Below are 72,089 nucleotides of genomic sequence, written 5' to 3'. Positions count from 1 at the left end.
TTTGGAAAATGTGGAAAGAAAATGAAAACCTATTTTTTTCTCACAAAGTTGTCAATTTAGAAGATCTTTCTACCACATAGCATGTACATAGCCAAAATGACACCCCAAAATACATTCTACTATTCGTCCTGAGAATGGCGATACCCCATGTGTGAGACTTTTCCACAGCCTGGCCACATACAGAGACCCAACATCCATATAGCACCATCAGGCGTTCTAAAGGCATAAATTACACATTTCATTTCCTGAGTACCTATCACATTTTTGAAGGCCCTGGAGCATCAGGACAATGGAATTACCCACAAAATGACCCCATTTTGGAAAGAAAACAACCCAATGTATATTCTATGAGGCATACTGAGTCTTTTGAACATGTCATTTCTTTCCACAAGTTTTTGGAAATAGTGGAAAGAAAATGAAAACCTATTTTTTTCTCACAAAGTTGTCAATTTAGAAGATCTTTCTAACACATAGCATGTACATAGCCAAAATGACACCCCAAAATACATTCTGCTATTCGTCCTGAGTATGGTGATACCCCATGTGTGAGACTTTTCCACAGCCTGGCCACATACAGAGGCCCAACATCCATATAGCACCATCAGGCGTTCTAAAGGCATAAATTACACATTTCATTTCCTGAGTACCTATCACATTTTTGAAGGCCCTGGAGCACCAGGACAATGGAATTACCCTCAAAATGACCCCATTTTGGAAAGAAAACAACCCAATGTATATTCTATGAGGCATAATGAGTCTTTTGAACATGTCATTTCTTTCCACAAGTTTTTGGAAAATGTGGAAAGAAAATGAAAACCTATTTTTTTCTCACAAAATTGTCAATTTAGAAGATCTTTCTAACACATAGCATGTACATAGCCAAAATGACACCCCAAAATACATTCTGCTACTCGTCCTGAGTGTGACGATACCCCATGTGTGAGACTTTTCCACAGCCTGGCCACATACAGAGGCCCAACATCCATATAGCACCATCAGGCGTTCTAAAGGCATAAATTACACATTTCATTTCCTGAGTACCTATCACATTTTTGAAGGCCCTGGAGCACCAGGACAATGGAATTACCCACAAAATGACCCCATTTTGGAAAGAAAACAACCCAATGTATATTCTATGAGGCATAATGAGTCTTTTTAACATGTAATTTCTTTCCACAAGTTTTTGGAAAATGTGGAAAGAAAATGAAAACCTATTTTTTTTCTCACAAAGTTGTCAATTTAGAAGATCTTTCTTACACATAGCATGTACATAGCCAAAATGACATCCCAAAATACATTCTGCCACTCGTCCTGAGTATGGCGATACCCCATGTGTGAGACTTTTCCACTACCTGGCCACATACAGAGGCCCAACATGCAAGTAGCACCTCCAGGCTTCTAACACATAGCATGTACACACCAAGAATTACACCCCAAAATACATTCTGCTGAGCAAAAGGTAAAAAAAAAAAGCTCACCTGTGGTTTTAGCAGGCAGGAATACCGTTCCAGAGCAGCCAAAGCATTTGTCCAGACAGCCAAAGGAAATGTCCAGGAATTGTCCAGGCAGCAGACAGATATGGAAAAGTATGAACATGGTTCAGTACAGTCCAAGGTTTAGCAGGCAGTTCAGGTAACAGGCATAGGCATGGCCAGTCCAGGTGGTAGGCAAAGGCATGGCAAGGTCATGTGGCAGGCAAATGCATGGCAAGGTCATGTGGCAGGCAAAAGGCATGGCCAGTTCAGGTGGCAGCAGGCAGCACTTTGTACATTGGGCCTTGGTCAGGTAAGACCTGAGGACAGGGGTAGAGGCTTCTTCCCACCCAAATCTCTACGAAGCCTCCGAGTCTCCAGACCCTAATCCGAGAAAACTAAAAACCCGGAGAAAAATGTTTTCTCCACTCGGAAAACCTTTTCTGGAGCCCCTCACATATGTGAGACCCCTGTGCTGTACAGTGGCAGGGCAAATGATCAGTTCAGGAGGCAGGCAAAAATCATGGTCATTTAACAGTCCGGGTCAATTCACGTTGAAGGCAGAAAGATGTTTGGCAGAGGCATAGTCGTTAACAGTCCGGGTCAATTTACGTTGAAGGCAGAAACATGTTTGGCAGAGGCATAGTCGTTAACAGTCCGGGTCATTCACAGAAATGGCAGATAGTGGAAAAAAATCACCTTCACTGTACTAATAGTGTAGTGAAGTATGATAGCTCCGATAGCATGTTCCAATACAGAGCCCTGGCTCGGAGGGACATTCGGGACAGTAGTATCGGGTGTCACGGCGAATTCCTCTACTTGCACATACACGACATTTTTTTGGGGGTTTGCGACCTGTTTGGGTAAGAGGGAGGATTTCGGGAAAGTGCCTTTCATGGAGTCTGGCTAACGCATCGGAGCGAATTAGTTGAGGGGCTTGGCCTTGGGGATAGAGAAGGGCTGTGAAAACTTCTTCTTGGAATTTTAGATAGGGTAGGGAACTTTGGGTGCACTTAGAAAAAATGATATAGGAATTAAATAGGGCAAGTTGCATCAAATAAATGGCGACTTTCTTGTACCAAAATAGTGATCTCCTGGTGGCCAAGTAGGGCTGCATCATCTGGTCGTTCATATCCACCCCCCCCATGTATAGGTTGTACTCATGCACACATTTTGGCTTCTGTATGGGGCCTCCTCTTCTCTGAAGTTCCACCAAGGTGTCGTCATGTATTGTTGAAAGGATGTAGACATCTCTTTTTTTATCTCTCCACTTCACCGCTAGTACTTCTTCAGTTCGCATACTGGCCATTTCACCCTTCCTTAATTTCTTGGTGACCAATCTTTGTGGGAAGCCTTTGCGGTTGGTCCGTGCTGTCCCACAGGCCACAGTGTTCTTCAGGTACAAATGGTGGAAAAGTGGGAGACTAGTGTAGAAATTGTCTACGTAAAGGTGGTAACCTTTCCCAAGTAATGGTTGGATCAGCTGCCAGACAATTTTGCCACTTGTTCCCATGTAGGTAGGGCATCCAGGGGGGTTTAGCTGTCTGTCTTTTCCCTCATAAATCATAAAATCATATGTGTAACCCGTGGCCCTGTCACACACCTTATAAAATTTTACCCCACGTCTGGCTCTTTTACTGGGGAGTTACATAGTTACATAGTTAGTAAGGTTGAATAAAGACACCAGTCCATCCAGTTCAACCTGAGTGAGTGTGTGTCTACAACCCTGACCCTGACCCTTGTCCCTAACCCTGTACATTGCACACTCACATCAGTCCCTACCCTCAATCCAAGGTCCCCATTCATATACTAGGGCCAATTTTGGACAGAAGCCAATTAACCTACCAGCATGTCTTTGGAGTGTGGGAGGAAACCGGAGTACCCGGAGGAAACCCACGCAGGCACAGGGAGAACATGCAAACTCCAGGCAGGTAGTGTCGTGGTTGGGATTCGAACCAGCGACCCTTTTTTTACTGCTAGGCGAGAGTGCTAACCACTGCACCACTGTGCTGCCCTAAAGGTATTGTTTTATTCCCAGTCTTCCGGTGAAGTGCACCAGGGATTCATCCACACATATGTTTCTATCAGGGGTAAACATCTCCTTGAAGCTGGAGCAAAAAAAATTGATTAGGGGCCGAATTTTGAATAACTTATCGTAACTGGGATGATTTTGAGGGAGGCATTGGGCATTGTTATTGAAGTGTAAAAATCTCATGATCATCTCATAACGGGTTCTGGGCATAAATGACGAATAGATCGGCATGTGGTGGATAGGTTGGGTAGACCAGTAGGAATGGAGTTCATTTTTTTTTGTCAGCCCCATGTTGAGGGTTAGGCCAAGGAAAATTTTAAATTCTTCTACGGTGAGGGGTTTCCAAACAAAAGGACGGGCATATGAGGAACTGGGATTGTTGGCTATGTGTTGGCTGGCGTATAGATTACATTGCTCCACAATGTAGGTTAGGAGTTCATTGGTAAAAAATAAATGAAAATAATAAAGTGGGGTTACATTTTCCGTCTGCATCTGAGGGCCTGGCTGGGCTGTGAAAAGGGGTATTACAGGTTCTACTGATGTATCGGGCAGCCATGTTGGATACAGTAGAACATCTGGGAGGCTAGTATGGGCACTGCCTCGTTGATGGGATCCGTTGCTAGCATCTGGCCTATCTTCTAGGAAGGTTGCAGAAGTGCTGGTGGATGCCCGCCTATCCCGAAGTGCTGCGCTGCTGGTGGATGCCTGCTGGTGGATGCCCTGGAGTGCTGCGCTACTGGTGGATGCCTGCATGTCATCCTGGAGTGCTGGGCTGCTGGTGGATGCCTGCATATCATCCTGGAGTGCTGCGCTGCTGGTGGATGCCTGCTGGTGGATGCCCTGGAGTGCTGCGCTGCTGGTGAATGCCTCCTCCTGCTCATTTCTCCTGATTCTCCTTGTTAGGATTGTATCTTCCTCTGTTTCCAACTCGGAGCCACTGCTTTCCACTGGCTCATAGTCACTATCCGAGTCTGACGGAGAGAATTCCCCGCTACTCTCGTCCGACATACTCTGGAGTATTTGGAGAGCCTCCTCTGCGCTGTAAGACCTTTTTGTCATGTTGGCGGGCAGATGTGTCAGATGGCAGGCAGCAGATGTGCCAGATGGTGGGCGGCTGTGCCAGATGGTGGGTGGCAGATGTGCCTGATCGTGGGCAGATGGCGGCTGGCAGATGTGCCTAATGGCGGGCGGGCAGATGTGCCTGATGATGGTGGGCGGCTGATGTGTCAGCTGTTGACGGGCTGATGTGTCAGCTGATGACGGGCTGATGTGTCAGCTGATGACGGTGTCAGATGGCGGGCGACAGATGTGCCTGATGGCGGGCGGCAGATGTGCCTGATGACTGGCGGGCAGATGTGCCTGATGACTGGCGGGCAGATGTGCCTGATGACTGGCGGGCAGATGTGCCTGATGGCAGGCGGGCAGATGTGCCTGATGGCAGGCGGGCAGATGTGCCTGATGGCAGGCGGGCAGATGTGCCTGATGACTGGCGGGCAGATGTGCCTGATGGCAGGCAGGCAGATGTGCCTGATGATGGTGGGCAGCTGATGTGTCAGCTGTTGACGGGCTGATGTGTCAGCTGATGACGGGCTGATGTGTTAGCTGTTGACGGTGTCAGATGTGCCTGATGGCGGGCGGCAGATGTGCCTGATGACTGGCGGGCAGATGTGCCTGATGACTGGCGGGCAGATGTGCCTGATGACTGGCGGGCAGATGTGCCTGATGGCAGGCGGGCAGATGTGCCTGATGACGACGGGCTGATGTGCCGGCTGTTGGCGGACAGATGTGCCCGCTGTTGGCGGACAGATGTGCCAGTTGTTGACGGGCAGATGTTCACTGACAGGTGTTTTCACTGTTTGGGGACACTGTGTTTTGGGGACACTGTGTTTTGGGGACACTAGCTGGGTGATCAGTGGGTAAACAGCAGACAAACAGCTTTATTACTCACTGATCTCCTGGCTGCAGCACAGATCTCTCTTCCTCTCCTCACTGACAGGCTCTGTGTGAGGAGAGGAAGAGATGAGAGCAGTTACTACGCTCTCTATTTACATTACATGACGACTGTGATTGGACACAGTCGTCATGTGATCAGGAGGGCCAATCACAGGGCCCTCCTGTGTTGTGCTGTCTCTGGGGGACACAGGCAGATCGGGATCGCGCCGCTGCGCGGGCACGTGGCGGCGCGATCTCCTGTCATCTGCCACCCCCTCCCCCTTGTTTACTATACGATGGCTGTGATTACACACAGCCATCGTGCGGATCAGGAGGGCAAATCACATTGCCCTCCTGCCGCTCTGAGATGCGGCGTGTCCGAGTGACACGCGCGCATCGGGATTGCGCGGCTGCGCGGGAGCGCGCCCGCGTGATCCCGCTCCTTCTGAAGGACGTTCGGGAACGTCCAGTCAGAAGGAGGGAGCTCCCACCCGGCCGTATATGTGCAGTGGCCGGGTGGGAAGTGGTTAAACAAACATTCATACTTACCTAGGTGGATGCAGCACTGGTGCAATGCTGCACCTGTTCCCCATCAACTCTAAACTGAGAACTGAGCAATCAAAGACCACTGGTCGCTCAGTTCTCAGTCTTCAGTAAGCAGAGAGCCAGTGAGTCTAGTGCTCACTGAGTGCTGGGCTGTGGAGGGGCAAAAGTGGCTGGTTCGGGCTCTCATCAGCATGCTGAGATGCTGAGCCAGCTGCCAGTCAGCGATCTGGTTGGATCCCAGCATTAAAGTGGGGATCTCTCCAGAGACTGGATTGGCTGAGTGACATCAGCAGACTTTAGCCCGTTGTTGGCTGAATATGGAGTTCTGCACTCCTGTAACCCACAGGAGAAGTAGGGCCAAAGGAGCTTTGGCCCTACTTCTCCATTAAAGTAGAACTTTACAGAATATGGACATTCAAATATTAACATATTCTTAACAAGCTGTAAATCACCTTTAAAGCAGAACTTCAGTCAAAATATATAAAAAGATAAACACGAATAGCTGATTAGAGGATAAAACAGCTTTAATATACTGTAGATATTTCCCCCACAGTACCTTTTTTCTGACAGTAGATATCCTCGGTCAGATGGCCAGCTTGATTCAACCCACTTCATCTTAGCCTAGGTCATGCTGGACCCACCATAATCTGTGACTGGACAGAGAGACAGGAGAAGCTGCACAGTGATGTACCCTTCTCTCTGCCTGCGTGCTCCTTGTCAGCACATGAACTGACTGGTTCTTTGTAGCGCTTCTTCCTTTTACACTCTAGCCTTCCCCTGCAAATGGCAAGTTCGTGTATTTACACTAATTGCTTAAAAATGCATTTAACAATGTAATATTAATGTTAGACACTGTTGGGCAGGTGTCAGGGTCCGTATCTGAAGCTATGACTTCTGCAGTGTCAGGCTGTAGCTCTTTTTGCTGTGCCCCCCAAACTGCTGCACAGCTCCCTGTCTGATACCTTGGACAATATTGCCTTGTACATTGTTTCTTCTGAACCTTGAACTCTTTCTACTTGCCAGATTATTGTGCTAATCTCCAGCCAATATATCTTTCCTTTCACTTCTGCTGCTGTCCATATCTTCACTACCACTCGTTACTGAAATTTAGCTTGTTCCTTGACTACACTTCCACTTGATCCCAACCTGCAACCACTTGTTACCGACTTTTGGCTTGTTTACTGATCACACTTCTGTTTGATCACTACTTTTTGAATGGAAATGCAGCACAGACCAGTTGTTCTGTTCCAGAGTATCCCTTTCTTGAGCTTGATTTAAAGCTGCCGATACCAGTTGAGCCTGTAAGTGGGATATAGAGTGGTGCATACATATATTATATTGAAGTAACACAGTAACCTTTCACAATAAACCCGGTGAGAAGGCCACCCAGCTGGGAACACTCACAGATCCAGTAGAATGACAGGAGTAGATTCTAGCCAGATTGACAGCGTCTGTTGAGAGGGGCAGAATGCAGCTGTTTTTGCAGGACAGATACACTTTTCCCAATATTACAATCAATCTTTTTACTCAACAGTGGCTGCTTGTATTGACTATTAGACATGTGCACAGCCAAAAAATTTGTTCATTTTCATTTCATTAGTTTATTTTTTTTTTCGTTTTTTCAGGTCATTCATTATGATCGCAATTCGTAAATTCGTAAATTCGTACATTTGTAAATTCGCACATTCGTAAATTAGTTCATTTGTACATTCGTTCATTCGTACATTCGTAAATTCGTTCATTTGTTCATTCGTGAATTCGTACATTGTTACAATCGTACGTTCGTAAATTCATACATTCATAAATTCGTAAAATTGTACATTTGTAAATGAGAAAATTCGGAAATTTGTAAATTCGAAATTTGAAAACCCAAAAACCCGAAAATTCGAAAATCTGAAATAGTAACTAACTATAAAATTATAGGTATTGTAATTTCCTTTCAAATTTGACTGTCAGTGAACGTAACAAATACGAATTTATCCGAAGTTACGAATTATCCAAAACGAATGCTGCATCTAAACAAATGGAACGGAACTAATAAATAATAATAAAACGTTTTTATTATTATTATTGTTATTTATTATTATTAATTCATTACGTTCCATTCGTTTGGATACGGCATTCATTATTTCGGATCATTCATAACTTCGGATAAATTTATATGTGTTACATTCACTAACAGCCAAATTTGAAAGGAAATTACAATACCTATAATTTAATAGTTACTAGTAATAGTTACGTTATTATTAGTTAATTATTATTTCAGATTTCCGAATTTACAAATTTACGAATTCACTAATTTACTAATGTACAAATGTACAAATTACGAATGTACGAATTTACAAATGTACGAATTTACGAATGTATGAATTTACGAATGTACACATTTTTTGAATTTATGAATATTCAGAAAAATTCGTTAAGCGGGTTTTCGTTAATTCGGATATTTCCGAATTAACAAATTTGTCGAAATTCGTTAAAAAACAAATTCGGAACGAAACGAATTGCACATGCCTATTGACTATGAAATTTTTTGCCAAGCTGGGTAAATACATGTGGCAGTCTTCTTCTAGGTCTGGGTCTGTTGTCCTTATAAAGCTTAAGGCCTTGGACATATATCTTTGGGTGATGTTGGCAGATGATAAAGGCATTGCTGTCCACCCATTTTGTGGTCAGAGTTTTGCAGCTCTTTACACTCCCAAACACTCTCCAGGAAGTTGCAGTTGGACTAGTGAATATTAGAGAAACCAAACATCAAAATTCTACTGTTTTGGATCAGGATATTGTGCTCATGCACGGTAATGCACATTATGCTGCTAGAAAATACAGCATGCTCTATTTTCTGAAGTACACATAAAACAGAATGTTGGTATAAACTGCTCTTATTGAAAATTATGAATTTACAGCCGTATATGTGTTGGGAATGTATTAAGCAATGCATCCCAATGCATATGGAGTTAATATTCCCCCATGCCATCCAAAACTTAATTAAGGTTCTTTAAGAGATAGGGACTTTTGTGAGTTGTTCAGGTACTTTATACACTATTATAGAATGGTTTAATACAACAAGACAAAAGGTGTGAAAGAAATTCTCCTATAGCTGCAGAAATAGTCAATTTTGGGGCTGGCAGAGATAGTACCTTTAGCGAGGAAATCTTGCTTCTGGATTCTTTGAGTCATAAGTCAGTGGATGACTTTGAATCATGAATCAAGATATTCCATGAATCTCGCATCCCAATGCTTGACTGAGCCTTTAAGCCAGTTTCAAAAATGAGACTACAGAATTGCAGGACAACCTACTTGATGTTAGAATTATGCAGAGCGTTGACAATATCTGTTTATCTTATTATTTAGGAAGGGCAAAGTATTCCCTATAAACAATATACTATGTGCAAACATAAGAATCAGGAGATAGAAGATAATTGAGAAGATATATGGACAAAAGAAGAGGCAGACATGGTATAATCCATCTCAAAGCATCCTGTCCAGCAGATCTGGGCTGATATTTTGCTGTTTCACAATGAATTTTAAAACAACTTGGAATACAATGTCTTTCTCATTAACACCCATCTCTCTAAGGGTGTCTGAAGCCACAATGTGAGAGGTGGCTCGGAGCTCTCTGAGGCAGAAATTAATGTGTTAACCCTTGTGCTCCTACCTATTTATCCATATCACAAAACAAAGTACTTGTGTCTTTTTTTATTCCTTTTGCTATACCCCTGGGGCTAAATGTAAAGACATCAGCATGTATATTAACTGTATGCTTTTGGGGCTTCCATGCTATTAATTGCAATAGATGACTTTTGACATAGGTATAATAATGGCCATGCCAGATGTCACTGCAGACAAATGTATACTAAACATGGAAATGAAAATGATTGAACTAATGAAATTACTAATGAAATTACTGTCCTAAACTAGCTAAACCTATTATAGTAAATCCACCATTCTCAACCAAGGTTCCATGAAACCCTTGGTTTCCCTTTGAAGTTTCTAGGTGTTACTTGAGGGTATGCAGTGGTGAACTTATTCTTCACCTACAATTACTACTAATGCTAGGGGACAATTTTTCACTGACCACCAATGTAGGGGATCGTTTGTACGCTGACCACTAATGTTAGGGGGCATGACAATTTTTACTGTTTACATTTGTTTTCTCCATACTATTATAAATTTCATTTCAAGATTGCTACTAGAAATGTTGTCCTATAAAGCAAATGGTGTTAAAAACATTACCTGCCCTAGGTGTAAAATACTCTAGGTACACCACATTCTTTGTTCTTTTGAAAATTTGGTTTGTTGGTGCCTGTAGGTGGCAGTAAGGCACCAAAAATAGTATACCTGTGCCACGTCCCACAAAGTATGTGCAATTCGCAATGTTTAGAAAAATGGACTTTGAAGGCACGTATATAAGTTATTTATCAGAATTAATTTATTAATATACATACAGTATCTCACAAAAGTGAGTACACACCTCACATTTTTGTAAATATTTTCTTATATCTTTTCATGTGACAACACTGAAGAAATTACACTTTGCTACAATGTAAAGTAGTGAGTGTACAGCTTGTATAACAGTGTAAATTTGTTGTCCCCTCAAAATAACTCAACACACAGCCATTAATGTTTAAACTGCTGGCAACAAAAGTGAGTACACCCCTAAGTGAAAAATGTCCAAATCGGGCTCAATTAGCCATTTTCCCTCCCTGGTGTGTCATGTGACTCATTAGTGTTACAAGGTCTCAGGTGTGAATGGGGAGCAGATGTGTTATATTTGGTGTTATCGCTCTCACTCATATACTGGTCACTGGAAGTTCAACATGGCACCTCATGGCAAAGAACTCTCTGAGGATCTGAAAAAAAGAATTGTTGCTCTACATAAACATGGCCTAGGCTATAAGAAGATTGCCAAGACCCTGAAACTGAGCTGCAGCATGGTGGCCAAGACCATACAGTGGCTTAACAGGACAGGTTCCACTCAGAACAGGCCTCGCCATGGTCGACCAAAGAAGTTGAGTGCACATGCTCAGCATCATATCCAGAGGTTGTTTTTGGGAAATAGATGTAAAAGTGCTGCCAGCATTGCTGCAGAGGTTGAAGAGGTGGGGGGTCAGCCTGTCAGTGCTCAGACCATACGCCACACACTGCATCAAATTGGTCTGCATGGCTGTCGTCCCAGAAGGAAGCCTCTTCTAAGGATAATGCACAAGAAAACCCGCAAACAGTTTGCTGAAGATAGGCAGACTAAGGACATGCTTTACTGGAACCATTCCCTGTGGTCTGATGAGACCTACAATAAACTTATTTGGTTCAGATATTGTCAAGCGTGTGTGGTGGCAACCATGTGAGGAGTACAAAGACAAGTGTGTCTTGTCTACAGTCAAGCATGGTGGTGGGAGTGTCATGGTCTGAGGCTGCATGAGTGCTGCCGGCACTGGGGAGCTACAGTTCATTGAGGGAACCATGAATGCCAACATGTACTGTGACATGCTGAAGCAGAGCATGATCCTCTCCCTTCAGAGACTCGGCGGCAGGGCATTATTCCAACATGATAACGACTCCAAACACACCTCCAAGATGACCACTGCCTTCTAAACATTGCGAATTCCATATTCTTTGTTCTTTTATTTAAAATATTTTACAACTCACTGTTTAGACAAAAATAAACACAGAAAAAGAATTGTGCGCTTAGTGAAAAAAGGTAATGTTGCACGCTATATTCTGGATACAAGGAAATGTGAAATAAGTAGTCTAAAAAGTGCACAAAGCCAATAACTGTATGATGATTGATACCAAAGTTACTTATGTAAAAAAGTGAAATCATTATCATTTTTTCACATACTGTATGGTATAGGTGTTTTTGGTTTTGCACACTTTTCAGATTACTTGTTTAGGCTAATACATTGTGAGTTGTGGGTATGCTCATTCTAGCAGAGGTTTCCCGAGATCTGAAAATTATTTCAAGGGTTCTTCCATGGTAAAAGGGCTCAGAAAGGCTGTAGGAAGGTGGTTTTAAAGTTGCTCATACTTAAGGCAATTAATGACAATAAGGTCATTTCAGACAAGCCTTTGCAATAATCTGCATGTGTTGACTGTCTTCAACATTCATTCACCGTAATCTCATCACATGTTCTAACAGGATAGAAAACCTTTTGCATTGGGTCACATTGACACTTGTGTGAAGGGTAAATCCACATTTGTACATTTGCACAGTAAAAATATAATGGCTCCTGTTAAGTGTGCCCTACCTCTGGCTGCTGCAAGGTCTGATAAAGTATTTACTTTTATTTAGCATGCACTTTTCTATCTTCACCAAATGTCCAGCATTAAGAATGCAAGGCTTTCTGCAAATTGAGGAGGTGCAGATGAGCATCATGATCTCCCTACTCCAATCACAGAATTCAGTAAAAGGAATGCAGGCCTTTTTATGAATGGTGGAGATGCCAAGAGAGGAATCTCCTGTGAATTCTGTAAAGCCAGAAATACAATTCCCAGCTCTGGACTTTGACATCGACAGGGGAGTGCAGGCTGAATAAAATAATACAAACGCTGCAGTAGTCAGAAATGGGACTTACTTCATTGGAGGTCATTTCTTTTCACTGTGCAAATGTACAAAAATAGTTTCTGGTCATGATTCAGCTTTAAATTTTGATATCACATATAATTGCTACACAAGATTTTTTTAAGTTTTCAAACTACAGGGAAAAAAAAATGTAATTGATTTTATAAGACTGACAAAAAATGAGAATTCTTTGGTGTTCTATGCACTGAGTGATTATGTGACAATTGCAGGAGGAATCTCCCACACAGCAATGAAGTATGAAGTGCCTACAAGAAGTTGGAAGCAAAGAGGGATCCACGTGTTCATGTCAAAACAAACACAGCAGGTAGAACTCTTGATGAAGTTTTCAGAGATCGTGCAGTACACATAACTGACCAAGGGAGTAGTTTTCTTTTTGTCAGCAAAACTAGAGGTATACTTTCTGCAAACATTTATTTTTATCCCTTGAATAATCACGAAATTGGGACGTATGATTATTTTATCAAACCTAAGCCATATCCCACAATCTGATTTTTGTGTAAACCCAAATATAGCTTGTCTTACTTGAGATCTGACTTTCAAATCATCAATCACAAAATGGATAAATGGTAATTCTTTTGAAAATTACAACAATTGAAAATATTGTCAAATATTTTAATATACCATACTTTACTTTTTATTAGCACTTTTTTTTCACTACTTTGTTAATAAAGTTTTTATGTAAACGCACTCCAGTAGTTACCAACTTGACTAGCTAACATATTGCAATGATAGTAGTTTTTTTTCTGTATGTTGTTACAGGTGATTGTTTCTTGCAAGTACCGTATATTGCCATGACTGGCCGTTTGTTGACCATGTATTGTCAGAATTTCTCTTTGTTGCCTTCATATTGTCACAGTTGCCCGTTTTTTGCACTTGTATTGTCACACATCCATTTGTTGCCTGCATGTGATCATGTGTGATCATTTGTTGACATGTATTGTAATGAATGCCCATTTCTTGCCTGTGTTTAGTAACAGTTCCCCATAAAGATTAATCACTTATCTGCTTATTGTAATTACTGTCTGTTTTTTTGCCAGCGTATTGTCACAATTGCATGCATATTGTTACTATTGCCCCTTTCTTGCTCTCATATTGTTAAAACCTGCCTGTCGCCTGTGTTGTGTCTCAACTGCCAGTTTCCTTTTTTAGTGACACATTTGCATATCTCTGTCGAGGGTATTGTAACAGTTGCCTTTTCTTTTTTCTTTTTGTGACAGTTGTCTGCTTGCTGTCCATGTGCTGTCATTCTTTGTTGCCTGTCTATTGGGAAAGATTGCCTGCACATTTGCAGCCTTTTGTAATGCCTGCCCATTTGCTGCTTGGGTATTGTCATAATTGCCCATTTTTTACCCACTTATTGGCATCATTGTCTATTTGTTACCTGCATATTCAAATTATTGCCCACTTTTTGGCATATTGTAAGTATTGCCTGTTTGTTGCCTGCATTTTGTAAAGACTATCCATTTGTTGCCTATTGCCATTTTTGCCTATGAATTGTCAAGTCAATTATGTCTGTTTAAAGCGGAGGTCCGCCCACCGCTGCAAAAATTAAAAGCCAGCAGCTACACATACTGCAGCTGCTGACTTTTAATAATCAGACACTTACCTGTCCTGGAGTCCAGCGATGTCGGCAACGCAGCTGATGTTTCCATCAGCTGTCGGGAGCATGCCGCCTCCATTGCGAGTAAGGGAACCCGGCAGTGAAGCCTTATGGCTTCACGCCGGGAACCCTACTGCGCTTGCCTGAGGATCTGCTCCTCTCTCCTACTGGCAGCCGGGGAAGGAGGAGGGAGCCCGAGCGGTGATGTCAATACCCACGGCTGAGGCTCCTGGAAGTGGGAATAGGATACCTGTGAAAGACAGGTATCCTGCCCCCCTTCAAATGTGGCACCTGAGAGTGGAAGGAGTACCACGAGCGGAAGTTCCTCTTTTGGGTGGAACCATTTTTTCAGTCAAGACACCCCTTAAAATTTTGCACAATCTCGAGGCACCCCATTTGAAAATGTGAAAAACAAAACTTTTAGTATTACATAATGCAGCAACAATCACACACGTAGGACACCCAACAGTAGAGATTATTTTTTCTTCCAAAGCAAACACACAAACACACCTTTTCACACTGGTACTGACTAGTATTGCAATGTTTCTCTCCCTCACTCAGCTAATGTATCCCCAGGTCTGATGGACAGGGGCAAGGGAGGGGGCAAATAAGGATGCTGTGTTGGCACCCAACATCCTCCATATCAACCGGTCATTGGTTGTTAGGACATCAGTGGCTGGAAGGTTGTAATGGTGCACAATGAAAACTGTGGCTTTGTGTAATTAAAAGGCAGGCTTGATCCACCCGCTGGCTTGTATACATCATTTGGGTATTTTTTAAGGCACCCCTGAAGAAACCCTGGTTGAAAAAGGCTTATTTGAAAAATCATTTATTTTACACTGATTTATTTTCACTAACTTAGTTTTACATCATTTTACTATTCTTCTACGGGCCTGTCACTATCAAACAATATCACTATGATCCCCTATATTTCCTCAGAGTGCACTAAGTAAACCCTTTAATTCATTACAGCATGCTGTGCACACTGCTGTTTGCTTACAATTTTTGCATCGCGCTCCCATGGCCTTATCCCTAGTCCCAGGCTTACTGACTCAGGTATGGGTATAGCTATTCACTTACTGGCTGCTAAGGATGCCTTAGAGCAGGGGTGTCAAACCCAATATTGATTGCAGGCCGCATCTGCATTATGGCTGCCCTGAAAGGGCCTGTTTATATATATATTTATATATAAGACTAGATGCTAGATATCCCAACAATCACCATCCCTTAAATCACAGTGCACCCTCTTTGCCTTGTGCTCCTGCTGGGAAGAAGCTGGGGCAGAGCTGGGAAGCAGAAAGTCTGAGGTCTGGAGGAGGACCAGAGGAGGGCGGACGTCAGCTGCCAAAGATTGCTGAATACTGAGACCAGGGGAGGCAGAGATGAGGCTGCAAGGAGAAGTGAAGGATCTGGTGGAGGTATTCTGTCCTCCTATCTGCTCCCGACTGCTGGGACAAGGGGGGGCAGAGAGGAGGGGGGACACCACAGGAGAGGTGTGAGGGTCACATTAAAAGGCCTGCAGGGACGGTTTCACCCCCGGGCCTTGTGTTTGACACATGTGCCTTAGAGGCATTTAATTGCCAAAACTGGTAATTGTGCAACAATAATAATCACATTACTCTTTCCTAGTTCTAACTCTTCCTCTTTATAACTAAAAGTTATAACCTTGTCAGCTTGTAACCAATAGAACCACTTAAGTGGGTTTAATACTCCCCAAAAATATAACAAATAGCACAAAACCTATACCAGAGCCTTATCTGAGTGTTCAGCCTGACTGACCAGAATTTGGGGGGAAGAGCATTTGCACCCCCCATTAAACTATACCAGGCCAGATGCCCTCAACACAGTGGGGGAATTATCGGACGCTGGAAGCTTCCTTTGACAAAAGGGGGCCCCCCAGATACCACTCCCCCATGTGAATGTGTAAAGAGTATATAGTACACCTATTTTTTCACAAAAATAGTGTAAATAAACACATAGTTTTTGACAAATCCTTAAAAAATGAAAATGTCACACAATGTCAATCAGCAATGTAGATAGCAGCAAAAGGGTCACTGGTTCGAATCCCAATCACGACACTACCTGTGCCTGTGTGGGTTTCCTCCGGGAACTCCGGTTTCCTACCACACTCCAAAGATACGCTGGTAGGTTAATTGCCTCCAGTCTAAATTGGCCCTAGTATGTGTATGTATGAGTGGGTAGGGACTGATGTGAATGTACAATATATAAGTAAAGCGCTGCAAAAAGTGTTTTTTTTTTTTTTTTTTTGTGGAAATTATAGAGGATTATGACTGCCTGAAAAATTAAATAGGTCATTTTTTTTAACCTAAAATTACAAAGTAGTTTGTGCCGTCTTCCTTAAATTATTAATAATACTGAAGTTTTTAGTTAATCTGGTATTACACATGTGTTTGCTTACAGTACCTCCTGTCTAAAAAGTTTAAGTTTAAAATACAGTTTCAGCACACCTACATAAAGGTGTACCAATACACATTTTACCTTGATAAAGGCTGTTTCCACTATGAGGCCTCTTATCACACTGAACATTTTTGTATTCATTTCAGGTGTATTATAAAAAGTCTCCGTCCTAAAGGGGGGATCAGTAGCTAGTCTGAAGGTGGACTCTGTGGAAGCTGGATGTTGTCAGCGAAATCAGGCAGACACCTTTGACTTCAACCATTCATTCCCAATAAGGACTTTCACTGGAAGGACAAAATTTGTGCGCTTGATCTTTATAGATGTGAAACATTTCTGTACCAGGCATGTGAGTACTGAACATTAAATATATGGGAATATCCTTTATGGTGGCTTTTCCTCATGCATATATAGCAACAATTCATATAAGTAACCTATGGATTTTTTGAGTGAGTTTTGGATATATTGAATTCATGATATCTCTCTTTAATGTTGTGGACATTTAATCAGGATTATAGATGAACCTTGGTTCATTGGTTTGAATTCCAATATAGGATGTGAAGCTCACTACTTTGGCTTATAAGTATGTGGAAGATTTCTTTATGAGAGATATCAAGGCTGAAAACCTTCACTACTGCCTGGACTATCAAGTTGGTTCTGTTTGATTAACGGAGTGATATACCTTTAGTGCCATCTTTGACTAAAATGAACTCCATGGAGGCCAATATTGTGGACTTTTTTGATGTAGTAATAAGAATGCACTGTACATCATCTCTGTGCCCATCGTAGTGCCCCAGGTAAGCAACGCATCTGGTCATAAACATGATGTAAAGGAAAAAAATGTGATTGATCAGACCAGGTCAACTTCTTCCATTGCTCTGTGGTTCAGTTCCTGATGCTCACATGCCCATTGTAGGTGCTTTTGACTGTGGACACAGGTCAACATGGGCACCCTGACCTGTCTGTGGCTATGCAGCCCAGAAACAACACACTGTGATGCACTCTCGTCTTCTGGGTTCCCCTGCTGGTCATCTCCACTCCTCCTCTTCTTGGTGTGCCCCCATAGGAAGTGCCTTCCTATGGGGGCACACCTGCGGGGTTCTCTCCGAGCAGGACTGTGTGTGTCTATACACAGTGTGGCTCGGGCCTTGCCACTTGCTCCCTCTTTACAGGATTTGATTGACAGTAGCAGGAGCAAATGGCTCCTTCTGCTGTCTCTGTGCCTGTGTGAGGAGGGAGAGAGCAGTGCTGGCTGCAGACAGACACAACGCTGTATTGAAATAGGACTCAGGTAAGTATATAGGGGGTTGAGGGGTGTTACACTTACTGAGACATTTTTTACCTTAATGCAGGAAATGCATTAGGGTAAAAAAAGATGTTGCCTTTAGAAATTCCTGTGATTGTGTATATTTATAAATGTTTTTTTTAGTTATACTTTTGAATCCGCTGAACTTCTTTTTTCTTCTTTGGATTTTTGGTTTTTGGTATGAAAGTCACTGCGGAGTTCGGATAGGTAAGGAGGTTGGTAGGCCCCTTGTTTTGTAGTAGTGTTATAAAAAGGCATGCTTATTGCATTTTGTTTTTGCTCACAGTAAAACAAACTTTAGGGGGCATTCAGTGGTAACACCTGTAAACTATACCTACAGTAGAGTGAGCAATAGGGATGGGCCGAATGAACCCCTGTTCGGTTCGCACCAGAACTTTCAAACACCACAAAAGTTCGGACCCAAATATCGAACCCCATTAAAGTCAATGGGACCCGAACGTCAAAAATCAAAAGTGCCCATTTTGAAGGCTTATATGCAAGTAATTGGGCATACAATGGTTATAGGGGTCCGGGTCCTGCCCTGGGGGACATGTATCAATAAATAAATTCGTGAAAAATGTCACTTTTAAATGAGCAGTGATGTTTTGATTTGTAAAGTGAAAGCATAAAAATGAAAAATTTCCTTCCAATATAGTGCCTGGGGGGTCCCCTTAGTCTACCTGTTAAGTGGCAGATCTGTACCATGTCTAGAATCTGCTGCAGCCATAATTGCATTTATAAAGCCAAAAAAATGACATTTTCCCTGCAAGCTGCCTTTATTTTGCTCAGCAACAGCTGAGGAGCCAGTGTGTATGATGAGGCCACAATGTAGTGCACTGGGAACAAGATTAGAGATTGGATACATTCTAGTGTCACTTTGACTTTGGATAAAAATTTGCATAAAAATTGGTCTTTGGGTGTCAGTGGCGCCTTCCCACCGTAACCCTATAGAGGTAATCTTGATGAAAGCAAGAATTGGCCTTGCTGTAAAAAATTGCAATAATATGCACCTGTCAAACTGGTGCAGAAAAATTACTCTTTGGGTGTCGGGGGTGCCTTCCCACCGTAACCCTATAGAGGTGCTCTTGATGAAGGCAAAAAAAAATTGCAATGATATGCACCTGTTAAACAGGTGCTGAAAAATTGGTCTGTGGGTGTTAATTGTGCCCATGAAACCTATACCCAAAGCACACTTCCAGATGAAATGATTGAAGACCCTCAAAGCTAGGCAGCCACGAAGTCCTGTAGAGATTCCACATCCCAAAAAGACTTAATCAGTGACCTCGGCATCAGGGGCTTCATAGCTGGTAATCCAGGACTGATTCATTTTTATAAAAGTCAAACAGTCCACGGAGTCTGTGGACAGACGCGTTCTATGATCAGTAACGAAACCTCCTGCAGCACTGAATGCCCATTCTGAAAACACGCTGGATACAGGGCAGCCCAACAACGCAATAGCATACGGGGCAAGTTCTGGCCAGTGGTCTATTCTCATGACCCAGTAAGTCAGTGGATCGTCAGCTGGAAAGCTCTCCATCTCTGTTTAAGGTAATCGTCCACCATGTGATGCAGACGCTGCCGATGGTATGTGGAAGCTGACAGCCCTGGGTGGCGAGGACTAAAAAAATTCAGAAAAAACTCACTTAGGTGGACAACTTCTCCAATGCTCCTTTCTTGACCTTTTGAGTTGCAAGCAGCATTACCCAGTGTGCTGTGAATGGAATATATCATCCCTGCCTATGCTTGCTGGACCATGTGTCAGCAGTAAGGTGGATTTTACGGCTGACTGCCCTGCACAATGATGCCAGAACATTCCCTTCCACGTAATGGTAGAGAGATGGAACAGCCTTACGTGAAAAGTAGTAGCGACTGGGAACCTGCCATTGTGGTACAGCGCATTGCATGAATTCACGGAAGGGGCAGAATCTACCAGTCTGAAAGGCAGAAGTTGGAGAGCCAACAGCTTTGACGAGTTGCAAGCAGAGTTACCCAGTGTGCTGTGAACAAAATATATCATCCTTGACCATGCTTGCTGGACCATGTGTCAGCAATAACGTGAACCTTGCAGCTGACTGCCTTGCCCAACGATGTGATGGTAAATCACTGGAATTGACTTACGTGAAAAGAAATCGCGACTGGGAACCTGCCATGGTGGTACAGCACATTCTGCAAAATCACGGAAGGTGGCAGAATCCACCAGATGGAAAGGCAGGAGTTGTAAAGCCAGCAACTTTGACAAGCTTGCATTTAGACCCTGGGCATGTGGATTAGGGGTGCTGAAATTAATTGCAGCATCGATGCATTGCCATTCGGGAGTCCCTGATGCGGCATCGATGCATGCGACTGGAAAAATTGATTGCTTGCCCTGCCCCCTCCCGGGAGAGCGCTCCGTGCGTATAGCTGTTACTTAGTGTGTGTATATACCGGTCATGTGACTCCCGGCCCGCCTCTCTCCTCTCACGTCTTTCCTGATGTCAGCCCCGCCCACTGACTGGAGCTATCAGGTCAGAAGAGAGGCGGGCGGAGCTGACATCAGGAGAGACGTGAGAGGAGAGAGGCGGGCCGGGAGTCACATGACCGGGATATACACACACTAAGTAACAGCTATACGCACAGAGGCTCTCCCGGGAGAATTCCCTGCTGACCTCAGGAGAGAACACCGGCGGCTGGAATGGAGATCGGGGGGGAGATGGTGAGCAGGCACATCGCCCTGCTCATTTCAGGCTGCCATGGTCAGAGGGACAGTCACAGCAATGACGCGTTTCTTCAAGTAAGTTCCCTCCAATGATTCTCTATCGCCCGAGTAGGATTACAAATTACAAAATGTGCGCCTGCCTGGCCACGCCCCCTTATCACTAGGCAACTCAGTGTTTACAGCGTTACCAGGTTGTGTCACAATCACCATTCAGCTGATCTACATAACTCACCCAACACAAGTCCATGTTATAGAATTGTCTTCTATGTGCCTTCACACCACAACTCTGCATTATTGTCCGCAGTCTCTGACCATCTCCTGTAGCATGTCCGCTGTCTCTGATCATCTCCTGTAGCATGTCCGCAGTCTCTGATCATCTCCTGTAGCATGTCCGCAGTCTCTGATCATCTCCTGTAGCATGTTCGCAGTCTCTGATCGTCTCCTGCAGTAGGTCTGCAGTCTCTGACCATCTCCTGTAGTATGTCTGGAGCTCTGGAGCTCCTCTGCTGTCTCTTTTTTTCTTAAGAACAGATAGAATAAAAAAAAATGGAGTTCTCCTGACTACTTTTTTTTTAATGAAAACCATGCGCACTTGCGGACTTGCGCTGTAATCGTGATGCATCGTGATGCATCGCGGAATCGAATCGAATCGTTGACATGATAATCGTAATCGAATCGAATCGTCAGGCCAGTGAAGATGCGCACCCGTAATGTGGATGGCAGGGACTATATATTTTTTTCCACTGCAGTAGATGGGGCAGGGAAATTTGCAGGCTACAGTCTACAGCTGGTGGTATGCTGCTGGCAGATGTGCTGCTAGGACCTGGGGCACCTGATGCTATACCATCATCCCTCTCAGTGGAGGCTGCTGAGAGGTAATGGCTTGGTTTAGGGGCAGGCTGAAGTGGGTAAGGAGGAGGAGGAGAGACAGATTTGTACCCCTTTTGTGTGGCTTTTAGGTGCTCTTGCCAACAACCTGAGTGGTTGGACGTTAAATGCCTTGTTAAGCATGTGGTACCCAAATGGTTGGTGTTTTTGCCACATTTGATGTGCCTTAGACACAGTATGCAGATAGCAACAGTGCGATCTGCTGTAGATGTGCTGAAAAAGGCCCAGGCAGCTGAGCTTTTGGGAGTGGACCTGGAGGTAACAGCTGCAGAATGTGATGGAATAGGGTGGCTGCTCTCTACTCTTTCTTGATTATGGCCTCCTTGGGGTTGTGCCGCCTCAACTACAGTTTCCTCCTCTGCTCTATCTGGCACCCAAGTGGCATCAGTGACCTCATCATCATCATCATCATCATCTCCATCTCCATCTTAATCATTAACACTGGAGACAACTTGACAATACACTGCGGCTTGGGGAACATGAATGCCAATTTGTCTACCAGTGTTCCTCCCTCTCTCTAGGCTCATGTTCCTGTCATCCTCAACCTCAGAACCAACATCTGAGTCCAGTAATGGCTGGGGATCATCAAGAAGCAAGTGGCTGATACTGTGGTCAAATAACTCAGCTGACTCCTCAATGGCTGATGTTGGGGCTATGGCAGGAATAGATGGGGACAAGGAGGCAGGTTTATCCACTCTGGCAACTGCAGGGGACTGTAAACTTGTCTCTGCTTGTGTGACTGAGTGTCAGGGCTGGGCTCAGCCCTTCCTTCACTGAGCTGGCCGCTCAGCTGTCGGCTAATTGCCAGCTCCCATCTCTCTCCACAGTTACTCAGTCCTAAATAAAAAAGGCAGTACAGCGCATATGAAATCTTAATTTAAATAAAACAATCAATAAATGTCCATAAAGAGATTAAATCCAATTCAAGTCCAGCAATTCCTTCAGTGATAATCGTGACATGCAATAGCTGATTATGTGACTGTAGTGACATGGACCTCCACCTTCGGTAGCACAAGCCGCTCACCTCTACAGATGGACCCCTGAATTAATCAGTCAGGTCAAATCAGCAGTTCCCTCACAGGGATAAAAGCAGGGAGTGGTGTATGCAGATCCCGGTCAAACTTCAGCAATGAATACAATTGCAGTCATGACATGTAAAATATATAAAGGAGATCTAGTGCTCTCTGTAGATCGCTAAAAATGGTTTATTTATAAACAAGTAAAATCACTTACAAGCATCGCACTGTACCCCAGTGCAAAGGACAACAGCATATGTGAAAGGATGATCCACATCGGAAGGACGAGCGGAGCGCGGGTGACGTCACGATCCAGACACGTGGGAGGTGCTGTACGCGTTACGTCCCTAAAGGGGGCGGGACTTCCTCAGCGGCAACGGCTGGCTGTGACTACACCCACTTATATACATATCAGGGAGAGGACAGAGCCAATCCCCGTCAAAGCGTACCTATCTCCATGGTAACACAGGGAGAGATACTTGACAGCGCAATGTAAGTAAACAGGAAACACTGCAGCTGCCCGCTTAACATTACTTAATCAAAGACTGAACGTTTTAAAGAGCTAAAGCACGAACATAGTAAAAAATGTATAAAAAAGATACGTAAAAAATATATATTTTTAAAAAAATTAAATTGATTAATTGTCATCCCGCACTCTTAACGGCCATCCTGGAAATCATCCATAATTCATCATACATAAAATATGTAAATTACATCAATCCCTAAAAATCAGACCCTAAAGTGAAATAAAAAATAAAACAAAAATACAAATAAAAATAAATAAAAAAAAAAAAAATGTTTAAATAAAAAACACAAGCAAAGAGGGGAGGAGGAGGGCCAGAAAAAATGATTTGACAGTTAACTGCTAGCGATCCGAAATAAAGCAATTAACGTCAAATTCAACGTTCAAGCCCCCAGGGATGAGAACCTTGGTCTCATGAATCCAATGGGATTCCCGGCGACTTAATTGACGTAAAAAATTGCCCCCTCTCCAATGTTTTACTCTCTCAATACCCCAAAAACTCAATCCTCTGGGGTTTTGACCATCCACTAATTTAAAGTGTTTGGAGACCTTGTGTGTCTTTAATCCCTTCTTGATGTTGTTGACATGTTCTCCTAAACGCACATGTAGGGGGCGGGAGGTCCTTCCTATGTATTGAAGACCACACTCACATTGGAGCATATATACGACCCCTACCGTTGTACAAGTGATCAGTTGGTCAATTTTATATTCTTTACCAGTGGATGTGGCCCTAAAATTCTTGCCTTTTTTATTATTGCATTTAGAGTGCCTGCAGGCTGTGCATCGCCCACAGGCATAGAAACCTGAGAGGAAAGAGAACAATCGGTTTTCCGATTGTATAGGAGGATCAACCACTCCTGGGGCTAATCGATCACGCAGAGATGGAGCTTTCTTATAAATAAACATCGGACGTGGTGGCAGCAGGGGACCCAGCACATGATCCTGTTTCAGGATTGACCAGTTTTTTTAAACTAATCTTTCAAACTGTTTATGTTGGACGTTATAGTTGAGCACCATTTTGAAATTGGAAACATCAGGGCTAATTTCTTTGACTTTGTCAGCAATCAAAGAGGCCCTATCCATGGCCAAAACCCTCTCAACTTCACTGTTCAAATTGTGTATATTATAGCCTTTTTCCACAAATCTAGACGTAAGCAGCGCAGATTGATCAACAAAATCACTAACATGCGTGCAATTACGTCTAAGTCTAACAAATTGCCCCCTGGGAATGTTGCAAAGCCAAGATTTGTGATGGCAATTTCCCAGGGGGATGTAGGAATTACGATCTGTAGGTTTTAGGTAATTACACAATCTAAATCCTTCACTCTCTTTCAGAATTTCTAGATCCAGAAAGACTATCTTTTCCTTGCTGTAAACCCAGGATAACTGGATATTTTTGGTGTTACTATCCAGTTTCTGTACAAAGGTATCAAGACCCAGTTGATCACCCTCCCAGATCATAACGAGGTCGTCTATGTACCTTTTGTAACAGACAAGTTCAGGGGGGCGATGCTTGAACACCACGTCTTCCTCCCAGTGGGCCATAAAAAGATTGGCCACACTGGGAGCAAAACGGGCGCCCATTGCAACACCCCTTTTTTGAAGAAAGAATTGACGATTGAACCAAAAATAATTTTTGGCCAAACAAAACTTTAAACATTTCAAAAGGAACTTTTTATGTGCCTCAGGAAGGTCAGAATATAGAGATAAGGCCCATTGGACTGAGGATATAGCATCCTCATGTCCAATGATGGTATATAAGGACCCTACACCATAATACAAGAGGGAGAACATCTGGTTGATTCAATAGTTTGAATAATGTGCTTGGTGTCTTTAAGAAAAGCATCTGTTTTACTTACCAGGGGCTGAAGAAAGTAATCTATATATTGGCCTAACCTAGAGGAGATGGAATCGATACCATTTACTATAGGCCTCCCAGGGGGGTTGATCATATCCTTATGAATTTTTGGGAGACAATAAATGATAGGGGTTCTGCAGAAAAAGGGATCCAAATAGGAAGCCTCTTTCTTAGTGAGAATATTCTCACTTTTCCCCTCCTCTATTAGCCAATGAAGTTCATCTTTATAGATTAACATAGGATCTTTGTTCAAAATTTGATAAGTTTCTCGATCCTCCAACAATCTATGCAGTTCACCCAGATATTTAGATTTATCCAGAATCACCAGGCCTCCCCCTTTATCCGCAGGGCGAATGACGATGTCATTTCTTTTTTCTAAAGATTTCATGCCCTGCCGGATAGGTAGTGGGTCTGTTGCTTTTCTAACCTTCATTTTATCCAGGTCATTAAATAACATGTTTTTAAACACTTCCAAAAATTTATTGTCAGCATTGAGAGGGTTGAAAGTGGATTTGTTACATAGATTTAAATGAGATCCCCTAGCGGTAGTAACTGGTCTACTGGGATTGGATAAAAAGTATTTTTTCATATTTAAATTCCTGACAAATTTATGGATATTGACATAGGTGTCAAATTTATTCATATTTTGAACAGGAGCAAATTTCAACTATAACGTCCAACATAAACAGTTTGAAAGATTAGTTTAAAAAAACTGGTCAATCCTGAAAAAGGATCGTGTGCTGGGTCCCCTGCTGCCACCACGTCCGATGTTTATTTATAAGAAAGCTCCATCTCTGCGTGATCGATTAGCCCCAGGAGTGGTTGATCCTCCTATACAATCGGAAAACCGATTGTTCTCTTTCCTCTCAGGTTTCTAAGCCTGTGGGCGATGCACAGCCTGCAGGCACTCTAAATGCAATAATAAAAAACGCAAGAATTTTAGGGCCACATCCACTGGTAAAGAATATAAAATTGACCAACTGATCACTTGTACAACGGTAGGGGTCATATATATGCTCCAATGTGAGTGTGGTCTTCAATACATAGGAAGGACCTCCCGCCCCCTACATGTGTGTTTAGGAGAACATGTCAACAACATCAAGAAGGGATTAAAGACACACAATGTCTCCAAACACTTTAAATTAGTGCATGGTCAAAACCCCAGAGGATTGAGTTTTTGGGGTATTGAGAGAGTAAAAAAACATTGGAGAGGGGGCAATTTTTTACGTCAATTAAGTCGCAGGGAATCCCATTGGCTTCATGAGACCAAGGTTCTCATCCCTGGGGGCTTGAACGTTGAATTTGACGTTAATTGCTTTATTTCAGATCGCTAGCAGTTAACTGTCAAATCATTTTTTTTGGCCCTCCTCCTCCCCTCTTTGCTTGTGTTTTTTATTTATTTATTTTTATTTGTATTTTTGTTTTATTTTTTATTTCACTTTAGGGTCTGATTTTTAGGGATTGATGTAATTTACATATTTTATGTATGATGAATTATGGATGATTTCCAGGATGGCCGTCAAGAGCGCGGGATGACAATTAATCAATTAAATTTTTTAAAAAAATATATTTTTTACGTATCTTTTTTATACATTTTTTACTATGTTCGTGCTTTAGCTCTTTAAAACGTTCAGTCTTTGATTAAGCAATGTTAAGCGGGCAGCTGCAGTGTTTCCTGTTTACATTGCGCTGTCAAGTATCTCTCCCTGTGTTACCATGGAGATAGGTACGCTTTGACGGGGATTGGCTCTGTCCTCTCCCTGATATATATATAAGCGGGTGTAGTCACAGCCAGCCGTTGCCGCTGAGGAAGTCCCACCCGCTTTAGGGACGTAACGCGTACGGCACCTCCCACGTGTCTGGATCATGACGTCAGCCGATGTGCATCTGATGTGGATCATCCTTTCACATATGCTGTTGTCCTTTGCACTGGGGTACAGTGCGATGCTTGTAAGTGATTTAACTTGTTTATAAATAAACCATTTTTAGCGATCTACAGAGAGCACTAGATCTCCTTTATATATTTTACATGTCATGACTGCAAGAGTATTCATTGCTGAAGTTTGACCGGGATCTGCATACACCACTCCCTGCTTTTATCCCTGTGAGGGAACTGCTGATTTGACCTGACTGATTAATTCAGGGGTCCATCTGTAGAGGTGAGCGGCTTGTGCTACCGAAGGTGGAGGTCCATGTCACTACAGTCACATAATCAGCTATTGCATGTCACGATTATCACTGAAGGAATTGCTGGACTTGAATTGGATTTAATCTCTTTATGGACATTTATTGATTGTTTTATTTAAATTAAGATTGCATATGCGCTGTACTGCTTTTTTTATTTATGTTTTTTGGGATTTGATACTTTTTTCCCCCAGTACTACAGCTGCTTATAGTTAGGTTGTACGGTTCGCGCTGGTCGACTTTGTATTTGCTTGTCAGTCCTGCCTAATTAAGCCGTCCAGTCCAGATGAGCTCTGCCTTCGCCTTGGTCACATCACAAGAACTATCTACTGTGTTCCTGTTTAAAGACTGGCTTTGCCGAATCCCTTCTGGCACCAGATCCTGCTTGTAGTTCTACTACATTGATCACTGACTTCTGGCTTGGCTGACTATCCGTTCTGGTTACGGAACTTTGGCTATGTTTTGACTATGTTTGTTCTTTTTACTTTTACAATTATACAAGTGTGATTTAACTGTACTTCTGTCTCGGTCTTATTTCATGGTTTCTGACACAGAGGATGATGAGGATGAGGAAGGTTTAGTAAGCCAGTCCACCACCCCTCTGCATGCTGTGGCTGGATAGCACCAGCAAACTCACTGGAAATGATGCTCTGCCTGAGGACTGACCACCATGTCCACCTTTGCCTGTGAACACATTTGTTACTGGCCCCCTTATAGTGCCAAGGCAACGTCTGCCTCTCCTTGTTGTCCTCCCAGACATTATTGGGAGGGAGGGGCGGTGCTTGTAAGCAAATGTAAAGAAGAAGTTGAAATCTGTACGTAGATGCACTTTAATCAATGTAATCACAGACAAACTCCACGGATACACTATAATATACTGAAATATAATGCGCCAAACGTACAGTGACGCACAGAACTATATGGCGTTAAACTGGCAGTAATACACAGAGAAGTAAATTGTGTTAAACTTGCAGTAATGCACACAGAACTATATGGCATTAAACTGTCAGTAACGCACACAGAACTATATGGTGTTAAACTGGCAGTAACGCACACAGAAGTAAATGGCATTAAGCTGGCAGTAACGCACACAGAACTATATGGTGTTAAACTGGCAGTAACGCACACAAAAATATATGGCGTTAAACTGGCAGTAACGCACACAAAACTATATAGCATTAAACTGGCAGTGACGCACACAGAACTATATGGTGTTAAACTCGCAGAAACGCACACAGAAGTAAATGATGTTAAACTGGCAGTAACGCACACAGAAGTAAATGGCATTAAACTGGCAGTAATGCATAAAGCTATATGGCGTTAAAGTGGCAGTAACGCACAAAGCTATATGGCGTTAAACTAGCAGTAACACACACAGAACTATATGGCATTAAACTGGCAGTAACGCACACAAAACTATATGGCATTAAACTGGCAGTAACGCACAGAGAAGTGCATGGCGTTAAACTGGCAGTAACACAATCAAATAGATGGTGTTCAACCGTCGCTACACTGATGCTATCTGAACTGTCCCTACTCTAGCTATACTCTAATGTAAAGATTACTGACACTGTCTCACTATACTACACTGAAACTATCTGAGCTATTCCTACTCTACACTAATGTATGCATAAATGACACAGTCTCACTACACTACAGTGAAACTACAGTCAGGTCCATAAATATTGGGACATCAACACAATTCTTTTTGGCTCTATACACCACCACAATGGATTTGAAATGAAACAAACAAGATGTGCTTTAACTGCAGACTTTCAGCTTTAATTTGAGGGTATTTACATCCAAATCAGGTGATCAGATGATCTGAGCTGTCCCTACTCTAGCTGCACACTAATGCAAAGCTGAATGATGGTTCTCCTCACTACACTCACACTATCCCTAGACCAGTGATGGCGAACCTTGTTTTGATGCTCATGCATGCTGCAGTGTAGTCGAGCATCATGGAAAATGTAGTTTGAAAACATCTGGGGTGCCGAGGTTCGCCATCACTGCCCTAGACTGACACTAAACTAATATTCTATACTGACAATTGAAGCAAAATAGCACAGTATAGCACACTAACTAATAGCACTGCACAGAGCCCTGTTCTATCTCTCTCCACGCCGAAATCACACTGAAAATGGCTGCCATTGAAAGAATTATTTTATACTGTGGGGCGGGAATGAGCCATGATTGGATAAAGTCATGATGACAGTGTCCAGTCATGACTCTGACAGTGCTCTGTGCCCCAATTGGCTGAGGCTTTCACTGCTTCAGCCAATCAGTGCTTGCAATGCACTGTTCAGCACCGCAATGCATTGTGGTCGGTTCGGGGGCCGAACAAACGGTCGAACGACTCGTTTGTTCGGATGTTCAACAAACAACGAAAGTTCGGCCTGTACTTATGCTCAGGCTGAACCGTTTGCCCATCCCTAGTGAGCAACACACATACAGCCTGAGCTAGATTATCCTCAATGCAATGTAGGCAGAAGTATAGGGCCCAGTGGATGTCCAGCTTTCATGCTCCTGCAGATAGTGCCTAAAGTGCCAATACAGCCAGTGCAAAGGGGGCACCTTTTACCGTTTATTGTAATCTTTATTAATGTCAATTAAAAGAATAAGGGGCCAATGCCTAGGGCCTCTACGTTTATCTGTCTCTGCTTATAACAAAACACATCTAAAATGTGGAGTCATGAACATAACTTAGAGTGTTCTTCCACTTTTGCAGCTTCCCTTTTCTAGATGTTCTGTTCTGGATATCGCAGCACTGTAAAATTCTACCAGTTCTCTTTGTTTATGAGGGGGCTGGGTAGCTGTGTAGATCTTTAGTATCAATTGTAATTAGATTTGTCCATTCTAACAAAAGGTCAAAGGTTTAGTAGCTAGGTTTTTTGGATTGTATGTGAATCCGACCTAGCTCATCCCATCTTTAGAACAGACTCACTTTGACATTGTTCAAGAATCCTTGCAGTCACCCATGGCACCTTCTCCTGGGAAAGAAATACTGTTTTTATCGGCATATAACACGCGCTGGCCTATACCACGCACCACAATTTAAGAGGGAAGTTTCAGGTAAAAAAACTTTTTTTAAAAATAAATCACTTTGAAGCAAAATAATGGTCAGTAAGCACCAATGCAGCCTGATTAGTGCCCATCTGCAGGTTCAGAGCAGCCTGATCTGTGCCCATCTGCAGCCTGATCTGTGCCCATCTGCAGTCTATTCAGTGCCCATCTGCAGCCTAATCAGTGCCCATCTGCAGTCAAATCAGTGCCCACCTGCAGCATGGCTCCTCACTACAGCTTGATCAGTGTCCATCTGCAGGAGATCTGGCTCTATTTCGGCAGCGCTTGTCCCCTCCTTCCCCTCGGTGGCAGCCTATATCGGCGTATAAGTACGCACACATGATTTTCCCCCTATTTTAAGGGGGGAAAAGTGCATGTTATATGGCAATAAACACGGTATTTGTTTATTTTTTTTTAGGTATGCCATGTGAATGGGAACACATAACAAACATATAATGGGGTTTTCGCAAACTTGACTGAAAAGTAGAAATACGCTTAAAGTCCCCTCTGACATGAACGTCAAACAAAATTCAAAATTACAATGAGTTAGGCAGCAGTACATCATTGTCTTAAGTCATTTGCTCATTTCCACTGATTCAACTCACGTTTTTAGCCCTTCAGATGTTTTAGGGTTCAGGACTTCACTAAGCAGCCAGCGTGCCAAAAACTGAGTGGTATTTACCCTGCTAATAACATCTGCAAGACAAATATATTTGCTTTTTCTTTTTCCATCAGCTCAACAAAATGGCTTGAGGTATCAATATCCAATTTATTCCTATCCACGGCATTAAGAGAGCAAATAATATGGTTAGCCTGTTGCCAAAGCAAGATTTCTGCTGGTCTGTAAAAATATTGAATTTTATAAATTTTGTTTAATTAAACTTTATTAACCTTCAATCCAGAACAAAGCCTTACTGAAGAAGACAGAGCAAATCTGCAATGTTTTGAATGCCCATCCTTTATCAGATACTAAACAATGATTTTAAACCTAGAGATACTTCTCTGTGTTTGTAGTAGAAAACAATTACTGAATAGTAGAAAACCCAAAGACACCATGTTCTACAGAATATGATATTCTGAATAAGATATTCAAATGAACCTAAATTAACCACTTCAGCCCTGGAAGGTTTTCCCCCCTTAATGACCAGGCCAATTCATCAGTTTAGGCCAATATGTATTCTTCTACATATTTTTTGGTAAAAAAAAATCCCAATAAGCGTATATTGATTGGTTTGTGCAAAAGTTATAGGGTCTACAAAATAGGAGATAGATGTAGGGCATTTTTATTTATTTTTATTAGTAATGGCGGTGATCAGTGATTTTTAGCGGGACTGAGACATTGCGGCGGACAGATCGGACACCTAACTGACATTTTTGACACTTGACACCAGTGACATTATTACAGTGACAGTGCTAAAAATATGCACAGATATTGTACTAATGACACTGGCAGGGAAGGGGTTAACATCAGGGGCCATAAAGGTGTAAATGTGTTCCCTGTTTGTGTTTTCAAACTGTATGGGGGACTGTGTGACTGGGGAAACACACAGATCCATCTTCCTGCTTAGCAGGAAGACATATCTCAGAGTCATCCCCTGACTGAACGGAGATCTGCCTTGTTTACTTTGGCAGATCCCTGTTCTGTCTCTGCGGGGAACGATCACCGGCGGACCCACTGATTGGCTCCTCTGCTGGCCAATCGGAGCACGCACGTGCGCCCATGAAAGCCAGTGCACAAATCACCGTACCGGTACGGCGATTTGCACAGCCGAGCCGCCTTGCCGCAGTACATCTGTGCCGCAGTACAACGGGTGGTCAGCAAGTGGTTAAATTATGTACAGTTACCTATTTTCTAGATTTAAAGCTGTTCATACACAGACAAATTTGGTAGTCCTTATCATCTAATGCAGTGGTCCCCAAACTGCAGCCTGGGGGGCAGACATGGCCCTTTGCTTGCCTTTATCTGGCACTTGGGGCACTATTCCACCAACTGACACCAATGATAGGGCACCATTCCCCCTACTGACACCATGCATGATACTGGGGCATTTTCTACTCCCATTGGCCACAGTCCGGCCCCCCAAAGCCTGAAGGACAGTAAATTGGTACTTTGCTTAGAAATTTTGGAGACCCCTGATCTAAAGCATGTGCAGACCAAACTGCAATAAATATGGCCTAAGGATGACCAAATCCGACAGATATGGGCATTCATAACAAATGACAACTGTAACGACACCCCGAGTATGAAAGGGGTTAAAGTTGTTTAAGATATTCCATTTCCGAACACAAAGGCAGCTACCGAACACTCCGATCAGCCGAACAAGAAACCCATACGAATAATTCTCCCCCAAGTACGAGACGAGGCTCTGTCTTGAGGTTCAAACAGGACTGAATCTTTATTTTGAGATCTCACACAAATATATACCACAGGATGAAAATACAATCTCTCACCAGAAACCTAATTAACATGGGCTAATTATCTAATCATTTACCCAGACTAGGTGACTCAGAGACATGACCTTTATGCCAGACTTGTGGTCACCGAGCTTCACACATTAGTATAAATACAGAACTCCTACATACAATTGCAGGGTTAATTAGCCCAGACAACAATGGCTGAAAGAGAAGCCACACTAGACTCATTTACATTATAGAAGACAACAGACAGAGACAGGTGGCTGGAATTGACATCAGGATCTCCTCACAGTATGTGTCCCAACAGTATGAATCGGTCACTATTTCTAATATGGCATATCCAGGATCCCCAGAGTCTGTGTGTCTTGGGGGATATGGACCCGAATCTATAGTAACGCCACCTCAAGGGTCCCCAGGCATAGAGCTCACAAAGGGCACCGTTACCCCAAATGCCAGGGCCCATAATCGGTCGGCAAGAGGCCAGCATTCAATCCCCTCCAAATGCCTCTTTCCCGGCTAGGTCTGTCACAACAACTGTGTAATGTTGTAACAATAGCAAACCAGGCAGATGCCTAAAGGGAAAATTCAGTCTATGTTGAAGCAAGCGGGGGCTCAAAATAGCCAGGAGGCTAAATATTATAATAATTTTATGGTTTTGGCAAACCCTTCAATAGGAAAATCATTGTGTTTTCTGTCACAATCTTACTTTTGCTGATATATAAAGTTGCCAAGAGTTCTCTCTTTGGTGCTCAATCCCAATATACACAGATATATATTAGCTTTTTTTTGGATAGAATGGGGAATTAGTGGAACTTTGGTTAGAGAGAAGCTTTAGACTATAGTAAAATCCAGTACAGTTTTTAACCCGTTTACATTAGTTTAAAATAGGCTTTCCATGTATCTTTACATGCATTTGAGAGATTTCTCTCACTTCCTGTCTCAATACCTGTCAGCATTGGAGTAGGAAGGGGGATTGCCACTCATTAAGGGAGTTTAACAAGATTCGTGGCCAAATTAGAAGAAAAAGAGGTTTAACCTTAAACTACATAGAGGGTTCTTTACTGTAAGAGCGGTGATTTCAAGAAACTATTAGATAAGCACCTGAACAACCGCAACATACAGGGATATACAATATAATACTGACATATAATCACACACATAGGTTGGACTTGATGGACTTGTGTCTTTTTTCAACCTCACCTACTATGTAACTATGATATCTTCCCCTGTGAGGATAGTAATAACAACCTATCTCTGTCTTGTAGCAGAGTGTCTGGTGTCTAGTCTGATGTGCCAGGGAGTCACGGCCAGAAGCTGGTGAGCCATCCCTGTGCATCAAGGAACCACGATCAGCTGCCGAAGATTCACCACCAGGTGCTGAGAAACCATGGCCGGGAGTTAGGGGCCATCTTCGAATGCCGGAGAGCTGTGGCCGGGTGCTGGAAAGCCACTGCCTGGAACTGATAATCTATGGCCAAGTTCCAGAGAGCCACAGCCGGGTGCTGGGGAGCCTCGGTTGGATGCCGGGGAGCCGCAGCCGAGTGTTGGAGAGCTGCGGCCAGGTGTTAGAGAGCTGCGACCGAGCACTAGGCAACCCCCGCCGGAATCCGAGATGCCGCGCTTCACCTCCTCATGGCCCAGCGCCATCTTGGCTGGGTGTCCTGGATCCGCTGTATGCGGGGAAAGATAAGCTTGCAGCCCGCCCATTAAATTCCTACCGCCCCCAGATGATTGTAATGGTAGGACTGTTTTTTTCTCATTAATATGACTTTTTGTGTTAGTGTTTAGCCACACAGGTTTGACTTTTGTTCTTTTATATTTGCTGCCCATTGAGATTCACTGACAGATTTGATTATTTATCATGCCCTTAAAGCACTTCCACTTCTCTTCAGTGTTCTTTGTTGCAGGGATTTTATCCTATTTAGTGTAATGTAGTATAAAGCGCAGGCTCTTTTAAAATGAAGTGTTCTTGTCCTACCCTTATGTGTCCTTTTCCTACAATTTATGGCAAATGTAATTACTCTGTGATCACTGTTACATAAATTACCCCTTACTTCCACATTTGCAATCAGCTCTGTGGTGTTTGTAAATAGTTTCATGAGTCAAAAAGTTTCACCATTTAACTCATGAAAAAAAAGCCTGCATTAGGAGTGGGGAGGTTGTGACAAAAGGCAGCCTGCCTAGGGGGATAAAAGAGTATTAATACAAAGTTTGCAAAGAGAAAAATGGAGAAATGTGCATGTATTGCAGAGATGCACTGCATGTTTTTTTATTTTGCACAGATATAAAATGTTAACTATATAGGGGACAGACCTGTAACTTGCTAGATATATTAGGGGACAGTCATGTTATTTAGTATCAACATAACAATATGACCACCCACCTAATATTGAGTAGGTCCCCCTTTTGCCCCTAAACCGTGACTCGTTAAGGCATCACTATACCTTTGAAGGTATACTGTGATATCTGGTACCAAGCCATCAGCAGCAGATCCTTTAACCCTCCGCTGATTTGCCTTGTTCACGTAGTGCATTCTGCTGCCATCTCTTCCCCAGGTAAGCATTTCACACGCACCTGGCAATCCACATGATGTAAAAGGAAAGGTGACTCATCAGACCAGTCTACCCTCCATTGATCCATGGTCCAGTTCTGATGCTCATGTGCCCATTAAGGGTGACTTTGGCTGTGGACACAGGTCAGCGTGGGCACCCTGACTGACCCGTGATGCACCTTTGTCAGCAATTTGAGCTACTGTAGCTCTTCTATTAAATTGGACTGCACGGGGCAACATTCACTCCCTATGTGCATCATTGAGCCATGGCTGCCCATGACCCTGTCAGCAGTTTTCCAGTTTTCCTTCCTGTGCCATTTTGGAAGGTTCTGACCAATGCAGATTGGGGACATCCCACAAGAGCTGCAGTTTTGGACTTGCTCTGACCCAATCGTCCAGTTATTGCAATTTGGCCATTGTCAAAGTTGCTTAAATTCTAACGTTTGCCCAGTTTGTCTGCTTTCAACACAACAACTTCAGGGAAAACATATTCACTTGCCTAATATATCTCACCCACTTTCAGGTGCTATTGTAATGAGCTAATCAATGTTTTTCACTTTACCTGTCAGTGTGGGTGTATGTGTGTATATATATATATATATATATATATATATATATATATATATATATATATGTATATATATATATATATATATATATATATATATATATATATGTATATATTGATGTTATGGAGGTTTTTTTTTCTCAGTGGTGGAGCTTCCCAGTGAGTTCAGTCCACTCCAAAAATGCTGTTTCAGGCCTTGCTGGCCCACTTTTATTCATCAAAACAGACACAAGTTCACACAGGAAATCAATTCCCATGCAGGCGTTTTCACCATCAACACGAACATAAATGACGTTCAGCCTCATGGTTCTCTCTAGCAGCGCCACTTCTCAGGCCTTTTGCCTTGGTCCTCCGGACCACATCTCAGTGCTCCTGTACAAAGTCTGTACCTTGGCTCTTTTCCAGCTCCTTGTTGCTCTGTCAATGGCTGCATCTGCACTGTGCAGACATACACACTGTGGCTGCCCTGTGCAGCCTCTCTGACTCCTAAGGATTGGGGTCCCCTTTACACCCTATTCAGCGACCCTCTGTCTTTCCAGCAGAGCCCTGAACTGTTGTCAGGTCCTAGATTACAAGGGCTGTTAACACCTGAACTGTTGTCAGGTCCTAGATTACAAGGGCTGTTAACACATGCACACTCTGCTGGTTTCTCGCAAGACCCAGACACAGGACTGGAGACTCTGTCATTCCCAAATCACTAAAGAAAAAACAGTTTCTAGATGTTCATATAACTGATTCTCAGCAGTAATTCAGCACAAATATTGTCAGTATTGTCTTTATAGGCTTTCACTCAGTGTGTGCCTGGACACACCCTAATCTGGGGGTTGGTAACCGATCAATCGCAATCTACCCATCGATCGCTGGCAGGTGATGGGTAGACCATAATCCTACCTTGCGGACTCCTGGAACCTGGACAGTAGGGGCCGTTGGAGCAGCATTTACAGTAACCAATCTGTATTTTCCCCCTGCAGTATCTGAAAGTAGGCTTCTTCTCCTCTCTCTCCTGCTGGCATTCAGCTGCCACTGGAAAAAATACAGGGGATTGGTACCAGTATATGCTGTCCCTCCTGTCTCTGTTCCCTCTTTCTTCTGCTGCCCAGGCCCTCCATGTGCTCCCCTGCCCCCCCCTGCAGGACTGTTGGCTTCCCCTCTTCTTCTCTCCCGCCAGCTGATGTGGGTGATTGTTTCAGGATGGAGAGCGGGGAGGGGGCCGGTAAATACATAAAGTAACTGGCCCCTTCCTTTTATGAATGAACAGAGTGAGGGATCAGTACCTCACTCTGTTCATGCATAACTGAAGCAACCAAAGCATTCCCTTTCTCTGTCTCAAAACCCTGATGTTTCATGAAAGCCCCCCAATGGTGCTCCTCAAAAAATTGTAGAAAAATAAATTGTAAAAAATATAAAAATTAAAATAAAAAAAACACTAACACTGTCCACGGGACTTACTAAAACATTTAATGTGAAAATGGCACTTTATTACACGTTAAGCTACATTAAGCCATTTTCACATTAAATGTTTTAGTATGTCCCCTGTACCCTGCCCTACTGAGACAAATCTCTGCCCTACTGACACTGTCCACTCAGCAATCATTATTAATCAAATGGCTCTGCAGTGTTCAGCATTACCTTGGGAAGGGTGGTGGGGGCACTAGTAAGAAACAAGGCTAATTGTGCACACATAATAAGTGTTTATTAATTAAAAAATGTACATTTTAAAATTTTTGCATTCATTTATAAGAGTGTGTTTGTGTGTACAGTATCTCATTTTTGTAAATATTTTATTATATCTTTTCATGTGACAACACATAGGTTGGACTTGATGGACTGTCTTTTTTTCAAGCTCACCTACTACAGTATGTAACACTGAAGAAATGACACTTTGGTACAATGTAAAGTAGTGAGTGCACAGCTTGTATAACAGTGTACATTTGCTGCCCCCTCAAAATAATGCAACACACAGCCATTAATGTCTAAAACACTGGCAACAAAAGTGAGTACACCCCTAAGTGAAAATGTCCACATTGGGCCCAAAGTGTCAATATTTTGTGTGGCCACTATTATTTTCCAGCACTACCTTAACCCTCTTGGGCATGGAGTTCACCAGAGCTTCACAGGTTGCCACTGGAGTCCTCTTCCACTCCTCCATGAGGACATCACAGAGTTGGTGGACGTTAGAGACCTTGCGCTCTTCCACCTTCCGTTTAAGGATGCCCCACAGATGCTCAATAGGGTTTAGGTCTAAAAACATGCTTGGCCAATCCATCACCTTTACCCTCAGCTTCTTTAGCAAGGCAGTGGTCGTCTTGGAGGAGTGTTTGGGGTTGTTATCATGTTGGAATACTGCCCTGCGGCCCAGTCTCCGAAGGGAGGGGATCATGCTCTGGTTCAGTATGTCACAGTACATGTTGGCATTCATGGTTCCCTCAATAAACTGTAGCTCCCCAGTGTTGGCAGCACTCATGCAGCCCCAGAAAATGACACTCCCACCACCATGCTTGACTGTAGGCAAGCCACACTTGTCTTTGTACTCCTCACCTGGTTGCTGCCACACACGCTTGACACCATCTGAACCAAATAAGTTTATCTTGGTCTCATCAGACCACAGGATGGTTCCAGTAATCCATATCCTTAGTCTGCTTGTCTTCAGCAAACTATTTGCAGGCTTTCATGTGCATCATCTTTAGAAGAGGCTTCCTTCTGGGATGACAGCCATGCAGACCAATTTGATGCAATATGTGGCATATGGTCTGAGCACTGACAGGCTGACCCTCCACCCCCTCAACCTCTGCAGCAATGCTGGCAGAACTCATATGTCTATTTCCCAAAGACAACCTCTGGATATGACGCTGAGCACGTCCACTCAACTTCTTTGGTCGACCATGGCGAGGCCTGTTCTGAGTGGAACCTGCCCTGTTAAACCGCTGTATGGTGTTGGCCATCGTGCTGCAGCTCAGTTTCAGGGTCTTGGCAAACTTCTTATAGCCTAGGCCATCTTTATGTAGAGCAACAATTCTTTTTTTCAGATCCTTAGAGAGTTGTTTGCCATAAGGTACCATGTTGAACTTCCAGTGACCAGTATGAGAGAGTAAGAGCGATAACACCAAATTGAACATACCTGCTCCCCATTCACACCTGAGACCTTGTAACATTAATGAGTCACATGACATCGGGGAGGGAAAATGGCTAATTGGGCCCAATTTGCACATTTTCATTTAGGGGTGTACTCACTTTTGTTGCTAGCGGCCTAAACATTAATGGCTGTGTGTTGAGTTATTTTGAGGGGACAGCAAATTTACACTGTTATACAAGCTGTACACTCACTACTTTACATTGTAGCAAAGTGTCATTTCTTCAGTGTTGTCACATGAAAAGATATAATAAAATATTTACAAAAATGTGAGGGGTGTACTCACTTTTGTGAGATACTGTATATACACAAACACACACACGTGTGTTTGAGCTCTCATGTGCACATCCTAATGTAATAGGCTGCACACGCCTATGATTGTCCTACATACAAATAGTTACCAGCAAAGGTCCAAAAGCAAAATAAGAATATAGTATATCCGAAATCATGTAATAAGCTGAGTTGAGAAAAACACTTTCAAATCAAGCTTTAAAGCAATATTTTAAAACACAGAAGATATGCTCTATTTTTCTTGAAATGTCTGTGCTGGGTAGGTTCATATAACAGTTGCTTGCTTCTGTTGGATTTTTTTTCTATGCTGTAAATGGCTGGCATTATTTTCATCCCAGGCATGAGAGAGCCGTGGGGCTCTGTCGGACTGAGGAATATTTAATTCATGTTGAAAATGTCAGGGCAGAGTCTGGGGCTTCCTTGCCAATTCCAGGAAAAGAAAAGAGAAGGATTTAGGATATAGTTATGCATGTTCAAGGATTTTTTGTGCCGGCTGGTCAGCACGCAATTAACCCCATAACCACTCTAAAAAAGGGCCTCATTTATTCAAGAGTCTGAAAAAAAGAATGTCCAGTGTTGCTGAGGCAACCACTTGTATTTTTGTATCCATTTTTGCAGGGGTAAAAAAGAATAATCGGGTTCAATGCTCTTTCAACTGTGCAAGTTCTGGTTCCTCCCTGATACAGTAAATGATGTAAGCTACTCCCATGGCACTGTACAACTATCCTTGTTGGGTGACCTTGCAGCTGAGAGGTCCAGGGACAATCAAATTGTTCTGAGCTGCAGAAAATTGATCAGAAGCCACATATCTTCTAACTAGCAATTCCTCTGCACAAAGAGGGCATTCTGTACTCAACCCCAGCCTAACAGGCTGGCATCTATCATGGGAACATTCCAAGCTATCAGAAGATACTACAATGTATTACCCCATTTCCAGTGCTAACCTGGTTTTGGTAGTCAGGTGTATGGGGCAATCTAGAGACTAAGTCTGCTTCACCTACACTGCCAGAATTTTGAGGAAAACTGGGCATACAATACTGCTTCAAAAGAGGCTACTTAATGCAAAAGTGAATTGATGGATGGGAGTGTCTGAATGTTGGAATGGAGAGCAAGGAGCTTGTCCAGTGGAAGGAAGACCATGAACAGGGCTAACTCCATTAAGCTCAGATGCTCTAAGCTATGAATCAGATCCAGTGCTGATTTCTGGAGATTTAGGATCCATCCAAATCTCTGCAGGGTCTGCAGTTGCTTGGGAACAGTGAAATGGTTTGACTAGAAACTCTGTTACCTTTCCTCCTCTATGACAGTGACTAGGAGCTAAGACAGTGGGAGCCCAGAATGCTCAGTGGGGCTTCGAGCAGAAGAGCAACAGGTTTGCAAGCATGAATCATCAAAGTGGCACATGCACGTACCCATGCAAAAAAGGATGCTGGGAAGGCATGCTAGCTGCTCCAGGTCACATCCCAGGAACTGACAGTGACACAGAAAAGGCACCAAATTTAAAAGTAAAGGTGATTTTTAAGGGGTGAACTCATGCAAAGAAAACAAAACAATACAAATAGCATAGTGTTTTCCACAAAATCTATACCAGACCCTTCCTTTGGCATGCAGTTTGGGTGGCTAGAAAATAGAGAAGCAGTGAGTGAATGTCTTCCAACTCAAGAACAATACCAGGCCACCAGGATGTTGGGTCTGTGGGGAAGGGGGACATATTAAAATTTAGAAGTCACCATTAGGAAAAGGGGGCACCTAGATATACTGCCCTCCCCCTACTTGAATACATACATAAGTAAGGGGTATATAGCATCCCTTGTTACTCATTCACAAAAAAAAAGTAAAACAAAGTCCTTTATTAACTTCTTGTCAATTACATAATACATATATTTAGTGTCAGGAAAGATGAGCTTTAATGCCCAGCCACTGCACATATGCATTCACAGTGACCTGAGGTTGTCTGTCCTGGGAGTGCGCTCACTGCTTGTTTTATAACACGCTGACCAACTTGTCAATGACAGCTCTCAATCACAGCTGATCAGAAGCCAGTAGGATAGGCTACCAATCATATGACCACTGTGACAGCCAATCACAGCAGTCACCAGAGCAGGTTTTCCCATTTCCAGATTTTGCCTCTACTCCCTTTCCTTAACAACTCAAAATTTTAAATTTCCCATTACTTTCTCTAGGGAAACAATGATAAGTAAGACCTTATTACATTTTATATAAAGCTAAATAAAAAAGTTTTGGCTTTACATACACTTTTTTTTTTAAACATAGATACTAAAAATTGCAAAGACTGGGGGTCAGCAGATGGTACAGCTGACAGATACTCAGACGCCTTTTTGGTAATGCCAGGTTACAATAAAGCAGTCAGTCAGATTGAAAAAAATAGCACAAATCTATCAAGTTCAACCAACAGATTAAAAAAAACACAGCTGATCGCTCGGTTCTCAGAGTTCCCTGAGCAGAGGGTTGGTGACTGTCATTTACTGGCTCCCTGCTCTGCCCCCCCCACACACACACTCACTGGATGTTGAGGGGTGGGAGTGGCTGGCTCAGGCTCTCAGTGGCTGAGTTGGGTGCCGGTGTGCTGAGAGGCTGAGTTGGGTGCCGGTCTAGGCATGTGGAGAGATCCCTATCAATAGGTCACGATCTTCCCCAAGCTTGGATCAACTCTGTGACTGCAGCCCGCTGTCTGCTGAAAATGGGTCACAAGAGTGCAAAACGAACTGCACTCCTGTGATCCACAGAAGTAGTACAGTCAAACAAGATTTGGATGTACTTTTTCTTTAATTGTCTTATCATAGTAGTCCTAATAGGACCTATAAACAGTATTAAATAGTCCAAATGAGAAGTACAATACATGTCCAAATCATAATGAAATGGTGGGTAATAATCACTTCATGCCGTAACTGGAACCATACAGGTCATTTAAGGTCCTTCACTTGGCTGCTACAATGGCTTCCTGGTTGGAACCTAATATACTATAGGGGCCCTTGTATGTCAAAACAGTGTGATGCAGGCAGCTAAAGCTGGTAAGGGAAAGCCAACCTCAGTATAAACGTGTCCTCAGAATGCCATCTGGCCCTAATACAAATCTGAAAAATAAGCTTGGAGGCAACTTTAATTTATGTAGAATAAACAGATGTCACAACAAACATGTATACATGTGACAGAAAGATAGACGGATGGGTAGATGGCGTTAAGCATCCCTGTCCCTCCCTTTCCTTTTTGATATGCACTTACTACAGATTGTACTGTCGACAGAAAGCCTATTGCTTTCATTATTTTACACACAGCTTCATTGAAGCATTTTCTGTTATTTAATTTTGCAACACAAATCTCTCACCCTGACTGCCCAAACCTAATCCACTTATCAGAAATCTTCATCCATCTGTAGCAGTGAAAGGTCGGTCTTATTCTGGCATTTGAGACAATTCATACTGAAAAAAATGCAGATCTAGCTATTTTCTCCCAAGAACTGCTACTAGCAGAAAGAGAAGGGAAAGAACAATAGGTGAATAAAAACACACGCCAATATTTATAGGTCAAACTTCCTTAACTTCATATATTTTCTGCTTTTATAGCTATCCATCAAAAACCTGATTGCTGTTTTGTGCTTACTCTAGAAAAGCTATATGAAGGGCTCTATAAATATTAGATGATAGTTGCCTAATCTAGCCCATTTAAGACAGATCTGGCAATAATGATGTATATGGTGACCTTCAAATTTAGGCAGACACTGTCACTCTTAGGGCAACAGTTGACGGGCCACATAGAATTAAAAGTTAAGGGGGTTTGATGGGCCATATGAGATTGGTGTTACTTCCTTGAGAAAGGCAGGAAGGCACTAGTAATGATTGCATGCCTTTGAATAAAATCTACATCAAAGGTATACCTAAGATGTGTTCATTGGCAATTGGTGTCTTCATTATGTTGTTGCTTATTTGCACCTTGAATATATGTTGCAACCTCTTGCTCATTTTTTAAGCATTGTGCGTTATGACACATTTTGGGTGAATTTGCTAATTAGGGCGTATTTTCCATTGCCTTCCCCTTTCGCATTTCCACAGTCCAGGGGATCTGTATGTTTGGGATCCATGGATCGTGGATATAATAGGGGAACCATGTCGATTATGTCCTGATAGCTTACCATAAATGCCTTGTGAGCTGTGCTTGTTTTTAATGTTTTCAAATATTCAATTACGGTCTTTCATATTTTGTATATATGTACATGGTAATTACAGCTTTGTCACAGATTTATATATTTTGTTGACAACACAGAGGGTTTTTTTTTTTTTTAGAGTTTTTATTTTTTCAGTCATGGTAGTCATGGAATACAAAAAAGGAAGCCACTGCCCCACCTTTAACTGACCATTGCAACAAGTAGCATTGTAAGGCAACATATGTTAGAAAAAAAGCCAAAGAAAAATCCAAGGAAAACTCCAAGCTCACTTACCGACCAACCCGCGGACAACCAAATTAACCTGTCTTCTAACATATGTTTCCTTCTAATGCTACTTGCAGCAATGGCCAGTTATAGATGGGGGCAGTGGCTTTATTTATTGTATTACTATTATATTGGCCAGGCAATGCACTGACACCTTTGCAGTCATTGTGCTATGTGCTGGGTGTTCAGTGTGCCCCCTGTAGTTTTAAGAAGGGGTTGGCTTCCCTTCAGTCCATCTGCCCTCCATCTATCCATCAGAATGCATGTGCTTCCATTATGGAGTCACTCATAAGCTAGTGATAGGACTACAGATACCAGGGTGCCTGTTGCTTATTTGCAAATGTGTGCAGACTAAACCCCTGTTATTAACGCATACTGTTAGACAGGTTAATTTGGTTGTCCGTGGGCTGGTCGGTAAGTGAACTTGGAGTTTTCCTTGGATTTTTCCTTGGCTTTTTTTCTAACACGGTAGTCATGGAAGAAGGGGCTTGGTTGTGTTTTTCAAGTTATTAATTTCTACCTGGTGACTCTACTATTTTTTTTTTCTTTTGGAGGTTAACCTAGAGCCAAGTGTAAACTGCCGTCCTAGTGTTGTTTAGGATTTCCTTTTTTCAAAAACGTTGCCATTGATGGCACATTATAAAGAAATACAACCGAGCAAGAGTTAACCCATTTCACTTTTCCAAAACTTAATGCAAAAATCCTACACTCAGTCAGTTGCAAACAACTTTTTAATGAGGTAGAACAGAGAAAAGAAAATATAGGACATGTAATGAGAAAGTATAATTTTGGAATGAGACTGTAACCTTGTAACAAGATATATAAATGACCCAGCGAACAGAAGAGAACTAAATGGGAATTTTAGTATCCATTCCATATGATTTCTGATTGGCATTCACGAGATGTAGTTGGAATGGAATCAACTAAAGATAAGTGAATAATGAAAATTTCCACCAATAATTTACCTAATCTTTATTTGGGCTCCTATTCCCCAAGCTGTCTGCTGATCCACATGTATTTTATACTGGATTTTTTTATTGCAGTCATTTTTAGTTAAGAGAAATTTAAGTGCAGTTTTTTCTCAAAGCTATCAGTCCAACACTTGGGGTATTAGGGGAGGTGTATCTCTAGGCAGATGGCCAAAAGCAAGCAGACCCCTGCCACTGTACATACTCCTCAACCTCATGGGTGCTTTAACCATTTCAATAACTGGCACTTTTACCCCCTCCTGCCCAGGCCAATTTTCAGCTTTCATCGCTGTCGCAGTTTGAATGACAATTGCGCGGTCACGCCGCACTGTACCCAAAATAAATTTTTATCATTTTGTTCATACAAATAGAGCTTTCTTTTGCTGCTATTTAATCACCACTGGGTTTTCTATTTTTTGCTAAATAAGGGAAAAGACTGAAAATTTTGAAAAAAATTAATTACAAGGTACAGATTGGTTGTGATTGGCCCTGTTTGTACCATGTGATCGAATTGACCATTTACAGCTAGCAACACATTTGTACACATTGGATGGCTTGAAAGGAAGCCATCCATTGTGTACAACTGTCATGTGACCTGCTGTGATTTGTTATGGCGATCACATGGTAGCGGCAGTGAGCAGGTACTTTAATCGGTCACAGTGTCCCATCATATGATTTCCAGTCAAGGTGGGAAAGCCACTGGTCTTGCCGTCATTTTGCTATAGGCCAGGCGTGAAGTGGTTAAGATTTGGGTTATAACAAAATGGGATGTCTCTTTGCAAAGCACTTGTGGTTCCCCAGAAGCTAGTGTCATAATTTCCCAATTTTTAATTTGTGCTTTGGAAGGGTCTCATGTGAATACAAAATATAACCACAAAGGTTGAGATTCAATGCTGACCCAATATAGTTTGGCATAATGCAATCTGGAATACGGGGATCTCCCAGAATCCACAGTCCATTCATTAGGTTTAATCACCATTTGAGCCAGTATAAAAATGTGTAGAGAGGTGGAAATACAAAATACGGGGCTAGTATTTTGGGAAAGGGCCTTATATTAAATAAGCCCTGAAGGTTATAAGGGCTGGTATAGCATAGTGGTACATCTGCATCTTCCCAGCCCTTCAGTCATGAGTATACTAGACAGCCTGTAAGCATGGTTTTGTAGACTGGTATCTTGGTACATTTTTTTCTGAAAATTTTAATGAACACTTTTAGAAAAGTAATTGAAAAAAAAAAACAGTGGATTAAATAGATTGGCAGGCCAGCAGTAGAGGGGGATATTTTCACCAATTGTTGCCTGCTGTAAATGAATTTAGTAGAATCTCAAACTTTGTAAATCAATTTAATCATTAATAAAATCAGCAATTTTAATATAACACTAAAGAATGCATGGAAGCTTCAAGAGTATCATTGCATAAAAAAAGATGCTATTGTAAATAGCATCCCATTGTAATATACTGTGGTGGTATCGCAGAGTTGTACCACTGTCTGGTCCATACATGGTCAGTTTTCCATTAAATGGCCTTCAGCACATAGCTGTTTTTAACCATGTTTGTTTATTCACTGCATCCATGATTCCCTACTTCAAGGAAAGGAAACGCGGATCATATGATGCCTAGCAACCATTCTGACTCAAATGGAGATGAAGATCTATTTTTCCTTTTGTGGAGGGATCACTGCTAAAGCTCGGACTTCCAATTATAGCCAACATCTGCCACACACATTTCATTGTTCATTTATACAAAGTACATGTTCTTAATGTATGTTTTCAGTTCTCCCTCAAATTTTATCCCACCCTTTATCTGGGAAAACTAAAAGTTTCAAGACTTCTCCACACATTTTTTTAGAATGCCCTTACATGGTCACTACTGCAACAAGAGCTCCAAGAAATGGTTTTCATCAGGTCAGAAAAAAATGGAACCCACAAATCTTATTTTGTTGGTGTCTCTCCTGAAACTACTGTTGATGATGAACCTGGTGGAATTGTCACTTACATCCTTTGTCACACTCTATGTACTCTTTCTTGTTTATCTTCATCTGAATATCGTTCAGAGCACCAAATAACCTTTCTGCAGCTGATTGCAAAGACGGATCATCACCTAGGCATCTCGTTTCCAACATAGCATGCCTCACAAACTTCTGAATTGCTGTCCAGATAGTTGAGAATGGTGGACTTGCTGGCTGCAGGTACTTTAAGCTGCCAAATAATTATTTGGTCTTTTCTGGATGGTGAGCACACAAAAAAATGTCTAAATTTGTATGCAACTTTTGTTTTAATGTGTCCAGCATGGCCACACATTTGTGGAATCAAACTGGATACAGCAGAGATAACCTGTCAATGTGTATCTATACAGTAAATGCAACAGTAGGTGTTAAATTAAGGTTACAAATAAAACTAAAGCAAATAAGTATTGAGTGCTGCAGTCCATATCAAAAAGGTGTTTGCTTTATTCTCCTTTCATGGCAGTTGGATTACATCTCCACCAAATATCCAGTCCCTGGATTTCACCTGTTTAGTATTTTTTGGTGCATTAATCTTTGTTGCCATTACTGTAGACTGCCATCTCATACCTAATAGAATCTTCTAAATCTTGTGGAAAGTTTGTGCTTTTCACCAATTTTGTTCCTGAGGAATTCATACATTTTTTTTTAAATGTAGTATCATTGTGATATTTCCTTTCTACCTGCTACTTTTACTAATGTGCATTTTCTGCTTCACTTTGTTACATGTATTATCATTAATATAGGTTGTCTGCACTGTTAGCTAGCTCTTAGTTGATAGAGAAAAAAACCACCACATTAGTATACATGACTCATAGTCACTTAGTCAACTTTAATAATATACCACACTTCTTTATTACGGTGTTATAATGTACCCTGTATGTACCCATCCAGATTATAATCAATAGACATTATCCCTGGTGTGTGTTTCAGGAATACTTGATCATTTTAGCACTTGATCCAGGTTCATTTAAACATGAGGAGCTATCTATTAGTCTGGTGCTGAAATCTGAATCTATACTGTTTCACTCCTTGGGAGCTATATGTTTTCTAATGTTTTATGTACAGTACATATTTATACAGTACCTATACAAACCAGTCAACTTAAGATAAACATTTAGGGATGAGATATGGGTTTGCTTCTATTATGGGTTTGAGGCAAACCCTGCAAGTTTGCGATTTGCTGTCCTGGTGAATTTATGTGCAGATTCACCAGGGAGAATTTTTTTGAAGCCATAATGCACTGCACAGCATTTGAACTATGGCCAACAGGTTTGCAAGGGCCAATAAGGGAGCTTTTGGATAAGCCAGCCCCCTCACTATAAAGGGGGGCACAGAACAGCCGTAGTGACAGTGTATTAAAGCTAGTGTTGGAAAAGAATGGATTTCGTTTTGCAAAAGTTTCATGCAGGTGTGAAAAAATGCTGTAAATTAAGAATGCTTTCAGAAATAGAAGTGTTAATTAGTTTATTTTAATCAATTAACGGAAAAAAATTAATAGAAAATAAATGGACAGAAAAGAACTTCAAATCAAATCAATATTTAGTGTGACCACCCTTTGCCTTCAAAACAGCATCTATTTTTAAATTCTTCTAGATACACTTGCACGCAGTTTTTGAAGGAACTTGGCAGGTAGGTTGTTCCAAACATCTTGGAGAACTAACCACAGATTTTCTGTGGATGTAGGCTGCCTCAAATCCTTCTGTCTCTTTATGTAATCCCAGACAGGCTCCATGACACCTTTTTGTAAGAAAATGCATTTTCATTTTTTTTTTCACGTTTTCCAAAAACTTGTGTCAGAAAAATGAAATCTTCAAAGGACTTGCTTTCCAAAATGTGGTAATGCCTCTGATTAAATATGTTGGAGGGTCTACTTTGCAAAATGTGGCCATTTTGTGGGTGTTTCTCCTGTCCTGGCACTTCAGGGCCTCAAGAAGTGTAATAGGTATTCATGAAATCAGATGCACTCGAAAGTGCTCTGTGGATTTGGGGCCTCTATGCATCTAGGCAGTGAAGAAGTCTCACACATTTGATATCCTCATACTCGAGAGGAGTACAAGAATGTGTTTTGGGGTATAACTGTAAGTTTGCCCATGCTGTGTGTGAGAAATAGCTTGGTAAAATGACAACTTTGTGAAATAAAATCACATTTTATTTACTTTTATCATTTTCCAGAACATTGTGGCTAAAAATTCCAAATTCAAAAAACTCACCATGCTTCTCACAGTGTCTTATTTCCAAAAATGGGTAATGTTGGGGGTGTTTGCACTGCCCTAGCATTTTAGAGTCTCAAAAAATGAGGTAGGCAATCAGTACATAGTATATACTGTACATATACCATAGTTTGTAGACTTTATAACTTTCACTCAATAATATACATTTAGTTTTTCTTTCACCAAACAAATGTAGCAGAATACATTTTGGCCTAAATTTGTGAGGGAGTATTATTTATTTGCAAAGTTTTATAGCACAAACTAAGAGAAACAGGTTTGAAATGTTCCTTTATATAGTCAAAAAATAAAAAATAAAGTAATGATTTAATACCACCAAAAAATCTGGAAGGAAGGAGGTTTAACATGCTGGTCTTCAAGTGATTAAATGTGGTAATAAAACAAAAAAAAATAATGTATTAAATTGCAGCTTACCAATTCTTATGTCGAGTACACACGGCAGACTTTGCCCAGCGGACGGGATCTGGTCGGACAATTCGATCGTGTGTGGGCTCCAGCGGACTTTGTTTTCTCAAAAGTTGGATGGACTTAGATTTGAAACATGTTTTAAATCAATCCGTCGAAATCGAGTCCGGTAGAAAAGTCCGCTCGTCTGTATGCTAGTTCGACGGACAAAAAGCCACGCTAGGGCAGCTATTGGCTACTGGCTATGAACTTCCTTGTTTTAGTCCGGTCGTACGTCATCACGTACGAATTCGACGGACTTTGGTGGATTGTGTGTAGGCAAGTCCGTTCATTCAGAAAGTCCTTCGTAAAGTCTGTCGAAAAGTCCGCCGAGCAAAGTCTGCCGTAAAGTCCGCTCATGTGTACGCGGCATTAGATGTGGCAGCAGCATTTGCTTTCTATTTAAAGTTTTCACCTGGTGATCTAGCCAGTAACACACCTACTGTATTAGAGTGCCCTCACTCTAGATGAAGGAGCAACAGAAACACCTTTGGACAGCAGCATTGTAAGTCTGAGGGAAAGGGAGTGTACTATCAGATTTAGATATACTAACAAATTGAAGCCAAACTATAGCTCACAGTTACACAAGCGGTTGCAGCAACAGTTTTTTTTTTCTTTTGGGATAAAGGTTTTACATGAATAGGTAAACTTTGAACACTATAAGCACCTTTGAATGGTAAATGGTTTGTCTCAACACTCTTAATTGATACATTTACTGAAACAACAGACTTACTGGCCAGGCCAAAATAAAAGGTTAACACCAGGTTAAAATAAAACAAAGAAATCCTAAAAAAGAAAACTAATGCAGATGTAGTACTCTTCTAGAAAAGGTTGCTAGAGAGGTTCAGGCAAATTTAGTAGTGCTGGCTCCTCTGTAAATATTGGAGCAGTGTATGAATATTTTTGGCTATTCTGGGTCTAAAAGGCTGCAGGCTCAACTACTTCTTTCTGCCTTCTAATTGGTTATAGAATGTAGTGAGCTGGAAAAGGTACCCTGTAAGTGGCTGAGAAGAAGATAAATGGTTTGGGACCTGGAACGGCAGGGTTCCTGTCCAGGAGGAGAAGATCCCAGCCTGAAGGGCAACTACCCTTCTGGGCAGGTTAAATAAAGATTCTCCTCCAGTTAATTTGTACACTAAATTTGGAGTATCCCAAAAGCTCTCTCGCAGCCCAACCAAGTCCAACCAGGAATAAAGCATCAAAAGACACTCACTGTCTGGTTATTGTGAAGTGAATATGTCCAAGTGTTGTGTGCTTGGCTGTCTGTAGACCCAAATGGGAAGAAAACCTGGGGCAAATCAGCTGTTTTAGTTAGTATTTGGTAAGCTGCAGTATAATAAATGTTTGCTTTTGGGTTTTATACTGCTTTACGGCTGATAACAAGTTTGCCTAGGTGGTACTCTCCTACATGAAAAGCAGAAAAGTTAGTACATTTTTACTGAAAAGAGTAAATTCTTGTGTTTTTTTTTTCCACTGTAAATGACAAAGTTTCCACCAGGGGTCCCTGTAAGAGCCCACTCAGATTGTTGTTTTCCAGAAACACACATTTTTACCACTTGACAACTGGGCACTTAAACCCCCCTCCTGCCCAGATCAATTTTCAGCTTTCAGCGCTCTCACACTTACTTTACTCAGTCATGTAATACTGTACCCAAATTAATTTTTTGTCCTTTTTTTCATACAAATAGAGCTTTCTTTTGGTGGTATTTGATCACCTCTGGGTTTTTAATTTTTTGCGCTATAAATGAAAAAAGACCGAAAATTTTGAAAAAAAAGAATTTTTCTTCGTTTATGTGACAAAATTTTGCAAATTGTTAATTATCCTTCATAAATGTTGGCCACAATTTATACTGCTACATATCTTTGATAAAAATAACCCAAATTAGTGGATGTTATTTGGTCTTTGTGAAAATTAGAAAGTTTACAAGCTGTGTTCAAATCATAAAAAATTGATCACACCTGGTGTACTGGTGGTGGTCTTATTTCTTGTGACCCAAACAAGCCAAAAAAGTACAAATACCCCCCAATTGACCCCTTTTTTGAAAGTAGACATTCCAGGGTATTTAGTAAGATGCATGGTGAGGTTTTTGATGATGTCATTTTTTTTCCCACAATTCTTTGCAAACATTTTTGTTTTTTGTTTTTTTTCCCACAAAATTGTCATTGTAATAGGTTATTTCTCTCACATGGCACGTGTATACTACAAATGACACCCCAAATACATTCTGCTATTCCTTCTGAGTATTATGATACCACATGTGTGGGACTTTTTCACAGCCTGGCCACATAGAGAGGCCCAACATGCAAGGAGCCCCATCACGTGTTCTAGGAGCATAAATTAGCCATCTAACTTGTTGACTAACTATTACACTTTTGAAGGCCCTGGAGCACCAGGACAATGACAAGTGACCCTGATGTGGCACTGATGACAGATGGCACTGATACGTGGCACTGATGGAACGTGACACTGATGTGGCACTGACAGATGGCACTAATACGTGGCACTGATGAAACGTGGCACTGACAGATGGCACTAATACGTGGCACTGACAGATGGCACTAATACGTGGCACTGATGACAGATGGCACTAATATGTGACACTGATGACACGTGACACTGATGACAGATGGCACTAATATGTGGCACTGATGACACGTGAAACTGATGATAGATGGCACTAATACGTGGCACTGATGACAGATGGCTCTAATACGTGGCACTAATGACAGATGACACTGATACGTGGCACTGATGACACATGACACTGACAGGTGGCACTGGGGACAGATGGCACTGATAGGTGGCACTAGGGACAGATGGCACTGCGGACAGATGGCAATTGGGACAGATGGCACTGTGTTGTGTTAGTGTACCTGATTTTTTTTCACTCCCGCTGCAGCTCAGAAGCTCTCCCTCCTCACACGCTGTCTGTGTGAGGAGGGAGAGCCGGCGATGAGAGATGATCTCATATGTTTACATATGAGATCATCTCTCATTGGACACTCTGATCGAGTGGTAAATGGCCGCTGTGATTCACCCTCGGCGGCGTGCAGGGGGAATGTAAATAGGAGGCCGTCCAGGGACTCCCTCCCGGCAATTGAGCGGTGCGCAGTAGCCGTCTTTCGGCTATAGCGCGGGCGCAAAGTGGTTAATAAAAGCCCATTCAAAGCTCTGTTTATTTACACTTTTGCATCTTATGTCTAACGATCAGTTTCCGGTGCGGAAACTGACTGCATGGTGTGAACTAGAGCCATTGAAATACATGGAAAACACTGTGCATGCATTTTGTGCAGAAAAAAAGCGCACAGAACTGCATCTGGTGTGAACTGGCAGTGAAGTAGTTAAAAGGTAAATGTTAAATATTTCAGAGTGTGTAATTCTTGAAGAAAATGCAGTTTTACATATTACTCTTGTTAGTATAATCTTCTGTGTCTATGCATTGTTGCTTTTTAAATTGAACCTGAATGAAAAAAAAGGGAATATCTTATGCAGAACATCTACAAATGGTTATTGTAGTTAGTCAGTACCCTATAGTGTAATGGTGAATTCTGTGGACTTTGATGTAAGGGGGGACTCTGGAGACTTGGATATAATGGGGAACTATGTGGACTCTGATGTAAAGGGGAATTCTGAAGACTCTGATGTAAAAGGAGCTCTGGGAACCCTGATGTAAATAGGAACACTATGGACATCGATGTAAGGAGAGAATGCTGCACTCTATTATTTAAAGGGGAACTCTGAGGTAAGGGGGGCACTCTTGTGTAAGGGAAGAGTCTGGGGACACTGTTGTAAGAGGGAACATTGGGCACTCTGATGTAAGGGGGAATGCTGCAAACTCTGATGTAAGGAGGGAATGCTGGGGACTTTGATTTAAGGGGGAACCCTGTGGACTCTGATGTAAGGGTGAATTCTGATGCAAGGGGGGCACGCTGGTGTCAGGGAGAACTTTGAGGACTCTGATGTAAAGGGGAACTCTGTGGGCTCTGATGTAAAGGGGAACTCTATGGACTTATGTAAGGGTTTCTGGTTACCCTGATGTAAGGGGTAACACTACAGACTCTGATGTAAGAATGGAATGCTGGGTACTTTGCTTTATGGGGGAACTCTGAGGTAAGGGTGGCCCTCTTGTATAAGGGGAGACTCTGGGACACTGTTGTAAGGGGGAACACTGGGCACTCTGATGTAAGGGGGAATGTTGTGGACTTATATGTAGGGAGGATATGCTAGGCACGCTGATTTAAAGGGGCACTCTGTGGACTCTGATGTAAGGGAGAACTCTGAGGACACTTATCTAAGGAGGGAATCTAGGCACCCTGGGGTAATGGGGAACTCTGAGGTTAAGGGGAAACTCTGTAGACTCTGATGTAAGGGGGGCTCTGCCAACCTTTATGTAAGGGGGCGCTCTGAAGTAAGGAGGGGAATGCTGGGGGGTCTGATTTAAGGAGAAACTCCATGGTCACTGATATTAAGGGGAAATTTGATGTGGGGGGGGGATCTGTGGACTCTGAGGTAAGTGGGAACACTGGGGACGCTGATGTATGATGTAAGGGGAGACACTGACGTAAGGGGGATTCTGATGTAAGGGAAAATCTATGAACGTTAATGTAAGGAGTGACTCTGGAGACCCTGATGTATAGGGAATTGCCGGGGACTCTGATGCAAGTAAGGGAATCTGGGTACTTTGATGTAAGGGGGGACTCTAATGTGAACAGCATATGTTGTTTTGTATGTTATATACTCTTGACCCCTGCACTCTCTACATTATGCTGTTCATAGTCCTGGCCAAGGTGTTCATTAAAACCAGCAACTGTTGACACAATGAAGTTCATCTTTTAGGCCTTATGCACGCTATGGTCTTCTGAAAGCTTTGCCCCTGACAGGAGAAAAGCAGCGCTAAAAACATGCCCAAGGCCTCGCATGTGTTTAGGTGCGTTTAGACGCATTCTGGCATGTCAAGCATTTGAGTATTTATTAACTTAATTGGCCAGAAAAGTAATTTATTCTGGCTATTAAAATGAATGATGCTCAAGCGCTAAACAAGTCTAGTTTAGACTTGGCTTGTTCTCTAAAGTGCAATATGGTTTCGGATCACTTTGCTGACATCAATAGACATGCAGTGAGTTGGTGTTGCATTGCCTCCTTATCGCCTGTTTTAACCCCCTAACTATTGGACAACCACACGGCAACAGCGCACACTGTGCACGATTGCAGGGCGGTTGCAGTGTTGCTCAACTCACTTGAATGCATCATAAGGGATACAAGTATAATTCATGCTGCAAAGCAAAGCATCAAGGACACAAACTTGTGTATACCCCCAGGCACTGCCTTAGCAGCAACAGGAGGAGCAGTTGAGGGGTGGTAAAAACACAGTTTTACTGTCCCTCAATTACAAATGTAAACAAAGCCTATGATAACGCTCCCTAACCGCAGCTGTTGAGGGGCACTGATACAGCATTAGCTGTTTTTTGTGTTCACACCCAGGCTGTGGCGTTCTGGGTGGAGCAGCAGGTGAGCGTGGACCGGAGCGGGGGGAATCAGCAGATAGCACATATGGTGTATAGCGTGGGAGTGATACAGCAGGAAGGTGAGAAGGGACCAGATAGAGGACTGAGCAGCAAACTGAACGTCGGGGAATAAGCAGAGCAGGAGGTCGGATCAGGAGATCAGCAAAATGGAGGCTCAAAGAAAGATCCGCAGAGTTGAGTTTTAGCAGAACGGGGTGTTACTAATTAGTGGGTAGGGGAATACTACTACTGATGTGGGGGGGGGGGGGGTGATGTACTACTGAATGGGGTGGGTACTACTGAGTAGAGGGGATGGAATGTACTACTGAGTATGGGACAGGGGAGCACTACTGATTAGAGAGGGTGGCAGGTATTTGGGAATGTACAGTGCCTTGCAAAAGTATTCACCCCCTTGGCTTTTTACCTATTTTGTTACATTACAGCCTTTACTTCAATGTTTTTTTTAATCTGAATTATATGTGATGGAACAGAACACAATAGTCTAAGTTGGTGCAGTAAAATTTGAAAAATATATACATAAAACTGTTTTTTAGAAATAAAAAAATGATAATTGGCATGTGCGTATGTATTCACCCCCTTTGTTATGAAGCCCATAAAAAGCTCTGGTGCAACCAATTACCTTCAGAAGTCACATAATTAGTGAAATGATGTCCATCTGTGTGCAATCTAAGTGTCACATGATCTGTCATCACATATACACACCTTTTTGAAAGGCCCCAGAGACTGCAACACCTAAGCAAGAAGCACCACTAACCAAACACTGCCATGAAGACAGAGGAACTCTCCAAACAAGTAAGGGATGATGTTGTTGAGAAGTGCAAGTCAGGGTTAAGTTATAAAAAAATATCCAAATCTTTGATGATGCCTAGGATCTATCATAACCAAATGGAAAGAACATGGCACAACAGCAAACCTGACAAGAGAAGGCCTCACACCAAAAGTCACGGACGGGGCAAGAAGGGCATTAATCAGAAAGGCAGCACAGAGACCTAAGGTAACCCTGGAGGAGCTGCAGAGTTCCACAGTAGAGACTGGAGTATCTGTACATAGGACAATAATAAGCCGTATGCTCCATAGAGTTGGGCTTTATGGCAGAGTGGCCAAAAGAAAGCCATTACTTTCAGCAAAAAATAAAATGGCACGTTTTGAGTTTGCGAAAAGGCATGTGGGAGACTCCCAAAATGTATGGAGGAAGGTGCTCTGGTCTGATGAGACTAAAATTTAACTTTTTGGCCATCAAAGAAAACGCCATCCCCAGAGTGAAACATGGTGGTGCCAGAATCATGCTGTGGGTATGTTTTTCAGCAGTCGGGACTGAGGAACTGGTCAGAGTTGAGGGAAAGATGGATGGTGCTAAATACAGGGATATTCTTGAGCAAAACCTGTACCACTCTGTGTGTGATTTGAGGCTAGAATGGAGGTTCACCTTCCAGCAGGACAATGACCCCAAACACACTGCTAAAGCAACACTTGGGTGGTTTAAGGGGAAACTTGTAAATGTGTTGGTTGGCCTAGTCAAAGCCCAGACCTCAATCCAAAAGAAAATCTGCGGTCAGACTTAAAGATCACTGTCCACAAGCGCAAGCCATCCAACTTAAAGGAGCTGGAATAGTTTTGCACGGAGGAATAGGCAAAAATTCCAGTGGTAAGATGTGGCAAGCTAATAGAGACTTATCCAAAGTGACTTGGAGCTGTGATAGCCGCAAAAGGTGGCTCTACAAAGTATTGACTTTAGGGGGGGTGAATAGTTATGCACATTGACTTTTTCTGTTATTTTGTCCTATTTGTTGTTTGCTTCACAATAACAAAAAAAAAAAATCTTCAAAGTTGTGGCATGTTCTGTAAATTAAATGATGTAAATCCTCAAACAATCCATGTTAATTCCAGGTTGTGAGGCAACAAAACACGAAAAATGCCAAGGGGGTGAATACTTTTGCAAGGCACTGTATTACTGAGCAGTGGGGGGTACTACTGAGCAAGGGATTGTAGTACTGTGCCGGTGGGGTACTACTGAGCAGATAGAGGGGGGAGTTGGGGAATGTATTACTGAGTGAGGAGGGGGGAGGAAGGGCAGCAATGTACTATTGAATGGGCAGCTGGGTGATGGTAATGTACTACTAAGTGGAGGGGGGGTGGTAGGGGAATATGGGGAATCGACTATTGAGAGGGTGGGGTACTACTGAGGGAGGGTGCACTACTGACCGTTGGTGGGGAGGGGGAAATAATGTGCCACTGAGCAGGGTGGTACTACTGAGGGAGGAATGTACAACTGAGCTGGGAAAACACTGAACTGAACGCTGAGTCTCTGTGCTGGAAATGTGCGATCAAGATGCCAGGATTAAAGCTCACTTTCTGGACTTCACATATATGTGTTATGTGGTTGTAAAGGGGGATAAAAGGATAGTAACACTTATCTTTAGGATAGTTTAGGTACTTATGCCCGGTATTGTGGGACTTTTAGCCCTGACAATGACCAACACACTGGTCAGTGAGAAAAATTTGGAGAGACTGATGGACCTTTAGTTCCCAGTATTACCCCTTAGTTAGGACTAAGGATGAGCTCCGGCGTGTTCGCACAGCCCACGTGCAGAACCCGCCAGGAAGTCGGCACTGCGCTAATCACAGGCAGTGAGACATTTCCAGATCTCTGCAGCCGCACATAGGGAAAATGTCTCACTGCCTGTGATTAGCGCCGTGCCAACTTCCTGGTGGGCTCTGCACGTGGGCTGTGCGAACACGCCGGAGCTCATCCTTAGTTAGGAGCTCCCCAGTTTTCGGGTCCAGGGTTAGAGCCATTTGGTCCTTCAAGTATAACTAAAAGCAAAACTTTTTTTTTCTTTTTTTTTCAGCTTGGATGGAGTGGTGATGGATTGGAACACTTCTCAGGTTTTTATTGCTGTCTGCACCCCCGTTAGGGAGACTCACCCTTTCTATTTGAACTGTTTACCATTATTATTGAAAGTGAAAGTAAAAGGAAATCCCAAAGGTAACTTTTAATAACATTCAATTACAATATGATGTGTCGCAACTGTATTTTTCTTTTTTTTTTTGCTATTTTTTTCCTACAAAAGTGGAGTTGCCCTTTAAGCACCTTCTTTCCTAGTGTAGCCTCCAAAAGTACAACAGGGGGTTAAACACACAGAATTCGGTCTCTAGAAGGGCTTCCAGTGCATTTGGATATTGTATTCCTTGTTGACAGAATATCACAAGCCTTGTGCTTGATTTAGTAAATAATGACCCTAAGGCGATGGCTATGAAGGAATTTATGGTCTGGCTGAGCATTAACTCACATCAAGGAACTCGTTACCCATTATTTCAGATCTCAGTATTACTCTTTTACTGATAAGCACTCTTTTTATCTATTCTCTGCAGACATTCATGTTGATCCACAAATTAATAAAAACACAATGTGATCAGATGCAATAGCCTGTATTTAATAGGATGCATGCAGGGGACGGAGCAATTACATAGAGGACAGCCAATCAGATTTCAGCTTTCAGGTGGACTAGAAATAAATAAGACCCCTTTCACACTGAGGCGCTTTGCAGACGCTATAGCGTTAAAAATAGCGCCTGCAAACCGCCCTGAAACAGCAGCTCCATTCACTCCAGTGTGCAAGCCTGAGGGCTTGCACACTGGAGCGGTGCGCTGGCAGGGCGTCAGAAAAAGTCCTGCCAGCAGCTTCTTTGGAGTGCATTAGGAGCGGTGAACTCACCGCTCCTAAAGTGCCCCTGCCCATTGAAGCAGCGCTTTGCTGGCGGTTTTAACCCTTTTCATACAATGAAAAATATGAAAAGTCTATTAGTGTGTAGCCAGCTTAAAGCCTCGTACACACACTTGGATTTTGGTCGAACGTCCATTTTTTGTGGCACGCTAGTCTCATGTCGAAAGTGAAGAGGTTACCCACAATACGAAAATTTTCGGACGACAGAATACGTCAGAAATTACGTAATGTGTTGAATCGTTTTTTATGTATTCTTTTGTTTGTTTTCGTACGAAAACCGTACTAATAAAACGAAAATCAGGCGGTGAGTTCACATCCGACAAAAATTTTATAGTCTGCACATCCAGCTTTTGTCTGACGAAAAAGCGAAATCGGCTGTCGAAAGCACCGTACTAACGATCCGAAAATCGACAGACAGCTCGTTGTACAAATTTTTCCATCTGATTTTCTTATCGTGTGTACGGGCCTTTAGACTGGAGCAGCACAGACCGAATCTGGAGCAGCTGTGCATGGCAACCAATCAGCTTGTATCTTTCATTTTCAAAACTTAACAAGCTGAAACTAAAATCTGGTTGGTTACTATGCACAGCTGCTTCAGATTAATGTTAAGGTCAGTGTCAGGGTGGAGGTCATGGGCAGGGTCAAAGGTCATGATCAGGGTCTTTGTATTTTTAGGTAGGGTTTTGAAAACATTTCATCTAGGACTGGTTCACACCAGAATACATGTGCATTTCTGGCATGTTCTCGAGCAGTCTGGTTTTGCAGCCCATTCAAATGACATTGGAAAAACCTGGAAAACTTTTCAGAACGCACTGCATCAAACTGCATGAGACTGTAGTACCATACGATTGGTGCCCACAAATGTAGTGAAGATGCGTTTGGGTGCCATTAACAACTTACTGGCACCCACATGCAGATTGTAAAGGCATTGTATTCACCTGTGGTGCAGTAAATGCGTACAGGATGCGTCTTTCCCACATAACGTTGTGGTGAGAACTGGCCCTTAGTGTGGGTGTGTTTTAGGTAGGATAAAAAAACAAAACACTATTGTTTCTTGACCCTACTACAGGCACAAGCAACAAATAATATACACATATGTGGTATCGCCTCCAGTGTTGGAAGTAGGAGAATTTATTTCAGTGCTTGTTTTGGTGAAGTACCTTGGTACTGGCAAGAAATTTACAGCTAAATTTAATTTTTAATTTTTTTTTTTTTTTTTTTTTTTTACTATTTTGCCCCAGTTTTGTTTTGATAATAATAAAAAAAAGAAATATAACTACCATTTATAAGCAAATAAAGAGCTCGTTCACACAGGCATGTGTGTTTTTCAGAAAGGTCACAGGTTCCTGCTAGCACAAAAATGCATTTAGACACATTTATTTTCATTGCATTTACTTCTGGAGCATTTAAATGCGCTTTAGGTGTGTTTAAGCATGTTTACTTGCATACCTGCGGTAATACTGCAGGATCTGTGCAGCCACAGATTTCTGCTCTTTTTTTTTTTTTTTTTTTTTTTTACACTGCTAGACACAGCGCAACATAATGGCCTTTCAATGCACTTGTTTGAATGATCCAATTCATTTTAATGATGCTGCATACAGATGTGTGCAGAACTAGACGCCACACACATCTGTATGCATCATTAGGCCATCTGTGAATTAGGCCCCATTGACACCAGAAACTGCACATTAGGCCCCTTTCACACTGGGGCAGGAGGTGCGTCGGCGGTAAATAATAGCGGCGATTTACCGTCGTTTTAGCGGCGGTATTCGGCCACTAGCTGGGCGGTTTTACCCCCCGCTAGCGGCCGAGAAAGGGTTAAAAACCACCGCAAAGCACCTCTGCAGAGGCGCTTTGTCGGCGGTATTGCCGCGCTGCCCCATTGATTTCAATGGGCAGGAGCGGTATACATCTCTCCGAAGATGCTGCTAGCAGGACTTTTTTTCCCGTCCTGCTAGCGCACCGCTCCAGTGTGAAGTCCTCAGGGCTTTCACATTGGAGACAGCAGTGGCTGTTTCGGGACGGTTTGCAGGCGCTAAAAATAGCGCCTGCAAACCGTCCCAGTGTGAAAGGGGTCTAACTGACCATTTTTGACTGCATGTTTACATGCAGTTGAAGCTCAATTGACGTGTGTTTGAAACACACTTGAATGCATTTTGCATGTGTTTTGCGTTGCATTTGCACTGCATTTTTATATACGTTTTTGAGCTTGTCTTTCTATGCTTAAAGGGGTACGGCGCAGTACGTTTGAAGCGCATTCCCTGCATTTGCAGTGCACAAAAATGCAGCATGCTCTACTTTTTTTTTATCTGCTCTAATCTTCACTGCAATAATGTGAACTATGCCCATAGGATTACTTTGATTTTAGGCTGTCTATGCAGTTGGAGTGCAGTTCAAAATGCATCAAGGGCGTTCATAGGGTGACCACATTTCCAAACTGCCATTCAGGGCCAGCCCCCCCAACCCCCCCCCCCCGCCCCAAAAAAGATGGTTTTTGATACTTTTTTTGCCAATTTTTGGAAAAACAAGCAAACATGACAATTCAATTCTCTTAACCGCTTACCAACCAGCCGCCGTCATTATACTGTGGCAGGTCGGCGCGAACTGTCGTAGCTATACCTCGGCTCGTGGGAATGAGATAGCAGGCGCACGCATGCGCCTGCTGCACTGTGGGGGGTGCTGATGCTTGTGGCCGATGATCACAATGACCGCTGGCCATGAGCCATCGCAGGCACGAGAGGCAGAACAGGGACGTAAACACACACATCCCTGTTCTGTGAGGAGTGACAGATCGTATGTTCCTAATGGCTAGGAACCATGATCTGTCATTTCTTGCAGGTCCATCCCCTCCCCCTACAGTTAGAACACACAGTGAGGGAACACAATTAACCCCTTGATTGCCCCTAGTGTTAACCCCTTCCCTGCCAGTGACATTTTTACAGTAATCAGTGCGTTTTTATAGCACTGATCGCTGTATAAATGACAATGGTCCCAAAATAGTGTCAAAAGTGTTCGATGTGTCCGCCATAATGTCGCAGTCCCAATAAAAATCGCAGATTGCCGCCATTAGTAATAAAAAAAAATAATAATAAAAATGCCATAAATCTATCCCCTATTGCTTTAAAAAGATTTTGGATATTTATTATAGCAAAAAGTTAAAAATATTGTGTTTTTTCAAAATTGTCGCTCTTTTTTTGTTTATAGCGCAAAAAATAAAAACCGCAGAGATGATCAAATACCACCAAAAGAAAGCTCTATTTGTGCGAAAAAAGAATGTCAATTTAGTTTGGGTACAACGTCGCATGACCGCGCAATGGTCAGTTAAAGCGACGCAGTGCCGAATCGCAAAAAATGGCCTGGTCATTGAGGGGGTAAATTCTTCCGGGAATGAACTGATATACAAAATTCCTTAAAAGCACAATGTCAATAATGCCTAAAGCTTCTTGAGAATATTTAACATAGCAGCAGAATTTGAAAGAAGCATGTTGCAGGCAAGGGGTATGTATAAACCAGTGGATATTTCAATTTACACATACAGATCATTACATCTTCTTCTACAAAGAAAATGGATCACTACTATACAGAACAATAGATAAACAAGCAGAAATCGCATTTAATTCTTTCTTTATGTACAGTTCATGTACAGAGTCAGACTTGTTAGATCATATACAATACAAACCTGGAAGTTTGGCTGGGGGGCCCCCCTCAGGCACTCAGTCGGGCGGCTCGTCTCACGGGCGGGAGGAGGAGAGAAGTCGGGCTGCAGGCAGCGGGAGTTGGCCCCGGGACTGGCACTGGGCACAGGCTGCCATGGATCTGCCGAATGCCGCTGGGCTGGACTGGAGGAGTCAGGAGGAGATACAGACGCTCTCTGGCTGCTCTCTCTCTGGTGCTGCTGCCGCGGCCGGAGGTGAAGGGGAGGAGGTGGGTGGACGCGGAGCACTACAAGGCAGCTCTGGCCTCGCTCAGCCTCTGAATGACTCTGGGAATATGACGTCACTAGTTGCTAGATGCGAGGCGGGGCGGCCCTAGCAACCAGTTTGGCAATTGTTTATTAGGTTGTCTGTGTCCCCTTATTTCATTCTGGGACACTGTATTGTCCCGGAATGAAGGTGCCCGGGACACGGGACACAAACATGAATTGAGGGACAATCCCGGGCAATCCGGGACACGTGGGCACCCTAGTTTCAGTGTGAAAGAACCCTTAGGCCTAAACTGGTGTGCTATGTACAGTTTTACAAACACATGCCAAAGTATATATATATATATATATATATATATATATAAATAACTGTTTGTGTGTGTGTGTATATACGTATATACACTGTATAGTGACATTGTGAATGAATAGATCCTGGGGGGGGGGACATTTCTCCACAGTTTTTGTCTTATGTGAGAAATCAATGTCAATCCAGTCCAGGTTTTTGGTTCTACAAGGTGTGTGTTCTGATCCAATCCAGGTGTTCACTCCCACACACCTCTAATCAGACTACAGGTGAGATATCAGGGGAGGTGTGGGGCAGAGAAAGTGTTCTGGCCTGAGACACAGGGACCTGCAAACGTGTCTTCTGTGAGTAATGGTTGCTGGAGAAGCTCACCACCTGTAAGAAAGAGGCTGCCATGTTTACTTAGTACCTGACTGGCAAGGCTTTCTTTTTCTGGTTTGCTTTATTCATCCAACATTTGCTGCGTGTCATTTTTCCAAACCACCTGCTGACTGAAAACAGTTTTTCCCTCCTACTGAGACCTGAGCGTCTGTTTACCACAGGGAAGGTGTTCCCAAACTGAGTAATCCCTCACACATGGTGGAATTGGCGGGAAATACACTAGTCAGAAGGTATACTGGAGAGCTGTCTGACCAGGTGGGTGCAGTTGCAGAGACCCAGCAAGCAGATTGAGGTGTCCTGAGGAAGGTGGCCCAGAAGCTGGCAAAGTTAAGTGAGAACTCTGTGGCCTCAGTTCCTGGTAAGCCCAAGGCAGGGCATACATTCACTTATTGTGAAGGATAACTATTACAAATGATGTGGAAGCCTATTTAAGAGTCCATTTAAGCACAGTCAAAATTCTTGACCCCTGATGGAGAGGGGGGTGTTTGGCCCCTGAAACACATTGGCTATATTCTGCTATCAATCATCTTTATCATTAAACTACCATAAACATTTGTTTGGCGCTCTCATTGCAGTGTGTGTGTGGAATCCCTTTTTGGACACACATGAAATGATTGCAGCCTGCGAAAGTGTACGTGTCCTGGACTTATTGTACTTTTTCATTTGGATTTGGAGCCTGATGCTTCTCAAGACTATGATGCTCTAAGTGCCAGTTCACACCACATGCATTCCAGTGCGTTTTTTTTTTTTTCTGCATCAAAAACGCATGGAAAGTAGGTTTTCAATGGCATAGTTCAGACCAGTGCTTGCAGTTCCAGAAAAAAAAAAGTAGAACATGCTGCATTTTTTTTTCTGTACTGGAACGCTATCAAATGCACCGGAACGCACCTAAATGCACTAAAAATGCACTGCAACACACTTTTCCTTATTTAAGGTTAAGAAAAAAGAGCGAGGAAAAAAAAGCACTGGACTGCATCAAAAACGCACCTGGAACACATCAAAAATGCACTGGAATGCATCAAAAACGTGCATGCAGAAAAGCACCTGGAACGCATCCGGACTGCGTTTCTATGGTGTGAATTGGCCATAAAAGCAGAGTTCCTTTGCAAGATTGGTGGTCACTATCACTGTCCAGGCACAGCGAGTGAATTGCTGGGTGTAAAAGGTCGAGAAGCCCCTGCACTCCAAGATATATTATTGTGTTCACCTTACTAGGAAAAGGTTGCAACCAGAGACTTTATTGTCTCCAGAGGTATTGTCTCCAGAGTGACTCCAGAGTGTATTGTCATGGACCGCCATCTGTAAGCGCTACTGCTGCTCTGAGGAAGTGGGTAAGCCACAGGGACCCTAAAATGGCAGACCAGCTTGTTGAGTTGGTGGAGTGCCACACTGCAGCCGAAGACCTTCACGTTTGAATGCCCCACTCCCCAGAGAGAGAGAGTGTCTAGTGGATCTGGTAAAACTGTTCCAGAGGTAAAAGTTTTGGTGAGAAACTGTAAGACTGTCATAAAAAGTGAAGACTGAAGGCCCAGGACCTGGAGATTGGCCAAATAGGTAAGGAAAATCCATGATGTTTTACATAGGACTGGGTCCAGACCCAATAATGTTTTTGGTGCCATAGGTTAGGACATATTGCTGCAAATGATCCAATAAGTGATGAACCAATGCAATGTGATAGTGTTTTTCTGAAAAAAAAACAAAAAAACGCATGTCTTTGTTTGCTCGGGGGGGGGGGGGGGGTGGCACACACGCAGCATGTCAGGAAAGTCATGAGAAATGAATGTATTTTATCTGTAGTTGATGGAAGACCAGTTACAGCCATGCTTGACTCAGCATACATTTGGGCTAAGTTCACACTTGTGCAGGTCAGGACCGTGTGCACAATTGCATGCGTTACAGCCCCCAGGCAAAACACACTGCTCTTCAGCAGATGTGCTGGGGTGGCATTCATTTTTAATGCGCACATTTTCTTGCGCTTGTGGCCACGTATTTTTCTTTTTTTTAAAAAGGTTTAGGGACTTTTTCCTTGCTTTTCTGGCAGGTACAGCAGCCCATTCATGCGTGATGCAGGACCCACACAAGTGTGAACCTAGCATTAGTGAAAGCTGATTTTATAACTCCCTTTAAGTACCACCCTAGCACTATTGGGGGGGGGGGCGGTAATATGCATACATGGTGACATATGTGACTAGTTAATGTTGTGGAGCCCAATGGGGTATCAATCTTGAGTAGGTAGCTTTCCCTCTTTAAGGTGGAATTAAACCTGAAAATAAAAAAAATGGCTTCCGGGAGCAGTATGCCATAGAGTATGCAAAACACATTATGAAAGACTTGTGATGAGGCATCGTTTGTAGACGCTATAACCTTTGTGTAAACAAACCAATAAACATGATTATTGGGATTTTTTTTTTTTTTTTACCAAAAACATAAATCTTATTTGGGTACAGTGAGAGAATGAAGGAGTGGAGGTGTGAGGGCAATTGCTGCCACTGGCCTACTCACGTACAGGAGATTCATTGATGATCTCATCTTAATCTGGAATGGTGAGAGATCCAGGTTGGATGATTTCATTCAATCACTTAATAACAACTCCAGAAATATATCTCTCACATGGACCATCAGCTCTGAAAAGGTAGTGTTTTTGGATTTATCTATTAGTATTTTGCATGATAGGTTCTCTCTTACCAACCATTTTAAGCCCACCGACCGCAATTCTTATATTCCCCTGGGGAGTTGCCATCACAGCTCCTGGTTGTGCAACATTCCCAGGGGGCAATATATTAGACTGCGTCGGAATTGTACCACTGTGGAGGATTTCGTTAGCCAGTCTGAGGTCCTCACCTCGAGATTCGAACAGAAGGGGTACAATAGGGCTTCATTAGATGAAGAGGTATTTAAAATCATGTTATTAGAGAGGAATGAACTCATTGCCAACACCTCTAAGCCCCCTGCTGGTGATAGCCACAATTTTAAAATGGTATTGGATTACAATATTCAATACCGGAAATTTGAGAAAATTATTCAAAAAAATTGGGCTATTTTGAAACAAGACAGAGTCTTAGGCCCTATACTACCTGATAGACCTCAGTTTATATACAAAAAAGCCCCTACGCTCAGGGATCGTTTGGCACCCAGTGTTCTTAACCCCCCAGTACCCACTTCAGATAAGCTTTTTTCCTTCTTGGGAGGTTTTTACGCCTGTGGTAGATGTGTCCCCTGTAAGCATGCCAAGGGAAATATCAAAAAGAGAAAAAAATTCTTGGCTTCGGTTACTAACAGGGAGTATGGGATTAAACAGCTCATCACATGTGACACTGTTGGGGTGGTCTACATGCTGGAGTGTAGCTGTGGTCTACAGTATGTTGGAAGAACGTCAAGACCCTTACATGTCAGATTGGCTGAACACGTTAATAATATTAAGAAAGGTCTCAAGACCCATAACGTGTCCAGACATTTCAAGATCTTCCACCAGCAAAACCCTAAGTGTTTAAAATTCTGGGGCATTGAAAGGGTTACTAAGCACTGGAGAGGGGGTAACTTTATACGGCAGCTTAGTAAAAGAGAATCCCACTGGATTTATGAGACAGGGGTCATGTACCCCGATGGGTTAAATGTAGAATTCGATACCAATTGCTTTATATCTGATCGATAAAGTTTTCTTTTTCTACTATATCATATAACGAGAAGTACTATGATGGTAATAATGTTCTCATTTTACTATATCATGATGGTGAGCAGTCGGTGGTCGCGGATGACAGTTATTATGCATTTTTGTGCATCGTTTTAGTCATTTATTTATTTTAGGTATTATGGTGTTCTGTCACTGTTCTTTCAAGACTACACTTTGTGTGTGTCTTGTGCTGACACCAGATTGTACTTGTTTTATATAGTCCTATCTAAAATTTTATCTCATATGTATTTTTGAGCTTTTTCAATACTAAATTGGGCTGCACTGGCTCGGAATGATGTGTGTGGAGACACTTCCGGAGCCCGCCCATTTCCGGTATACGTCATTTGTAGTTGTTTCTGGTGTTGCCATAACAACTCACCTCTTTATAGCGCGGGTGCCCACGTAGTCACGACATCTGCTGAGGAAGTCCCCGCCCACTGGGACGCAACGCGTCTAGAACGTGACGTCGTGACGTCATCCGCGGCTACTGCGCATGCTCCACCGCTCACACACTGCACTGTGTGTCCATGTTCGTTCCCTGGCACTTGAGAAGTGCTTGCTATGTAAGTCTGATTTTATTCGTTTTACAATAAATTGTTGCATACGGAGAGCACTATGTCTGTCCCTTTTGTGATTTCATGCTAATGATACCCACCTGCCACCTGATCACCCGGAGGAGTCCCTTGTTATAAAGATCTCCTGCTACCTGCTGTTTGCATGATTGCCTGATTACCTTTAGGACCAGGTGAGAGGCCACTCGATTCATGGTGAAGGGTTCCAGTATCAGTCACAATTGTTTGCTGTTATCATCACACTCCTGGTGGATTTATGCCAGCTTATTTGGACATTTATTATTGGACATTTCTTTTTGCTCCCTGTGTTAATATATTTTTCTCTATGGTCATTTATTGATTTAGCGCTGCACCTTTTTTATTTATTTATTTACTACTCACATACACGCCTGAAAATTGGAGTTGGACAATTAATCACAGTTGATAAATCATAAAAATGTATAAATTTTAATAAACAATACAAAAATACAGACAATATGTATTAAAAACAACAGTTTGTATACACCACAATTAACAAGTTACTAACAGGTACCCCCATAGAATTTCTGTTGGAGAGGGGTATACAAAAGGTTCCTCAACCGTTTTTGCGGTAAAAAAACGCTTCTTCAGGAGGGGTGGTCTATAAAACAGTTAATATATTTATAGCAACATAGAAAATGCAGCAAAACTATTTTAAAACAACATAATACATTCAATAATATTAAAAGGAGAAGACCAGCTCACCCACTCAAATTGAATCAGTAAAACGACAGGACCCAAACAATTCCCCCCACAGCAGACACGGGGGGATTGTAGAAACAGAATCTGGTTAGAGGATAATGGATGCATGACTGCGCAATTATCAGTTAAAGAAATGTAGTGCCGTATCACAAAAAATGGCCTGGTCATGAAAGGGGGGAAAATTTTCCAGGTCAAGCGGTTTAAGGGCAAAATGTGTAGCGCATCACCGCAGGAGCCGCAAATGAACAGGGATCCCCCACTCCTGCACAGCCAGGCACACAAAATCTTCACAAGCACCCAGAGTCAGAGAACCGTTCGTGGCTTTGTTTTTGTTATTTATTAGAGGGTTAATAACCTTAATAGGGATGGGATGCCCACTTGACTTCAACAACTTAAGGGACAACTTCCTATATACATCTAATTGTAGACTACCGCTCAAGGAAAGATACCTCCCCTGCTGCTCAGCTGCCTCTGAGTGTGGATAGGGTGCCAGCCATAGGTGTGCACAGCCTAATGCATTAGGGTGTGCACCCCAAAGCTCAAACACGCATGCTTTTCTCTGCAGCCTTCGCTGCACTGGACAGTGAATGAATGGGAAGTGCTCTGTGCTGAGCGGTTTTTTGTTCATTCACAAACTGAAGCATAGTAAACGGTTTACTATGCTTCTGTTATGAATGAACAGTCAGTGTGTTCACTGTGTTCATTTAGAAAAAGAAGGCGCCAGTAAAATACATACTTACTAGTCCCCCACTTGTCATCCTGAAACGTAGTGATTAGGCTGTGCCCAGGCACACCTGGCACACCCCCTGCGCACGCCTATGGTGCCAGCCCTGTTTGCAACAGAAATTCACAGAAGGAAAGAAGCTGTATAGCCGCATTCCGATGAAATCACCTTTATTCCAAGTAATAAAAGCAATAAACTAGTACAGCAAGTGGTGATGAACTACAGATGACAGCTAATGCATTTCACACCCAAACTGGTGCTTAATCATATATATATATATATATATATATATATATATATACTAGTCTGGCTGTGTGTATGTATATATATATATATATATATATATATATCAAATACACTGCCACTAACTAACCTACCTGCCTAATCTAGCTCAATCTTTCTATCTCCGTCCACTATAACACACTATACGGGCGCTCTGAAAGCAGCCTTATATAGTGTGGGGCGTGGACTTAGTCCTCCTGAGCTATGATAGCCATATATATCAAATTCGCTGTTCGGCAAACGGGCAAACACCCGATGTTCGAGTCGAACATCACTTTAAAATAGAAAGCAATAGAAGCTCAATTTGTCCTGAAAAAAACAAGGTATAATCCACCTGGTGGATAGTTGTGATGATATGTACAGTTTTACTAACACGTGTCAAAGTTGCAAAAGTGTGCTTGGGCATTAAAGTGGTGGTAAACCCTTACACATACCCAGTGAAGTGAACAGCCTCAGATGATACACAAAGATGAAACAAATCCTCCTACACGGGTTTTACTTGTTTATCTGCAATCTTCTCCTCTCTACACCCTTTCAAAAGTGCAAATCTTGTTAAAGAAAGATTTTTATCTATCAGCAGCACAGTGGAGAGGGCGGAGAGACTGCAGTTACAGTGTGTGAGAGCTGATTGGAGGAAAAGCACACACTCCCTTCCACACAGCAGAAGAACTGTGTTGTGAATAGACAAGCTCCTTTCTGAGCTCTTACTACCTCACACCCCCCCCCCCCCCCCCCCACACGCGCACACACACACGCACACACACACACATATACACACACACACACACACACAAATGTATCTCATGTGTCAGGAAAACTTCTCAGAAGTGACTCTGCTGATAACAGAGGAACGAAGTACCAGATAGAAACGACACTCAGAGCTTTGGAGAGAGACAAGTAAACATTGGAGATATATGTGGTTTGCTCAGATTCCATGACTGAGGTTTACAACACTTTAAGATTTGTTTTACCCTTAGGCGTGAAGAGGTTAAACAAATATAAGCACTTTTTTTTATTCTTTAACATAGCTATAAATGCAAAAGGGGCCAGCATGAAATGATCTAGCAGGACTTCATTTTCTGACTCCACTTAATATCATATTGACCCAAATGACAGAAAATACTAAAGGGAAACTTTCAAAAAAGAAATATAACAGCCAATATTGCTTGACTATACACACACACACACACACACACACACACACACACACACACGTTAACATTTGTAAAAAAAAAAAAAAATTAGGGACACTTTTTTGGCTGTAAGCGGAGTCCTGTTATAATTAGGGGGCGGGGCATGCGTTTGGTGTGACATAGGAAAGGTGTGACATAGGAAAAAGAAAAATGCACCGTGCCAAAAAATGGGCATGGTTTACATGAAATAGTGGGCGTAGCTTATATGGCCGTGGTTCAAATGGGGGTGTGGTTAGTCTGAGATGAATGAGAGATGGAGAAAAAGAGGGAAGGAAGGAGGGATGGAGGGACAGCAGGCCCAGATCCTACATCACAATAGAAATGTGTATTCCGGAGTTTAACAAATCAGCAGATAAAGATACTCCAAAACACCAGGTGTAAGCGCTTCAATCATCCAAGCACCAAGGTTGTTGTGGTGTCAGGATGATTGAAGCGCATTATTACTATTATTACATTGTAATATAGAATGAAATCATTCAACTCACCAGAATCAGTGGGACCCCTGAGCGTGTCACCTGCATGTTGCCTGCCACCAGATGTCATCCGGTGCCCCCAGCAGAGTCTGTCCTTACATCAGGCGCCCCCAGCAGAGTCCGTCCTTACATCAGGCGCCCCCAGCAGAGTCCGTCCTTACATCAGGCGCCCCCAGCAGAGTCCGTCCTTACATCAGGCGCCCCCAGCAGAGTCCGTCCTTACATCAGGCGCCCCCAGCAGAGTCCGTCCTTACATCAGGCGCCCCCAGCAGAGTCCGTCCTTACATCAGGCGCCCCCAGCAGAGTCCGTCCTTACATCAGGCGCCCCCAGCAGAGTCCGTCCTTACATCAGGCGCCCCCAGCAGAGTCCGTCCTTACATCAGGCGCCCCCAGCAGAGTCCGTCCTTACATCATGCGCCCCCAGCAGAGTCCGTCCTTACATCAGGCGCCCCCAGCAGAGTCCGTCCTTACATCAGGCGCCCCCAGAAATGGAGGTCCGTCCTTACATCAGGTGCCCCCAGAAGCAGAGGTCCTCCTTACAGCAAGTGTCCCCAGTTACCAGTGGTGTCACTAGGGTTGATGTCACCCGGTGCGTAAAGACATGGTCTCACCCCCCCACACCCACTATAGTCCTCCCTCGGTACAGACCCCCCTCCCGCAGTACAGACCCTCCTCACGAAGTGCAGACCCCCCTCCAGCAGTATAGATCCCCCTCACTAAGTGCAGACCCCCTCCCATAGTGCAGACCTCCCTCAGTACAGACCCCCCCCTGGGCAAACCATCCCCCCTCCATCTGTACCGACCCCCCCAATCAGAACAGACCCCCAGGACAACCCACCCCCCATATGTACAGACCTCCCCCAGGACAAACCACCCCCCATATGTACAAACCTCCCCCAGGACAAACCACCCCCCATATGTACAGACCCCCCAGGACAACCCAAACCCCCATATGTACAGACCACCCCTGGACAAAACACCCCCATATGTACAGACACCCCTGGACAACCCACCCCCTCCTCTCATGCACTGGGCGGATTCAACGTGCAGCCGCCCGGAGAGTTGCTTGCTCAGACTGTCACTCTCCAGGCAGCACACTTGTGACAAGAGGCAGCCGCAGTGAGTGTGAGACAGAGCAGAGTCTCACTCAGCGCGGTGCCAGGAACCAGGGCTCTCCATCACAGGAGACAAGCTCGTGGATGCCGAAGGGGAAGAACCAAGAGGCAGAGCCCGGGTGGCAATGAAAGTGGCTGCCAATAGAAATGGAGCTCCATTTCTTTTGGCAGCCGCATTCATTGCCACACAGGCTCCGCCTCTTGTTTCTTCATCATGAGCTGGACTTCAGTAAAATGGCTGCGACGGAGACAGCATTACCTAGTGCCGGCAACGGCGGGGAAAAAAAATCAGTAAACCGCAGATTTCCGGGGAAACGGTAAGAC

This window comes from Aquarana catesbeiana, linkage group LG09 (assembly GCF_042186555.1).
Source record: "Aquarana catesbeiana isolate 2022-GZ linkage group LG09, ASM4218655v1, whole genome shotgun sequence".
NCBI lineage: Eukaryota > Metazoa > Chordata > Amphibia > Anura > Ranidae > Aquarana > Aquarana catesbeiana.
The sequence above is the reverse complement of the archived record's forward strand: the minus strand, read 5'-3'. Positions refer to the sequence as shown.